Here is a 72,089-nt window from a genome sequence, read left to right on the forward strand (position 1 = left end):
AAGTTGCCTTGAATTTGAGATCTATCCCAAAAAATATCAAAAATTTGTATGACAATTGGTTATGTAAACCAAAAGACAAGATGGCTCATCTGGTGTTATTTGGTTGTGGTGCTTTATTCTGGGCTATTTGGCGCACTAGAAATGATTGGTGCTTTGGAAATAGTCATTTACTTGACCCATCTAACATCATTTTTCTTTGCTGCTTCTGGTTGGATTCCTGGGCGATTCGTCAGAAAAAGAAGGAGCAAAGAATGGTGGTGCTAGGAAGCAAGTTAATCCGAAAGACGGCAAGTGAAGCTTTCGGGAGGGCCTTGGGGTGGTGTCCTCTTGACAGGCGGATATCTGGATGACAAGATGTTGAAGCTGTGAAGCCTTGTTGGGATAGTTGTCTGTCTTTTGTTGGCCAAACTGTTCAGGTCTTTTGTGGCTCCTGCCTGTCTTGTGGGATGTAAATAAGAAAGTCTTATGTAGTTCTTCGTAGGCCAAAACTTTCCCTGTTATCGTAGTCTCTTCACTGATCTAGTGATAGTGTTTAGAGTCTAGATAACTTTCTGGCCGTGGTTGATCTTTTGGTGGTTCTACCGCGTGTGGGCGGTTGTTACATACTTTCCTATTTCTTAATGAAATAGGGAGCTTCGCCCCTTCGTCAAAAAAAATCAATCTAAGTGTTTTATTTGTATAGGAGTATGAACAGCTAGACATAGATATGGATGGACCGCACGACGACCTCTGAACGCCGCGACTGGGCCGGCTACAGGTGGGCCGGATGGATGCCTGCTCTGGTGTGGTGGGAATAATGGAAACCGTATATCTTGACTTCGCTTTACTGCGGCCTGACCGCATGAGACGACGGCAACAGTGCCGAGCGGCAGGGGCAGCAGCAGCCGTCGGATCACAATCGGACGGCCTAATGCAGTCAACAAGCAGATGTTTTGTGCTTCGTTGGTCGGCACGGTATCGTATCGTATCGTATCCGATGGTGCTGGTGCGGATGCCTTGGTCGCCGCAGGAATAATTCGCCACGTGTGATTGGAGATGCTTGTCGTGTCCATCGGGCATTCATGTCAACGGATGACGCTGGAATTCTTATTCCCCAGGTGATGCAATGCCGTGACGTAACCCACCAAAAGAAGTCCATTTCGTACGTATATATCTTTGGCTAGTTGGCACGATATCGGCTGAACGTCCCCTTTTGCTTTATTTTCGAACTGTTTTTTGACCAACCCATACTTAATGTTTGTTTTATTTCTGTGGTGCGCCAATGCCATTTCATCGTGTTGGCAGTTAGAACAGCTTCATAAATATTATCAAATGAGAGACCATAATTTAGAGAGGGAAAAAACTAGTAAATCTCAATGGAGATAGACTAGTTACTACATTTATTTTTAGACTAAAAAAGTTATACTATTCATGTGTTCTTTGTGAAGGAGGTCCTGCTGAGCGAGCCTCCCTATGTCGGAATGTTAAGGGCTAGTTTGGGAGTCTAAAAACCGGAGGGGATTAAAGGGCTAAAATTATTTTCTTATTCAAAATTGAATAAGGAAGGAATTTTACTCCTTCAATCCCCTCCGGTTTTGTGGCTCCCAAACTAGCCCTAAAGAGGAGGTTGGGAGTACAAATGTTTAAAATTATGTTATAAAATCTCAAGTTTTCGTTACTATAACAAATAAAATAAAACACTCTAGATCTTTTACAAACATTGAAGTAGTTTAGTGTAGTCTTGTTGTTTGTCCTAGTGGGGAGTGAGAGAGATGCAGATTTTAGGTATTGTTTGGTTCCAGAGTATGGTGGGACGGAGCCGCTCTGCTCCCAATTATTGTTGTTTGGATTGATTCCGTGTATGATAGAGTGGCTCTAAAAAGGAAAATTATGCTGAAATATTGAACCATCTAGCTTCCAAAATCTCTCGGACGGAGCCGCTCCCGCCATAGAGCCGGAGCCGGTCCATCCCAAATGGCTCCGGAACCAAACACTAGAATAATATTTACAGTTGCACCATTCTTATTTTTCTTATGGTTTTGCATGGAATGCTAAAGTTTAGTATAACAAATAATTTACTCCCTCCCGTCCCAAAATATAATTTGTTTTAGACAATACAAACATTAGTTAATTAACATATGAATGTAGTTTGTATGTATATCTATATTCATTATCATTCGAATGAATGTAGACGGAAAAAGAGGGCTAGAAAGAACTATATTTTGGAACGAAGGGAATAAAATACTAGATCTTTCATTAACATACAAATGGTCTAGTGTTGTGGTAATGGTGTTGTTATCATGACGGGGCGAGGTTGCATGTTTGAATCTTGGTGGTCACTCAATTTTTAATTTATTAATGTCATGCTAAAGATTATTATATAAGAATTTTGAACAGAATTATAGTAAACAGTCACAAAAGAAAAAGTCATCATAAACAAAAATGTATAGCTCATCAAGAGGTACTGTAACACCTCGGGTGTTAGCTAGAAATGTTAACAAAACCCACACCACTTGGACCATTATCACATGTGGATAAAATAGAGCAAAAGCCACCAAAGTTAGGGATCATACTTCTAATAAGGTGGAGAACACCCTAGAGGACTTAACCATCCCATGAGGATCAAAGGGTGGGGAGTAACCAAAACCCTAAATTCACCCTCTTAAGCTTAAGAGCAACAAAACAAAGTGTCAAGAGAAAGCTAACCAGATCACTTATCCACAAATGGACCCTTAAAAGATGTGGCTAATTAAATGCCTAACAAAATTTATTAAGGGTTAAGCACCAAAAAGGTATGGCAAAAGTCCAAATCATGTCACATATGTGGGAGAAGGGGATAAAAATCAGAATTCTCTTTAATCCCAAAATCAGCCCTATAGCAAAGACATTATATGTTCATTAAGCTACAAACCTCACATCCCTTAGCACTAATTATGAAAAATATGCCTAACTACCATATCCACGCCCTGGTTAAGTTTGAACTTGAAATTTCACTGTTTGACAAGACAACACAAGTGATTTTCCCCATATTTGAGTAGTGAGACAAACAACTTTTCCCCAAGCCATACCTCTTCACCCTCAGCCCAAAATCTTTCGACCCCATACAAAACATCTAGTTTAAGTTGCAAGGAACAAACCTTGCGCAAAGATCTTGGCGAGATCGGGCACGATGAAGCAACAAAAAACAAGGAAAACCGGAGCAAGAAATGTGCCAGGTGTTCGACACCCACTGACACACGAGAGTGCGCACTGTTCAGCGCCCCCGCCTCCCCCATGCGCTGTCGGCACGACCATTGCCGCAACTGTGCCAGTGCCTATTTAAGCACCACCCTGGCCTCAATTGAGCTCTAGTAGAAACCCCGCAGTCGTGCCTAAGTTCCCAACGCCAGTGATCACTAGATTAGCTCGCACTTTTGCTAGCATTTCATCCCCGTCGCTTGGCCACCATGGCTAGGGCCAACTACATTGACATAACACCAACCAAGGCCCCCACCGTGACCCCATAGCTTAGTGAAGCTACCCAGCCACTTCCCCCGCTGGCTATTGTGTTGTAGCGGCGTGGCACCGCTCGCTTGAGAACTCAACACCGCTGGTGAACGTGAACCCACCACTGCAGACCGCCACTGCCCAATCCATTCAGCCCACAACACCGTCGTAGATCGCTACTTTAGCTCCAACTAATCGATCCACCAATTTAGTAGCTACCATCTCTGGCTAGCCGAATTTCACGTCGTTGTCGAGCTTCGCCGCTTACACACTTGGATCGAGTAGCTCCGGCCACCTCCAGCGATGACCCACACCTTGACGTGACCGCCTTGGCCTCCCCGATGTCACCGAGCCCTCCACCAAAACTCTACCACCGCTGGGGAATCGCCCCACCCCATTCTTCCCCACGACTGTTGTTACGGTGACCTAATGATCGCGGGTTAAGGAGAACAGAAACCAAGTGGGTCTCATAAACCAGTAAACTTAAATGCATAGTGCTCAAAGGACTTAGTTTAAAGGATTCATTTTTGTCACACCCAGATTTAAGGGGCAAACCCAGGTGCGTCTCATATGTGCGTTAAACGAGATCAACACATATAATGACCCAGTGTATAGAGATGAATGTCAAAATCTTTATTACATAACGAAATGTCCTACAAAATAACTAATAATAAATAGAACGAACTAATATCATTATCATCCCTTGGCGCCAACAAGCTGACTGGGAGACGACACCTAGACTTCGTCGAACTCATCGTAATACTCCTCCTCAGGTGGCACCTGCTCTTCACCTGTGGGGGAGTTTTATTGCAAGAGTGAGCTCACAGATGTTCATTGCTCAGCAAGTGTGGGGAATAATGTGCATGAGCTCACTTACGGTGGGGGCTCATGTATAGTGTATGGCTGATAAACAAATAATGGTTAAGGCAGAGCATTGCTTTTAATAAGTTGGTCAAATTTTATTAGCAGTTAATAGGTATAAGTAAATACCATCCCAATGAAATAAGAGATCACAATTATAATAATTACCACAATTCAATGCAAATGACAGATTAAGTTTAATTCCATAAGTTAATCATGTGAGAATCCTGAGTCGCTCTTGACCACGAGCACGACTGATATACTAGTTTTACACTCTACATAGGTTGCACATCTTTACCCGCAAGACGTGTTCCCTTTGTCACCTCGGGTTGATCGGACCCTTAAACACTGTCGAGGTGAGTAGGCGAGGATACACTGCGAGGCCTTTACATTCCACTAGAGGAGAGAACCCACTATGATTTCCAGGCCGAAAGCAGAATAGGAATCCCTCGTTCGAAAAGCTAAAAAGACAGTCTGACCCGAGAACCTCCCTACACCTACACTCCTCCACCCTACTTGCCCCTTTCGGGAAAGGATTAACTCACACTAGCTTTCCTAATTAGTCAGCCAAGGGCGTCCCATTCTACCCTTGTGGTCGCACGGTTATCTCAAGTTAAGCTCCATATTCCAGTTAACACTATAACCTTATCATGAACATTAAATAATCGAATAACAATAGTAAAGCATGATCATGAATCATATGTATCTTAACACCCAAAACCACATAAAGCAATAGCAGATACTGCCCAAAAGTTTAGTGGTGAGCAAGGTGTAAAGTAACTCAAACTAGGGTGACCTATTGGGTCCCATCAATTTAACCTGAGCATATCATGGTGATTAATAGGAACATTATTGGGTAAAGCAGAGTGATCAAGGGCACAACTTGCCTTCAAAGAGCTCCTGCTCAGTATTTTCCACCTGCTGAGTTCCGGGTTCCTCGGTGACTTGCTCGTCTACTCACAACAATGCAAAGCTCAACATTAGAATGAGTCTGTCTAGTCACTTTAGGGTCAAACCAATGACATTTGAATATCACTAGAGTATGGGGTTTGGAACCATGAAAATTGAGTTCATATATTTCTTCAATTCTTCCATAATACTCGACCTCGTTAAGCCTAGGCGTAAAAACTCTAGAACACGTTGTTTTACGATTGGGCTGACTTCGGTCATAGCTTGTTGTGCGAAAATGGTATCCATTAACGTCATACCCAGAAATTGTCCTGATCCTATAGGAAAAGCCATTGGTTACTTGTCTCAACTTGGCACTCATAGACGGGAGTCCCTTTGGCCCTACAAGTTTAAACACGCTAGATTGTTATATTATTCGCACATAAGTGCAACTTCAAATGATAAACTAAGTATGGTACCTTCTGTTTGAACTAGGAAATGAAATCGGGCAATCCATTACATGCACCCTTTCTAAGAAGGGTATCATACTCCTATGGAGTTGGATCCCTTGATCGACGCCATAATTCATGAAGAAATTGCTCCTTGTATGGCATTACCTCATCAAGGTTGGTCAATAGATATAGCATGATATGGCATCACTCTTCATGTCTCAGGTCTTGGTGGTCGAACCCTTGCGCTTCCGAGTTGCCCTTGAAAAATATTGAGGTTCGATTCATTTTTGCCATCATTGTAACGGGTCGGTGGATTATGCACGCTCGGGAGTTTGACAACATGGTAAGTTGTTGTGAAGTTTGACACCTCCTCTAGTATGTATGCCCCTACAAAGTAAGCCTTGATTTTGGATTTATTTCTACATTTGTTTCGAATAGTCTTTAAGCATCTCTCGATTGGATAGCACCAACGTCCCTACACGGGCCCCCATTCATGCCTCATACAGGAGATGGAGAATAAAACGCTGTATCAAATTAAAGAAGTCGGGTGGAAAGATCTTATCTAGCTTACACAGTAACACGGGTGCCATTCTTTCCAAGTCTGCAATCACGGTTCGAGATAACTATTTTGCACAAAGCTTATGGAAGAAATAGCTCAACTCTGCAAGCACTAGCCAGACATGCTCAGGGATGTAGCCTTGAACCCTCACTGGAAGAATTCGTTCAATCCATATGTGGTAGTGATGACTCTTCATCTCTAAGACTCGCATAGTAGATAAGCTCACCCCCTACTTAAGTTAGTTGCATACCCATCAGGAAACATTAACATCTTGATCCACTCTAGTACTTCCTCTGGGCCTTGTTTAGGATAAAATCGGCCTTAGGCCTTCTCCATGTCCGCTATTAGGCGACTTCATCTCTTGGTTTGGTCTATCACTTATTACTTCCAGGTCCACTCTTGCCTTTACATTATCCTTTGACTTATCAGGAATGTCCATGATTGTTACCTAAAGTGCCTCGACGACATTCTTTTCAGTGTGCAACATGTCAATGTTGTGTGGAAGGAAAAGGTCATCGTAATAGGGGATTTGAGTCAAGGCTGACTTATGGGTCCACATATGCTGCTCACCATATCCCACAAAACCACCTTCTGGATTGACCATGAGACCATCTATCTGTTGACGAACTTTGGCACCAGTCATCATTGCAGGTGGATTGTCTGTCACTACGACACCTTTCGTAAAGTTCTTGATGTCTAGTCTAAATGCATGGTCGGAGGGAGAAATTGTCGATGTTTATCGAGTGACAAATATTTTCCACCCTTCTTCAACCAAATGACCTAAGAGTTTCCTTGCAAATTGCGCATGGGAACTTAACATGAACACACCAGGCGTAGAATATCCCATACGTCGGGTATTCATGCATGGAGTACTGGTACAAAACATGCATTTTGAAGTTTGTCTTCGTAGCTTATTCGTATGTCCATACCCCTTCCTCCCAAGCACGAACCAATCAACAATCACAGGCTCCATGTACACTCCCATTTTATTCCCAGGGTGTCCAGGAATTATCGACACCAAGAATATGTTCTATCTTTGAAAGCATACACCGGGGCAGATTGAGGGGGATAATGAACATGACCAAACATGTGTATGGAGTAGCCATCAGTCCATAGGGATTGAACCCATCTGTGGCCAGCGCAACACGTACATTACGAGCCTCTTCAGCTTTCTCATGGTGAATGGCATCAAAGTGGTTCCATGCTTCACCATCGGATGCATGTACATCTTGTCAGGATTTTATTGTTTGCCTTTTTTTGTGCCTTGTCATCTGTTTCGTGGATTCCTCGGTCATGTATAGACAATAGATCCTAGGTATGAACGGAAAGTGGCGTAGGATTGTCATGGGGATGTCGAGCTACCTCTTCTATCCATCAACAGAGTCTACCTCCATGAACCTATATTATTTACACTTCGAACAGTACTTTGCCTTCACATATTCTTTCCTAGCTAGGATGTCGCCCTTCAGACAAGCATGTATCTTCTCATATGTTATCTTGAGTGCATGAAGGAGTTTCTATGCCTCGTACATGCTCTTTAGCAGAACGTGACCCTCTGAAAGCAGGCTGCCAATAACTGTCAACAAACCATGGAAGGATTCTCGACTCAGGCTGTACTGCGACTTGAATGCCATTATACGCCCAATGGCATCCAGTTGAGAAACCTTTGTCTTGCCGTGAAGGGGTTTCTGTGCCATGTCAAACATTTCACAGAACACCTTTGCGGTTGCCTCTGGCTTGTCTTTCGCACGTCCTTCGGTGAATTGTGCCTTGTGATAGTCGTTCAACATGTCTGCTACCCCTACATCAGCATCATAATCCTCGACGTGTTGTCTCACCAACTCCTCTCTCTACGATGTGCTTTCACCATGGAAGATCCACCGAGTATATTCTGGCGTAAATCGATTCTTCCAAATATGTTCTCCCATGGTCTTCTTTTTTATCTTTTCTTGTTAGCACATTTGTTGCATGGACATGGGACTAGACTATCTCCTTTAGCAGCTTCACCAAATGCATGTTCCAAGAAAGCATCGGTCTTTCTAATCCATTTAGGGTGACATCATCCCTTCTTACGTGGCATGTGTACATCCACTCACGGTCCATTCTCTAACATATATAATAACATATTGTAATATAAAAATGTAATGCATGTACAATACGTTCCTACCTTCTAATAGGTGAGGATAGGTCCTAATCCCACCCGCGGTTGCATAGATGGGGTTAATTTCCATGCTTTACTATGATCCGAGACAGAATTTCGGTAGCACCTCCCCGCTATTCTCTAAATACACGTCCTAGCAGGGAGAGAGTGTATCCGGAGAAAAACAGGGAGGTGACGCCAAAACTCTGTCTCGGATCGGAGTAGAGCATGAAAACTGACCCCATCTACGCAACCGCGGGCTGTCCGAAAAAACATGAACAATCTGAAATAGATACATTTGTAGATATGCAAAGATCTGCATATCTACACAATATCTCTTTCAAATGGGAGACACCTAATTGGGTTACATGATCTACGACCATGATACAGAAATCGAGGTTATACCTAGGGTGGCGGTGGAGTCAGGCTAGCGATGTTGTGACGGGTTGTGCATTGGTGACGTGACACGACGCAGGAAGACCCATAGCGGCTTGGAAGACGACTGCAAAAAATATATAGAATTCTGTCAAACACAAAAAATCGACAACACCTCCGTTACACGATAAGGTTTCTAAAACCTGCAAATAAACTAACAACACGATGACCGTCAATCACAAATTTATTTTCAATCCATCTCACAGAATATATCAAACCACATCTAATTCACACGTGTTTGAGTTATATACTACTACCTAAATTCTCACAATTTACCGTAAATTCTCACAAATTCTTATAAATTCTCATGAAATTCTCACGAAATTGAAACAAGTTCTCACAAATTGAACGAAATTGATAAATTACCAGGATTGGGGAGGTGATGACGTCGGTGTGGATCGTCGGGGGTTACCGGGGACGAAGACGGGGCGAGGCCGAGCGGGCCGGGGCTAGAGCGGTGCTGGCCGGTCCGGGCCGGGGCGACGATGTGGCGGTGTCGGGGGCGCGGCGATGCGGGGAGCATGCGAGGGCGCCAGTGTGGGGGCGCAACAGAGTTGGGGTGAGGGTGAGGGCGAGGGCGGGCGTGGCGATGTGGCAACGCAGAGGGCGGTGGGCTTCGATGACGCGACGTGAGAGAGAGAGAAGAGAGTGAGTGTGAGTGAGTGAGAGAGAGAGAGAGAAGACGAGTGCCGGTTAGGGGTATGCAAGACGCCTTTGCCGAGTGCCCGTGATCTCGCACTGGTCAAAGAATTTTTTTATTTTTTAAAAAATAAACTTTGTCAAGTGCCCGAGATCTGACACTCGACAAAGGATTTTTATTTATTTTAAAAAATAAAATTTGCCAAGTGTCCTCCGCCATACACTCTAAGAGCACCTAGAGGGGGTGAATAGGTGATCCTGCAAATTTTACTCAAAACAACACAAACTTGGTCCATAATATGGGTTAGTGTAAATAAAGCCCAGTTTGAGAGTAGAGAGAAAGGAGACGAGAACTCTGCACTTGATTGCTTGCTTGGGATGATTATTAAACTAGGTGCAATATTCCAAGTGAATATGAGAACTCAAGAAGACAATAATCGCAATAAAGTAGAGACAAGAGACCCAATGATTTTTATCGTGGTTCAACTAATGCCTGCTCTACGTTGTGGTGACCTCCTTAGGTCAAGGGTTGCACTCAACCCCTCTCAAGTGATCCAAAGATCAAACTTGAGTACCATGTATGTCTTCCTTATAATTCAATCTTGTTTGTGAGGTATCTCCACACATTAGAGTCTCTCACGCCTTACACAAGTGATCTCAATAAAAAACAGAGCAAGGGAAAGAGTAGAGTACACACGCAGGAGCACAATCGCAGCAACAACACGCACGCAAGCCAAAAGAGAGAGCGTAAGAACAAAAACGATAGAGTTGCAGTTCAGAAACGCGCCCAAATCTCTCGAACACTTCAAACAACGTGGTCGTAGAGTATCGGAGTTGTAGTGTGCTCTAGGAATGCTTGGTGTTCTGGTAGAGGCGCCTAGGGGCTAAGGAGCAGCTGCTCCTCCATTTAGAAGGCCCTGATTGCCTTCTATCCGCGGGTGCACCAGACTGTCAGGTGGCACACCGGACATGTCTGGTGCCTCTTCCTGCTCGTTGCCTGCTGATGTAGCGATGATGTGTCCAAAGCTGATCACGGTGCCAACTGTTGCACTGCCTGGGAGCCATTGGTCGCTTGGCACATCGGACATGTCTGGTGTACACCGGAATGTCTGGTGAATTATAGCTAGCGCGTCCCGGTGAATTCTCGAGAGTGGCCAGATGGCCAGCTGACCAGGTCAGGCATCGGACATGTCCAGTGCACACCAGACTATCCGGTGAGGCCTATTCTGGCCATCTTTGTTCAATTTTGAGCCAAACTTCTTAATTCCTTTTTGGCTCGCCTTCAGAAGTTCCCTAGCACTTAGATGAACATTGTTAGCAACTAAACAATTGACTAAGTGCTAGAATCATACCTTTGCAACTTCATTTCAATAACATTTGCAATATGTGCAAACTCAAGCCCAAAAAATACTTTTCTCTACAAAATGAGTTAAAGCCCAAACACAAGTACTAGAAATATTGTAAAGGACCAATGCAACATATTTAGAAGTGCAAACCTCACACTTATTTCTCACAAAGTTGCATATTTAGTTCCATGTTTGTGCTTTTTTGGACTTAACATCTTCAATTTGCTTTCTATACACATGTGCTCATGGTCATATAAAGATTGTTAGTTCAAGGTGGTATGTTGAGCATTTAATCACCAAAACACTAAGAAATGGCTCAAGGGCACATTTCCCTTTCACACTCGACAAAGAATTTTTTATTTTAAAAAAATAAACTTTGTCAAGTGTCCCCTGGGTGACACTCGGCAAAGATCTTTTTATTTTTTTAAAAAATTTATTTGCCAGGTGTTCATGGAAGACACTCGGAAAAGTGACTTCCTAACACTTGACAAACTTTATTTGCTTTTTTTGTTTTCCCCTAAACTTTTTCTATTGTGTTCATACAGTACATAGGCCTACATGTTCAATCTTGGCACAATTATCAAAGTGTTTGCTATAACTATTAGATTTACTTTGTTTAATTGAATTTCTTCAGATAATGGAAAATAGTGAATGCAAAAATGATATTCATATTATTTAGCACAAGTTACGACCTATTTCAAAAACATACCAGAATTTTCGAACACCATGCTCACAAAACATGATCATGAAGTTGAGATCCAGTTGTTTTAAAATTGTATAAAACACAAACAAAGTTCGAAAATCATGAAACCTCTCAACATTTCATGATATCATATGTAGAGTTTTTTGATAAAAATTTTACACTGTTTCATGAAAGTTGTCACGCGCTATGTGTAGAAACATAGCTGGCCTTCATAAAAGTTTTATGATTTCATGTGAATGCTAGTCACCCAAGTTCTCCGGTCCCTCGGTTAAGACTCAGTGCTCGTCCTCCGCTCCCTGCCCATCGGTACAAACCCGCACGACAATCATCTTCGCCGTTGATCACCGTATCTGGACTTCATACCTGCACACCACAAGCTAAGAGACATGTTGCATCAACAACCTCACACCACAGTTAGTCTAACCGATTCAACATCTCAACCCAAGATACTATCCTTGTTGACAATTACTCGTCACAATCCAAATCAGAAGGCACATATCAAACTTGTCTTCACAGAGTTTTATATAGAACCTTAAAAAAAATTAATACTGAATAATGTAAATGCAAATAGGAAAAAAAGAACTTCTCTGAAATTTCAAATATTGGAAAGAATTTAAACTTTTAGCAAACTCCTAAAAATAGAGAACTGCATGCGATAGGAACGCCTCGAAGTCGAGAACAAACCATGCATAGACGATGCCCCACCCATCTCTCCTCTCTTTCCCCACTTGAGGCGACAAACCAGAACACCTCTCTACTCAATAGGAGGCATGGCTTCCGATCCGGATGATGATGGAGGCGAGGTGGCCCCCGTAGAAGATGCAGCACCGGCGGAGGTAGCGTCGGATCCGTCGCCCTCCGCAGAGGTGGCTGCACCAGAGAGCGAGCCGGCGAAGGCGGGCGCAGGAAGCATCGTCCCAGCGGCGGCCGCCGAGTCATCTCACCCCGAGGGGCTCTCCCTTAACTATGAGGTCAGAATTAATCTGACAGTTTTTGTCCTCTTTAGATGGCCTGATCACTGAGGCGTTTCTTCTATAAGATAAGATGTGTGGATGATGCGAACCGCATACAAAATTTTCGGCATTGGAGGTCATAAATGTTCCTATCGCTACGATCGCCAATTTTGTTATACGCCGGCTTTATATAATCCTTATAAAAGTATCTTAATTACATAAGCTAGTAGTAGTAAACAACGAACATGCATGCCTAGGCTCTGACTAAAAATTAAATGCCTAATCTGTGGCGACAAATTATTCCATGCTAATGAAATTGTTGTGGGCTGACAATTCATTATCCTAGTATACTTCCACCGTCATAAAATATAAGGGATAGCATTGGAAATTTATTCTAACAGGGCGTTTGCATCTATTTATTTTAGAGAAATTGGATTTTACTTAATAAAGTAACATATTTGTCTTGGAATTTGATATTCCACCACACTTTCTAAAATATATATAAGTCTATCTCAAATTTATAGGATGAAGGATGAGAAATAATTTTATGTATCAATAGAATACATTTCTACTCTGCAACTTATAGGACACTTTTCGGTTCACTTCTATAATAAAAATATAGCACATAAATATTTCCGACATCTTGCTAATAATAGAAAATAAATATATTTTATATAAAACCTTATTAGATTAATTGATATGTGATTAGAATTGAATTCAATTCCAAGAATCTAAACAGACCTAAATTTAAATAACTTCGGATGAATAAACTCTCCATACTATAAGCCCACCTCTTATCCTTCCGTCTACAGAGCGTTTCTTTTTGAATTTGCTGATGAGATCAAATGGCATGTAAACTTACATTTCTAAACGGTACATCACCCGGATTAAGCCTCCCTAGGAATAACCCAAGTTAACTACTAAAGAAATAATAAACTAATGACATGCTAATCTTTTGCTATCATTGTCATTTTATCCATGGATTATCGCTACAGCAAAACATAGCATTTCCGACGGCCAAATCTATTGGAAATAAGCCCTAAGCCGTCGGACATAAGCTATATATTTGCTATACTTTGGTAGTTGGAAGGTATAGGTTTGCTATACTTCAGAACACAGTGACTATTTACCCGAAAAAAGGTATAGGTTTGCTATACTTTGGTAGTTGGAAGGATGAAGAATGAGAGTTCAGAAGTAGAAATTTAGAAATATTTTGTTGTTTCATGAGAGTGAGAGTTATAATGTGACAGGAATGAGAGTTTCTCATATCAAACACTTCGAGTCGTGGTCTTAGTGGAACATGAATGCATCATCACTGTTTACCATGACTTGTCATCTAATTTCATATTCATTTTTTCTCATATTAGTTCCAATCTACTCATCAACTGTCGCCATTTACTCTCAAGTAGGACCGGTAAAAAAGCTTGAGCCTATCCGAGCTCGGCGGCTTGCGAGCCTCGGACAAGCCCAGCCAGTTTCTTTGGCTCCTTATATAGCTAAGCCCAAACTGGCCCTATATAGACCACAAGCCCAAGAATTTAGATACAATAAGTTTAATTGATTAATTTTGTATTATACACTATCTACACTCCTCGACCAATTAATTTTATCTAGCATATGCTCCATTATTCATGTGTGATTCCTATATTAGCTATCTTTTTTTTGGAATCCAGAGCAAAACAGGCTCGGTCGCTATATGAATGGAATCTAAGCATTTTGGTGCTAGAGCTATACAGACACTTGGGAGTCTAGAGCTATATGAATGGAGTCTTAACTCTCTTGTATTATTTCTCAGCTCCCACACCTCTTAATAGTCGGTTTGTGGTCATATTTATAGCTCTGCATGTTCAAACTAGCGATTGGAAACGACACACGATTTCTGCTTACTCATCGAACATGTGTGGTGCACTCACCAGACACGTTCGGTGCATACACATCATCTATCTAATGGAAATAGCCGCTACCGACCGTTGAGCTTGGGTATCCGATGTGGTCACCGCTGCTACACCGGTCATGTTTGGTGCATGTAATCGGGCTCGGTGGCATTTGCAAAGTCTGGTATATCACTAGACATATTCTGTGCGTTGTAAACCATGTACACGATGTAGACCTATCTGGTGCCTTGTTTGTTGTGGCATCTGGTGATATATCTAGTGCATACATGCATGTTTCGTGTACTATGATCTTCAACCATTTTTTTAGCACAAGAACAACACATGTTCAGTGCTTCATCCGATGCACCACTAGAGATATTCAGTGATGTTATGTAGTATGTTTCTTTATTTTCTTCGTGTTTCTTCATTTATGCTTCTTTTTGTCTCGTGTTTTGGACTCTTGCATGATCTTCATAGGTCTTCAATGGGTCTTATAGTGTCTTCCTTTGAGGTGTTGATCTCATTCATCACCATGTTGCCTTTGTCCAAGTCCATGATGCATCCTTCAAACTATATCCATAAAGACTAGTAAAGGTTATTACTCCAAATGGTTATCTTGATCATCAAACACCAAAACAATTAATCAACCGGGCTAAGGTCCATTTTAATTACACTATCCATTCTGTGAGATGATGAAGGGCTACCTCACTTGCCCTCATGGGCATCAATGAGAATATCATTTTCCTCCCCCATCAGAACCGCATTTTAAGAGGACTTTGTTGGCACCATATGGATAGGGGTCCATGTCCACAAACACATATCGTCTAGCCTAAGGGAGATCCATCTATAATGGTGCCATCATTAGGAAGTATTGCATATTTCAAGCTCCATATCTCAAAGATATATACATTAGGGTCAACCTAAGCATTTGGTCTAGCTAGACCTAGGTCCTCGAAAGGCCCTCGACCATTGTCATTTAGTGGCATAATGCCTAGGGATAGCATGTTGGGGACAACTGTGTTTGCACATTGGCCAATCCCCCATCACTTAAGTTCTTAGGGAGGGCAATGGGTCAGAGAAGCTTTACCTCAAATATCCCCTTAAGCACTGACACCGAGTCAAAGCGGTTGTAGAGATCTTTCAGCCATTGTGTTTTCTCCTTAGGGTATATACTTGAAGTGCACGATTTCAAAGGGAGATCCATCTAATTGACTTTGGTGAGGTAGGATGTGAGCTATGCACTGGTATACACATAGAGCCTACATATATACTTGGTTGATGACCAATTGAGTGTCAACTATGACTAACAACTCATAGATCCCAAGTGTGATGGTGGCTTATAGTCTTGTAATGTGCACCTCATACTTAGACTTGTTGTTTGCTTTTTGAGAAGTAGAGGCGACACATGTAGGATACCCATTCATAGGAGGAGACAAGAATAAATCTTGCACCAGCACCAACACACTGACTAGAGCAGCCAAAGTACATCGCCAGGGTTCCCCATCGAAGTCAGGTTCTACTCCAACCTAGTGTCACGCCCGATTTTGAGGATAAAACCGAATACATAGCATATGTGTGCTAGGATCTATTTCCACACATGTGTTGACGTCATCAGTGTAATATGTAATAAACATTGTACAAAAGTGTAAATAAAGATTACATAAGCATTATCACACTCCGAAGGCACATAAATGTCTTAAATTGTCTATCACGTAAGAACGTCAACGTTGAACTCCCACAGGAAGATGACTAGGGGAACGTAAGCCTCAAAACTCCTCAAACTCTTCATCAAACTTTTCTACATCATAAACTTCTAATAAACAATGTAGGCAAGGGTGAGTACACTTATGGTTGGTACTCGGCAAGTGAGTGAATATGCAAGGTTACCAAGGAAAGGCTAAAGGTTTATTGCTGTTAGCATTTTAGTTCGTCATATTTTATTAACATGTATCCATTTATTAAGTGTAAGTACCAACCCACCTAAGCAAAAGAAACTTAAATCAACATAATTTTAAAACCAAGGGAACATAATTTAATTTCCATCTTCAAGTCCAATTATCATGTGAGGGTCCATGTCGTTCTTAACCATGAGCACGACTAATATACTAATTTTACACTCTACAGAGGTTGTACACTTTCACCATAAGCCATTTATCCCCTCTAGCCTTCATTTGCAAAGCTCATAAACACTTTCGAGGTGAATGGCTAGGGATTCACTATGAGGTTTTCACAGAATTCACTTAGTACAAAACAACCTACTAGGGTTTTAGGTCAATGTGTTGCACAACCGTAGGTGCATTACCTTAGCCAAGTGTACCACCCAAAAGAACCAAGTCATACTCCCATCATTGCCACCCCCGTTGTCCTTTTCAATAAAGGTTGTCAAGCACTAAGCTCATTAAGCTAACTGCCAAAACTAGAGCCATAATAACACTTATGGTTGTACTATTTTCCTGGGTGGTTCTCTATGTTCTAATTAACATGTATGATCTTGTTGTATCAACAACATAACTTGAAATGAAAGAACATAAATCTAGGTTGTAGCAACTAGCATAACTACTCATTTTGAAAGAATTACCCATGTTAGCAAGGAACGATTTCAAACACTAGGTGATTCTAATAGGATCCATTAAATTATGCATATAACATAAACATAAAATGTACTATCATGCTATATTTTTGGGTTGAAAAAGAATATACAGGTGGGAAATTCCATTTTCCTTCCTCACAAAGTTGTTAGGGTTCTTCCTCGAATTTCTCATGAACCTCAGCTTAAGGTTCGACCTCTAAACGATTACACAAACAGTAAAGAACAAACACCAATCAATATCTATACAACAAAACAACATAAACAAGATCACAATGAAAAGCATGGTGAAAGATAATTTGTTTTTGAAAACATTGAAACAGAGAATATAAATGAAAAGGGTACACTATTGAGAAGGTTTGGACTATACTTTAATAAAAACAAGGTATAAGCATAACACAATTTAATTATAAATATTTAGGTATTAGCTATACCATTTCAACTTTAGAAAAACTATATTATGGTACATTTATGTGTTCAAGAATAAAAGGTTAGAATACACATTATTAATCATATATTAATTATGAAAACTAATATATAAACCTAATACAGAGTTTATGTTGAAAGATAATTAAATAAATAAACATCATAATTTTTTGTTAAGAAAACACATGACCTATTTTTTAAAAAAATATAAAGAAACTATATACAAAAATTATTATGTAAACTATTATTCAATTAAACTTTGGAAATACCGAAATTTGTGAAAAAGTTGAGACAAAACATTAAACATTTTAAATAAAGCTAAAGAAACAAGAATTGATTTATTTGTATTTAAAATATACATTATATAGGGAAAACATGGTCGTAGGTTCCAATTTCCAAATAAATATAGATTTTTAGGGCTAGCTTCAAAGAAAATAGGGGTTGGCTTACTATTATCCTTAAAACCGAGGGCTAACGTGCAAATACGGCTCTGGACGGTAGACATGAAACCTTAAGAGTGCATGGCCTAACTGAATAGATCATGTCCAAAATATAATGATTTTTGTACTGCAGAAAGCGCACACGTAAGAAGAATGAAGAGAGGGGACTATTTTGCAAAACGATCGTCTTCAAACTTCGGCTCCGATGGTGGCGAGCTCCAGTGATGTTAGGGACAATGTCACGCTGTTCGGGGCAATGCAGTGAGCTCTAGGGTTACGAGACGGGGTGACAAGGAGCTTGAGGAGGGACACGACGATGATAGAGGTGCTCTAGGTGGCTCTAACCACGGCGAACGTGGGTGACGCATGCGAGCAGAGCGAGAGAGGGCTTAGGAGAGCGAATGGAGCTTTGGGCAGGATTTGGGGGCATGGGGCACTTCTTGTAGGGCGTGGGGGCAAGTCAAGGTGGAGGCGCTGGTGGAGGGTTAATTTCTCACCGGCGTGACTGGGGAAGAGAAAGCGGTTGTGCTATTTGGTGAAGAAAACGATCGTGAGAGTGGGCGGTCCGCTTCTACGTGATTGTGGGCGAGCTCGTGTGCATGCGGGAGGTGAGTTGCTGCGGGAGCGCAGACGAACGCGAGCATTCGGATGCAGGCGAGGCGGTAGTACGATGCGAAGGTTTGGCAATAGTGTGTGCTACGAGAGGTGGACAACAACCATGATAGGTGGGCCCCAGCTGTCAGCAGCACAGGCGGATGCTCGGGCGAGGATGAAATGTGGAGCGGGCCGACTAGATGAATGGGGATCGTTTTTTCTTTCTTTTTTCATTTTCCTTTTCTTTTATAAAACCAAAATAATATTTATAAATATATTTTCTAAAATCATATATAATTTAGAGATATTATTAACATAATATAATACCTATTTTCCAAAGAAATTTTTTGACAACTTATTATTATTTTATCAAAAAGGGGTTTTCCACACAAAATTAATTTTGATAAATTTGAATTTGCAAATCAAACGAAACAAAATATATGCTCCAACATGAATGCATTAAACACTTTGCAATTTTTTTCTATTCTAAAATTATTTAATTTGTGTATATCTCCACTTCCATTATTTGAAAACATAAACAATTGTGTTTTCTAGTAAAACCACTAAGTTTGGTTGCTTTATGTGATGGATTTTGGGTGTTACATAGTGGTGGGAACCAACACTGTTTTGGAGGTTGTTGGACCGAGGTTCATTTGGACATGAAGTTAGCCAGAGCGAGACTATTAACTAAGTGACAGGGAACAATGTTGAGGTCAAACTTTGTAAGCTTTATGGCCGACATTTTGCAATGCTCTTGGTTGCATGCTAATTGCATTGGACCGCTCCTGCTGGAAAGGACGTAACCACTAAGACCAAGTACTCTTGGAAATAGTGATATAGCTTCTAGGACATGACAAGTATCATGTAGAGAATCATCTATATCTATGAGTATCGTAACTTTGCATCATGGAGAACTTCACAAGCGAAGTAAACCGTGCATTTGACACAATTATTTGCATGGTGATAGGGTGTTATCTCAAGAAGGTCACTACTTGGAGGGACAAGGGCGTTAGTGGGAGAACCCATGGACTCTAAACTTGTCTTCACCTCTATAGGCCCACCCAACTCACGCACAAGAGAAACAACCTCATCTATTTTTAGGTTAAAGTCATTATGGGCCCCAGTAGGACCAACCTTGTTCCAATATTCACTAGGGACTCTAGGAGATGTCTCGGCCTGAAGAGTTCATGGGAGGGCTCAATAGCTACGAGGGGCTCCAAGCTTTCATTAGGGATTGATCTAAACATCTTTACTCAAGTAGGTTATGGGTGGGCCCAGCGGCAACACTAGGTTCTCAACGTTCAGTAGAGCCCTCGAAGGTGTTTAGAGCCCTGAGTGTTAACATGAGGGCCTAGCACTAGCCATGGGCTCCTGACCTTCACTAGATGCTCCAGGAGCCATCTAGGGCCCTGAGTGTTCATAGGAGGACTTAGTCATGGTCAAGGGATCCTAGCACTCACTAGAGGATCTACAAGATATCTAAGACACTAATGGGGTGTTTGGTTTGAGGAATGAGCTAGTCTGTCATCTTCTCACTCTTCTTTATTTTTGTTTGGTTTGTGGAATAGAATGAGTTGATCCATCACCACCTCATTCCTCATAGTTAGTTAGTTAATACTAATATGAGGAATGTTGTCATCCCACCGAATGTGAGTAATGAACCCATGATACACCACCTCAATTTGGATGGAGTGATTCCTCAAACCAAACACTCTATAAGTGTTCAATGGAGGGCTCTACTAGTAGTCTAACGGGAGACACTTTGGGCCTCGAGTGTTCACGGGAAAGGCCTACCGGCAGTTAGAGGCTTCCAATAATCAATGACAAGGACCATGTTGATGACATTTGTGGTCTCAGAGATGTATAGGTGAATGGGATCACCCTTCTTCAAGGCCACCATGACTGGTGAGGAGGTATGCAAAGCCTATTATGATGAATTAATGCATTTGAAGGGACTAGATCCCTGAAGGAGCTTGAACAAGGGTAGACCACACTATCATAGATTGGAGGTGAAGCGACTAAGTGTCACCATGCACCTGGTGAGGCGCTGGAGTAGCCATATGTTGGTCAAATGATGCATGGGCTCAATGGACTAGACTTTGTCTAAGTTGGTTTTGATTCTCGTGTGTGATACTAGGAAACTAAGGAGTTTTCCCCCAAGATATCCAAAATATACAATTTTCTATGTTGAGTATTGTGCAGGTTTGGTTAAGGCTATAAAAAAGTAATCAGGTCCTAGAGGATCGAATTTGTCAGACCTAGATTTAAGGGCAAACCGGGAGCGAACCAAATGTGTGCTAGGATCAGGTCTCACACATATGATGACTCATGGTACAGAAATGAATGTCACATCTTTACTATATAATAGGAATTATGTACAAAATAACTAAGCAATTACATCATACGAAGACGATGATCCTACAACCGTAGTTGACTGGGAGACGATGGCCTAGACCTGTCACGAACTCATTGCAGCATCCTTCATGCTCCTTATCTTGTGGTACCTGTCCTTGACCTGTGGGGATGTGAGTACAGCAAGTGTGAGCTCACATACGTTCATCGCTCAACAAGTTGTGGGGAATAATGTGCATGAGCTCACTTATAGTGGGGCTCATGTGAAGTGTAAGGCTTACCAAAGGGGATGGTTAAATCTCAGCATTGCTTTTAAAGTTCGTCAAAATTTTATTAGCAATTACTAAGTATAAGTAAATACCGACCAAAATAAATAAGATATCATAATTAATAATAACTCCCACAATGCAATGAAAATAACAAATTAAGTTTAGTTCCATAAATTTATCATGTGAGGGTCCGAGCCGCTCATGACCGTGAGCATGGCTGGTATACCGGTTCTACACTCTGTAGAGGTTGCACATCTTTACCCACAAGTCGTGTTACCCATTTGCCATGGGGTCATGAATCCCATACACCTCTACTGAGGAGGCGAGGCAAGGTAGCACTACGAGGCCTTTCCAAAGTTCCACTAGTTTGAGAAAACCCACTACAGATTCAGGAAGAAGGAAGCATAGGAATCTCTCGTCTGAAAAGTCATCGCAGCAGTTCGACCCGAGGACCTCCCTATACTCTGCAGCGATGCCTCCCCGCTTGCCCTTTCGGGTAAGTTAATCTCTCCCTAGCTTTCCTAATTACTTGGCCAAGCGTCCCATTCCACCCTTGTGGTAGCACTATTTTCTCGGGTGGTTCTCCATGTTCCAATTGATACAATAATCTTATTATGAACAATAATTAAACCAATAGTATTAATGGAACATGATCATATATAACATTAATTTCTCAAAACCAGGTAGAGCAATAGCAAATCTACCCGATAGTTCTTTTGTTTGCAAGGTGTGGGATAAACAATGCTAGGGAAACTTATTAGGTTCCATGAAATTAACCTCAACATGTCACAGTGATTAACAGAGAACATTATTAGGTAAAAAAGAGTGATCAAGGGCATAACTTGCCTTAGACTTGAGATCCTAGGTACCAAGTTGGTCTTTAGATTCTCGTGACCTCACCGCTATTCGTAGAAATACATACAAATAGAGATAAGGATCACATAAAAATAATAGTACACAAAACATGAGAACAAACAACGTCAAATATTCTACGCCATGCTACGAGAGCGTAGGTTCAGGAATCACTAAAATCAGAGTTATGGTTGAAAAGATATGGTTTTCCGAAGTTTTAGATGGTTAAATAGTAAACGTATAATCTATGTTAATTAGTAATAGGTGAAAGAATTATTGTAAAGAAGTAACTAATCCCAGTTATAACTTGATTAGAAGTCATATTTTAGTCAAATTATAGATAGATCAAGTTAACTCCAATAGATAATCTAGTCAATATAGGCTAAACCAACTAGTTATCTATTTTTGAAAATATGTTATATGATAGTATAAGGTTACTAAAGTGTAGGTAAGATTATTACGAAGATAACACAATTTGAACGGACTAAAACAGTGTTAGAATGGAGAAAATATGAATTATCTAAGTTTTCCCATAATTTATTTTTGTATTATAAATCAATTTCCATATTTTCTTATAAAGCGAGGGGCTGTTTTGCAACTTCCAGGGACCTATATGTAAGAGATTACCACATAAGGGGGACGATGGGTTTATTTGAACGAACCCGGGGGACTCTTATGCAAAAGTGCCTTGGCCGATAGGGTATCCTTCAATACTGGCCGCCCGATCATAATTCCTTGGCCAAGATTAGATCCTGGACAGTAATGCAATAAGGACCATGGGATCCAGGATCCACGACCCAGATTTAACATTACTCTATCCAATCTGGTGCGTTTTACTCGGATCGGACGATGAGAAATTACTCGTCGGAGTTGTTGCTAGAGTTTGGGCGGGAGTCAAACTTCGACGAGCTGGTCATGGAGGCTTATGGCTGCGAGCTTAGCTGGCGGCGGCCTGCTGTTGCTTGGGTGATAGCGGTGTTGCCGCGAGGCTATAGAGGAGATGAGTCTATGATTGATGGCTTGTGGTGTTATGGTGGCATGTAATTATATAGGCTGAGAGGTGGGTGGTTACATGATAGATCTAATCTTGTACTTATCTGTTACAATCCTATCCTATCTTTTATGAACTCTAACAAACTCGAAACCAAATATGTTAGATTACAGATCTAATCTAGTACTTATCTATTACAATCCTATCCTAGGTGGGTGGTTACATGACAGATCTAATCAGGTACTTATATGTTACAATCATATCATATCTGTTAGGAACTATAAGTTATCTATTTTATTTCAATTATATTGTTGTTAATTTGTACTAATCACATTAGACCTTCAATTTAAATAAATCTTAAAATATATTTTTATTTAATATTTTAAATTAAATTTTTGGGTGTTATACACAAGCTGAATGGAGTATTTTCTTTAATATCTTATTGTGATATCCTAATTTATATCGACTTTACCTAAAGGACGTCGTGTACAAACAAACCAACCAAACATACATCGATCCATTATATTAGCTTATATTTCTAATTTTTTCTTTCTATTTTAAACTTAAAATTCAAGTCTAATTTAGAGCTAAGTTAAATTTTCTATTTCAAGCATAAATTGCAACAAACAAAAACTCAACATGAATGCAAAACATTTTTATTTTAATTAATTTATCCATTTAAGCAAATGAAAATTAGTAGGAATAATTCATGTACGATGTTTTACAATAATAATTATTAAAGAAAATAATTCAAACACATAGCCACATTTTAGAAGTACAATAAAATAAATCTATAATCTTCACATATTTATTTAAAAGGATATAATTTCTTATGTAAAATCTATATTAAGAGATAGTTTAACTTAATTCTTTTTTTAGAATAAATCTTTAACACAAAGGAGGATAGTTCACGTAAGAATCTTTTTAGGTAATCTATTATTTGAAAACGCATTTATTTAAATCACGAAATTAGTTTTCCTAATTTATCTAGAATAGAATTTTGGAGTGTTACAGAACTGCTCTGACGGGATTTAACCATAATATTATGTACATATATCCCAACCATTTTGCTTATATGGTTTCCTAAAGCAATGTGTGTTTCTTTCACAAAGGCAGATAATGCAATTTTCCAAACCCTTAGGCATATTAACGTAACAGTTTAGGCCCTAAGGAGTTATAAAAGATGTTTTTCTCATCTTCTATAGTCATGCTAATTTTGTTGTAACTAGAGTAAGCATCTAGAAAAGATAATAGTTGTCACCTTGGGGTTGATTCTACTATCTAATCTATGTGAGGGAGAGGGTAAGGATCATTACGACGTGCCTTTTTGAGGCTGGTGTAGTAAATTCATATCCAAAGTTTGAGCCCCGCCTTAGGGACAATATGGGATTGGCTAGCCACTTTGGGTGCCTAACCTCACGAATGAAGCCAATGAGGAGGAGATTGTCAACCTTAGTGCAGATGAAGTCTTATCGCTCTATCGACTATTTTTTGCATCTTTTGTTAGATGGGTTGGGCATTGGGACAAACTGCTAAATAGTGTTCAATCACCTTCCTAGGGAGCTAGGCATGTTAGAAGGTTGTCAAGTGAATGCATTGATATTTAACTGGACGAAGGTGATGAGCGTGAGTTCCTATTTTGCCCGCAAAATCCCACTAATGCAGTTTGTCTAGGAGGTGCCCCCATCAATCTGCACGACCTTAATGCAGACTAGAATACTAGATCATCACATGATGGGCATTACCCATCTCTAGGTTTGATAACCTAAACCTAAGATGAGCTAGGAGATATCAAGCCCACAGGAGGAGAGATATGCACCAAAGTGCCAACCTTAAGACCCTCATGAGTGGGCACCCTTTTGGGTTCTTAGCTATAGAGCCATGCACCACGAGCGTAGGCATCTTTTTAACTGCAATCATTGCCTCAATGTGATTAGGGGGACAAGTTTGATGCCTTTAGGTCTTAGTATCTTAAGTACTAGGTACCCGTAGTGAGCAGCTGTCATGAATTTGTAGAGCATGGGGCACATGAGAATAACATTGTAGGGTTTAGTAATGATGAAGTCCACATACTCGATGCGGAAGATCTCCTTGGTGTCGAAGGTGACTTCTATCCTGGTGGATCCTATAGGAAGAACCATCCCTAGGGACGCCCCCATGAAAGGGCTAATGGTCAAGATCTCGGCGTGCGAGATCTACATCTACATCTCATGGAAGTAGTACAAATACAAGATGTTGAGGTCGATCCTATTATAAATTAGGACATGCCTAAGCTTGATGTTGTTAATGGTGGGGAACACTATGAGAGGGAGGATTCTTGTGCCTGCCATGTTATGAGAGGGACACTTTATAGAGATTTTGGTTGCCTTAGTATAATACCCTATGTCCTCTGTGTGTTCGATGTATAGATGCAAGCATGACTCTAGCTTAGATACTCACGTGAACTGGATGAGGGAGTGGAACTAAGGAACTATGGGAAATATCCTAGCTGCAAGTTAGGACTTTGATGTATCCCCTCTAATGTATTATGGTCATGTTTATGTGTGCATGTGTCTATGTCTATGTGTTCCAATGTTTCTTCATACATAACTCTCCTCCTCCTTTTTATACCATTAAGGAGGATAGAATTATCTTCCTGCTTGCATGGTGGTACCCATCCAACGGAGGTTTAACTACTCCTAACTTGTAGTTGTAGTGCTATATGTTGGGCACTTATTTTTGACTCCTTTGGGTATCAAAAGCAAGGCAACATAATGAGATTGAATCTAACCTTCATCTTTAAATTCACCTTCTTTGAGGAGAAGGTTGGATTTAAAGATGAAGGTGTGACAATAATTAATAATGACAATGTTAACAAAATAGTAATTTGAAGAATATAGATATGAACATCAAAGATATCATGTAAACTTATCAACATTGCTTACTTCCTTCGGTTTTTTCAGTATCAAATCACAGATTACATTTATAACTTTAGCTTTGTGATGCTTACAAGACGAAGGAAGAATTATAACTTCATAGATGAGAGCTATTCGCCCTTTATCTGATCATAAGATGTCCAAATACATGGCACTATTCCTTTATTTATAAGTACAGAGTACAACTTTGATAAAATTACATTTACATCCTCAAGGTTATACATTTGAGCTATTTAGCATGGCGAGGGTGAGGACGTCTTTTCCTATCACCGTCTTGATGAGCGAGTCCAAGAAGGCTTGCTTCGACTTTGTCTGGCTTCACCCTTTGTCCTTTTATGATAGAATCCCAAAGCTTGTTTTTAGTCTATGACCGATTCGTCCGAAGATGCTTTTTGAATGAGTGCCTGTAATACCTAGAAATGCACTAGAAAACAATTGTTATCTTGGTGTTTTGAGGACCTTCAGAAGGAGAAGGCCCCCAACACTATACATAATGCATGCCTCTCATACGCTACTATGTTGACCATGTGCATGTTGCAGTGGTAGGTACATGAGACCGTACTATCGAGTATAATATAATTGCTAGGTGATGTTGCTACATACCCTTTATAGTGCTTGAGATACTTCTGTTGTCCTAGCAATGGCTACAACGGATGTTGTACTCGCACACATAACATAGTGTTTATGGGTACACCTATAGCCCCAAGAACGACACCGATGATTTGAACCATAATGTCACCCATCGCAACAAATATGATGTAAAGGAGCACCAACTTATTTGTCAAGCACCATGTGCCACTTTAATCACTATAGCATGTGGCGCTCGAATCATATCTTCTGGTATCGTGCAATCCTAGGGGCATCTAAGAAATATCATAGAACCTTTGTAGGGCCTGAGAACCTGACCGATTTGATGCTTGCCCTCCGAGGCAGAGGCCATGGGACCTATCCATTTTAAGGCTTGGCCTCTAGGCACAGGACCCCAGGAGTGCTAGGATGGCTTGGCCTCTAGGGCGAAAGCCACATGACCTGACCAATTTGGGGTTTAGCCCTAGGAGTACTACGACGGCTCTTAGTCGGGTCTACCGTGAGTTTATCTCCTCCTAATGGAATCCTAGAGGGCGCTTTGCTAGCATCCGAGGATATGCCTTACCTTGAGCACTGGAAATAATGTACACATCTTTTGATACTTATTTGGATATCAATTTTTTTTGCCTTTTTCCTTTGATTACGAATAAATGGGTCACAAAATCTACTATGCAAATTCGTATTCTTGTTTTAAGTATTGAGCTTGCAAAATTTTATTGTTATTTGTAATAATATGTTTGATAACATAAGAAAAGATCAACATCAAATTTCATACATATCTATTTAAAATATTAAATTTGTTTTAACAATTCGGATATCTACTTTCATCCTTATTAGATTTAATACTAGGTGTGCTCCCTAACCTATGAAGATTCTTTAGTGTAACCTGTTCAAAAAAGATTATTCAATGTATCCTCTTTTTTTTTGCTATGACGTTTCTTTTGGTTCCTGAGGCTGAGTATATGCAAATTTATATATTAATTATCAATAGGAAGCAAGAGCTCTCCTTGGAAGACTGGAATTCCAGAAAGGAAATGTGGAAGTTGCTCTACGTGTATTTGACGGAATTGACCTTCAAGCTGCAATTCAGCAGTTCCAGCCATCCCTGTCTGATAAGACACCATCGAAGAAAGGGCGGACAAAATCAGAAATACCAAGTTCCGTCCCGCAAAATAATCCGGCTAGCCTTGTTCTTGAAGCTATTTACTTGAAATCACTGTCTCTTCAAAAGCTAGGGAAATCGACAGGTACAAATCACTGCACACATATCATTATTGGACGATTTCTTTCTTATATATATTATGAACTCTTTGATGACTAATTAATGCAAAAACCTGTTGAACAAGCAGAAGCTGCTAACCAGTGCAAAAGTGTACTCGATTCTGTTGAGAGTATTTTCCAGAACGGCGCTCCTGATATCGAGCAGAAGTTACAGGAAACTGTGAATAAATCCGTTGAACTTCTTCCTGAAGCCTGGAAACACGCTGGCTCCAACCAGGAAGCATTAGCGTCATACCGACGAGCTCTTCTTAGTCCATGGAATCTTGATGATGAATGTCGGACTAGGGTTCAAAAGAGATTCGCGTCTTTTCTACTGTACAACAACAACATAGATTGGAGCCCTCCAAGCATGGCTCAGCAAGTTGAAGGCTGTTTTGTTCCGAAGAATAGCGTGGAAGAGGCCGTTCTACTCTTGATGGTAGTGCTTAGGAGCTGGTACCAGGGCAAGACCCATTGGGATCCTTCGGTGATGGAACACTTAACCTATGCCCTGTCTCTTTGTGGTGAACCACTGGTTCTTGCAAAGCAGCTTGAAGAGGTTTTGCCTGGAGTGTATCCTCGCACGGAGAGATGGGCCACACTAGCGCTCTGCTACTACGTAGCTGGCCAGAAAGATGTGGCGCTGAATTTCCTGAGGAAGTCCTTAAACAAGCTTGAGAATCCAAATGACGTCCTCGCCTTATTGTTAGCTGCTAAGATATGTAGCAAGGAGCGCCATCTTGCTTCTGAGGGCGTCGAATACGCAAGAAGAGTAATCGCCTGTGCCGAATCATCGGATCCTCATCTGAAGAGCGTCGGCCTCCATTTCTTGGGGAGCTGTCTAGGCAACAAGTCCAAGGTCGTTTCGTCGGACTACCAAAGATCTCTGCTGCAGACGGAGACTCTCAAGTCGTTTGCAGAGTCGATTGGCCTTAACCGCTACAACGCCGACCTCATATTCGACATGGGAGTTGAGTACGCCGAGCAAAGGAACATGAATGCCGCCCTGAGATGCGCCAAGGAGTTCATCGAGGCAACGGGCGGGTCGGTTTCGAAAGGATGGAGGCTGCTAGCGTTGATTCTTTCTGCGCAGCAGAGGTTCTCGGAAGCGGAAGTCGCGACGGACGCTGCCTTAGATGAGACTGCGAAGCTGGATCAAGGATCTTTGCTTAGGGTAAAGGCCAAGTTGAAGGTTGCTCAGTCGTCGCCCATGGAAGCAGTTGAAGCGTACCGTGCTCTTCTGGCTCTCGTTCAGGCCCAAAAGAACTCCCCGGGCGGATCTTGCAAGAGCGCTACAGAGGTATATATGTTTTTTTTTGTTTCAAGGGCAAAAGGAACTTCAAATTCTGCCATGGTTGAATTTTTAAGGGCTAGTTTGACAACTCTATTTTTCTAAGGAATTCCTATTTTTATGAGGTAAAATGAACTAATTTCTCTTAGTCGTAAAATGGAGTTGCCAAACTAGGCATAAATTTGTCTTGTGAAGTTTTCCCATTAATTCACTCACTCTTCACTTATTACTATTCAGGACGCGGATGGTAGTGTCTCCGAGTTTGAAATCTGGCAAGGTCTTGCTAATTTGTACTCCAGCCTCTCGTACTGGAGAGATGCTGAGATTTGTTTGAACAAGGCTAGAGCCCTCAAGTTGTACTCAGCTGCAACACTCCATGCAGAAGGTGAGGCACATTTCATTACGTACCCTTGCCCTTTATGCATGCATATGTTAGTGACCATGCATGCATGCATTTCTCTTTAACATGGGCATTTACATATATGTTTATTATTTACATATAGATGATACTCGTCCATATATGCAGGCTACATGCATGAGGCGCGAGATCAAACAACGGATGCACTGGCTGCCTACGTCAACGCGTTCTCGACCGAGCTTGAGCATGTGCCGTCCAAGGTGGCCATCGGCGCAATGCTCTCCAAGCAAGGTCCCAGGTTTCTACCTGCAGCGAGGTGCTTCCTCTCCGACGCCCTAAGAGTCGAGCCCACAAATCGGATGGCTTGGCTTTACCTAGGAAAAGTGCACAGATCTGATGGGAGGATCTCTGACGCTGCCGACTGCTTCCAGGCAGCGGTGATGCTAGAGGAATCGGATCCAGTGGAAAGTTTCAGTTCGCTCTCATGAGAGATGCAGCCAGTACGGCATGCTTGCATGAAGCTCCCATCCCTCCATGTGGGGTTGGTTTCTTCCTTCCCGCTTTATTTTTCTCCTGTTGCATAGTTGGAGGAAATTATGTTTGGCGGCAGATGTAGGTGTTGCAATTATGCGAAGCTGCATTTCATTGCTCAATTTCGTTGTATAAATAATTGTTGCTCCCATTTTTATGGATACTGTATTACATGTAACATGCATGTGAGACTAATTTCGTCACCAGAAACTACTACAGTATAAATATCCAGAGTGTTACTGATTTCGACAATTCTTGCTGTACTTTTTAACTGTGCTTATTTTGGTTAAATTATCGAGTATGACCACCACTCTAAGCCTACAGTGAGATCTAATTTTTACAAATGGTTTTGGTTATCAAGCGCTAGTGACATTTCATGTGTCGGTTCCTAAAAAAAATTGTGTACAAATCATGGATTCTATAGACAGTTTTCTTTAGAAATCATTTTTGTCCAATTTTTTTAGTTTTTCAAATGACCTCGTATGAAAAAACCACCAAATAAAACTTATAGATCTCTAAAAGTTATGAAACTTTATAGTTGATAACTTTTATTTGAAGTCATTTTGGCTCTAAAAAATTGCATATGAATTTGTCAAATTTAAAATTCAAAATTTGCAAAATTCCTCGGATAGAAAAAATAGCAATACAAAAGTTGTAGAACTTCAAAAGTTATTCAACTTTGTAGTTGATAAATTTTTTATTTGAATTCGTGTATAGCCTTAAACGATCAATTTACACTCAGTTTATTATAATATGTGAGTAACAAAATTACCATTTAGACATGAAGTACCTGATAGAGAAGGGTACACGTGAGGATAAGGTTGGGGGTTCGATTCCCACCTGCTACATCGATTCCCACCTGCCATGTAGCGCTCGAATTTTCCACGAAAAATGCTGCGACTTCCACGAAAAATGCCGCGACTTGCACTAGCAGACGAGAGCTCCTTAATTAAAATATTTTTTTTGCTATTTTTAAAACCGATTTTACGTGTCCTATAAAAAAATTTCGCTGCGATTTTATTATCTCGATCGACAGTGGAAATCAATTCCACTGACGGTTCTAAGTTACCAGACAATACAAATAATTATTTTACTGGTCCTTAACATTGGTGGTTCTGAAAAACTCCGATATAAATAAGTTTAGAACCGTCTCTATAGAGCTTCTTCGCACTAGTGCACTACTGTTAACAAAAACTGCAATGACAATAGAAAAACACTAAAAGTTTGACGTCTCAAATTATTTCCGATGGCTACTAGAGGCCATCAGAAATGACACGATCGTCCGACGGCTGGTACCATAGAGAAGCATGCTCCTTAACAAAATTATGGGGCAATTGTTTGACAGTTTAGATATGGGCTTTAATTTGATTTGAATGGACAAAAACATATTGAGCTAACAATTATTTTTATGGGTATATGTATTTTACATTCAAGATCAGGGGGTGAATAGAGCTATATTATAAATAAATTTAATGCATATATAATTCAAAATCTAATTAGGCCCGGTTTGTTTTTCTTTTGAGGAATTGGAATCTAACTAATGGAGTAGACTATTTTTCTAGAATATAACATTCCACAACTATCCAAAGTTTATATATAAGCCTATCTCAAATTCATGCAGTGAGAGATGTAAATTGATTCTATAGATTTACATGATATTTTTCTAATGTACAACTTATAACATACTCTTCTACTTGTTTCTCTGTAGCATAAGTGTAGTATATAACTATCTCGCTCATATGATTTAGGATACTATACAAATATATTAACTTAATTAGTTTGTATCTAAATTGTGATTATTAGAATGGAATTCAATTCCAACGAAACAAATATACCCTTAAGGAAATATAGATGACTAATAAATTGAGGTTTTTAGGGTCAGTGAATAGACCTATATTATTGTTCCTAGTTGTCCACCTCGGTACCTCATAGTGTCATAATTAACGTAGCTACGTCAAGCACATCGGTAGCAAGTAGGCTTTTTTAGTCCCATTCACATTATGGTATTGCCGATGAATTCATATTTGGGGCTATTGCTGCCACCGCCTTCACTGTATGGTAGATTGGCTCTAAACACAGCTGGACCGTCCGAGTATGATCTCAGATCGTCCTCCCATCCTGCGGACCATTCGACGCCTTACGTCGGATAGTTCGGAGCCACACCGGGTCCGCCACGTGGCTCACTAGCGATGCCCGGTATAACTGGACAGTCCAAGTATAATTTCGGACAGACCTGTCCATTCCCGGATCGTTTGGGTACGTCTACGTAGAATAGGGTGTTGCCTCCAACACAGATTTTCCACCCATCTTAGTTGTACTACTTTATCCCCCCCGCAACACATTAAATCCATAACATGCTGACGCCGTGCACAAGGGCAAATATTTTTTGGCCACTTGGGGGCTAGGGAGATTCACCCCCAACGGTGGGATGCAGTACATGTATGCTTCATGGGCCCATACCAGATACCACCTTTGATTGTCCTGGGGTAGAAGACTGCGTAATAACAACGGTCACTTGAGCCAGACATCCCGAGGGTTGATGGGTTACCACTATGGATGAAGTTTGGGAGGAAATAGCCAGACTATTCCTAGATAAATTATGAGTCAGTGTGTTTGGTCTAGGATAGTTCTATCAAAGGCCCTATAGCCCTAGATGGGATGTCGTTCTGTACCCTCTAGGGAACAGTGTGTTGTATTTCTCTAAATTCTCAGGCGAAAGTGGCAGGAGCACTCGCAAACATGTGGGTCAATTCTTAGCACAATTGAAAGAATTGGCCGACGAGGAAACCACTTGTGTTAGCTTGTTTTCGTTATCTCTTACTGGCACCACATTCACTTGGTATGCTGCCTTACCCCCTAATTCGATTAAAAACCTGCAATGACTTAGAGCATAAGTTAAAGCACTAGTTCTCTTGGGATCACGAGTCAAATTCAGCTGATTTGGCATCACTCAGGCATGGGATGAGGAATCAGTTAATGATTATCTCTGGAGGTTTCGGGATACTAAAAGCCCATGCTTTCAGGCCCACCTCATAGATAGGTAGCAAGCAAGGTTAGCTCTCAATGGGTTGCGCTCATACTTGAAATAAAAACTAGATGACACCTAGTTATTTTCACTAACTCAGGGGCATCAATCGGCTTTGGCTTGTGAAAGCCGAAGCAAACAGTCGTCTCGTCAAGGTGAGCACAATGACAATAGTAGCTTAGATGATGAGCCAAAAGAGGTATATGTCGCTAAGCATGTTTGGTCCGCTGAGGCCAAACTTTCGACTTGCTCTTCTCTATAGCCGATTCAAAAGAATCCGCAAGGAGAAGTTAAGTTCATATTTAATATTGCTAAGTGTGACAAGATATTTGATAAATTACTTAAGGGCGACAACATTAAATTATCTCACACAATTCGCTCAGCAGATGAATTGAGGAGGCGTGCTTATAGATGGCATAACTCATTTTCTCATGCCACTATTGCAATGCTTTCCAACGGTAGATACAATCGGCTATAAATGAAGGCCGGTTGTCTTTTCAAGGAATGCAAATTGACAGACAGTTGTTGTGGCAGCCCTCCCAAGTTATCGGGCCCACATGCACCAATCCTTGCCATTAACGGCCTCAGATGGTTATGCACGTGAACCAGGTAACTTAACAAGGCTATCACGAGTTCAATAACTTGAACTCATCATCCCAAGGATCTCCCACCATACATGCATATTACAGTAATCACATTCGATACACACACTTCGGAGATAAGAGCGGAAGACTTTACAAAACATTCTTTTCATTTCTAAAACTGAAGGTTATTATATAGGAAGAGTTACATTTATTACAAGTCCTGATATACTCAAAGTGCATAACTTATTACAATAGTAGGAAGGTAGGAACCCTCCAACGCTTATACACAAGCCTAACTAATCTTCCTTCAGAACTGGAAACGCTCTCCAGCCTCACGAACACATAGAGTACTCCTCATCACCTACAACAACATGGGTTCGAAAACCCTAAGTACGGAGTGTACTTTCGCAAGTCTTACCCGACTAAGGAAAAATGACTCTCAAGGATATGCTGGTTAAGTAGGAATCAAGGAAAAGGCTTTAGCAAGAATCAACTTAGATACTTTTGCAGAAATAGCTTACTAAAGTGAGTCCTTACTTTCAATATTTTAACGCCAGATTAAATATTAATAGACTCTGGTAGCATCTAGTCTAATTTCACCATCTCATCAATACAACATCATTTTTATTCATAATGTTCACATCCTGACTTAGGTTGCAGGGCAGCGATCAAGTCTCCACTCTCCGGGGATATAACGGCGATCCGAATCGATTTACTCAGCTGAGGATCTCTAACCACACGACATATGTAGCACTTAACCCTTGCATATGTCAACCATTCCCACGGATCCTCCACTGCATGAACAGGTCCGCGCCACCCGAGAGCACACCACCCTTTTTAGGCGGTCCTTTGCCATGAGGGTACATGCCACTCTCGCCATCTCTCCACTTCCAGTGCGCGATTGTCTTTTCATGTATGGAATAGCCGGGTTCAAGCTTACCCTATCCCATATCCAGGGCATGTGGCCAGTTAAGATAGTCCTTGATCATACAGGCCTACATACGCATCCAATCCTTAATTAACCTGGGTAGAACATCACCTGTTCATAGCCCAAGTCCCGATTTAAGTACTTCCATCCTTAGGATTGTTTATGTTCCTAGGATGAAAAGAGCATCAAAGGGAACTTTGCAGTAAGATCCCACTACGCTCTCAATGGAAATATTCTTGTAGGTAGAAGCCGTCCTTCCTCAGGATAACCCCTGAGCTAGGCATTAATGCAAAAGACAACCTCTATCCACAAGATCTAAGCAGGGCTAAACATTTTTGTAAACCATATTTTGATACTTCATCAGAAGTATCTGTTGGGGCGAAGGCGAAGACGCCACCCTTCGCTCGAGGCCTTCGTCGTGGTCGCCGGTCCAACGGAGACAAGACAACGGGTGAGGACACCCTTCGCTCCATTCGACATCGGGAGAAGACCTACAACGAGGTCATTCCACCGTGCGGCTTCATCCAGCACGGAGGCCCACGGGTGATCCGGCCCATTGTAACAGGCCCTGCGTGGCCACTGCGTGTTACAGGCCTAATTTGTAAAGGCGCCTCTGTAATTACAGTCTGTAACCCCGCTTTATGGGAATATTCTGGGGATAACCTAGGTGTCTGAGGGCACATGCGTCCTTAACACAAGACGCTGGGCACTCGGATACCTATAAATACCCCCGCACAGTGCCCTTGAGAGGCTAGATTAACAGAGCTATTGCCATCTTGTGCGAGAACCCTGTTTAAGTCACTACTCCTACCGTTGGATCCTCTTGCAGCAGAGAGCAAGTCCCAACATTTGGCGCCCACCGTTCGTGCTACGAGAAAACCACCCGCTATGGCACCCAAAAAGCTAACTCGAAGGCTGACGAGGCTGCGAAGGCCGCACTACTTGCCGCAAGAAAGGGCAAGGCCCTCGCCCTCACCCAATCCACCCACCAAGAGGCCACTGAAGACGACGTTCTCCGCACCTGCGAAGACGACACTCTCCGCACCTGCGGCCCTGAAGGACAATCGCAACCACCCCCAGGCTTCGCCCCACTGGAGGGCGCGGACCTCGCCGAGGACGGTGAAGTCCTCGGCGTCTCAGCGGAAGAACAGCTACAGCTGCGCGCCCTGCGCCTCAAGAACTGCAATCTCCAGAGGCAGAAAGAGATACTGGAGGCCTAGCGCCAGCGCGTGTCCGCACTAGCCAAAGTGCGGCAAATGATACGCGACGAAGAGCAGAAGGCCCAGGACCTCGAGCGGGAGATCGCGCTGATGCAGCGCGAAGGCCACCTTGGCCTACAGCACGGGCCACCCCTGCAGCAGCGCGCACAACTGGAAGACACGCGCGAAGGCCACCTCGGCCTGCAGCATGGGCCACCCCTGCAACAGCGCGCACAACCGGAAGACCTGCGTTTCCCCCAGTGCGACCACACCTTCCCGCACACCGCGCCATTCCAAGGGGTCAACTACCTCGACGAGCGAAGTCCCCTGGCGCCACACCTGCAAGTGATGCCTTGGCCCGCTAACTTCTGGGCAGGGACCTATCCCAAGTACAACGGCAGCACCGACCCAGCACAATACATAATGAGTTATCAGGTCGCCGTTGCATCTTCCGGAGGGGACGACGCCACAATGGCCAAGTCTTTCATCATCGCCCTCGAAGGCCCAGCTCTCACCTGGTTCACCAGGTTGCCTCCGTTGTCCATTGATTCCTGGAGAAGCCTCCGGGACAAGTTCCTGCTCAACTTCCAAGGGTACCGCCCAGACACCGACGCCTTGGCCGAACTCTCGCTCTGCAAGCAGCTGGAAAAGGAGACTCTGCGGGAGTATTACCGCAAATTTTTAACACTCAAGTCACAGATGCCCTCAGTCGATGACCAGATCGTTATCCACTACGCTATCAGTGGCCTTCGCGCCGGCGTCCTCTATAGCCACTGCATCAGAGATCCGCCCAAGAACCTCCAGGAATTATATCAGCTGTTTGAAAAATACGCCAAATCCGAAGAGCTCCACCAGCGCAAGGTTGAGTCCCAAAGGAAGCCCAAAGATGTTCCACAGTCCAGCCGCACGTGGACGAGGACTCCGCAGCAAGACTCCGGTCGAGACGGCCGCAATCAACAGCAAGTGCACAACATCGCCAACCAGCACCCCGCTGCTGACGCCCCTCGTCGCCAGGAATATCCCCCCAGGGCCGCGGAAATGGAACTCGCGGTAGGGGTCGGGGGCGTGCGCAGCCGCCGCGCTGATTCTACTGCCTCTTCCATGGCGAAGACTGCGCCCACCAAACCAAAGACTGCCCAGAAACGAAGGCCACCAAAGACAGGATGGCACGGGCGCAGCCAGCCGACAACCCCAGAGTTGTCGCGCACACTTACCAGCAACCCCCTCCACCATATATCCACGCCCCCGCCCCGCATCCACCACACCACGCTTACCAACACCATCAGGAAGTACAAATCGTACCTCCCCCACCCCCACCACCACACCAGCAACATCAAAACATCCCCCACGCCCCAAAGCAGGAAGACTTCGCCGATCAGCCGTATCGCGGAGTCATTCACATGATAACTGGGGGGTCCAGCACTGACTTCGACACAAAGCGGCAGAAGCGGGACAACTACCGCAGCATCAACCACGTCGCCATCACTGGCCCAGTCGTGCAGACAAAGTGGTCCCACATACCGCTAACCTTCGACGCACGAGACGTCGACCTGCGCAGCGCCCCCCACAGCGACGCCATGGTTATCAATTGCAGCGTGGCAGGCTGGGACCTGCACAAAGTCCTAGTCGACAATGGCAGTCAGGCGGACATCATCTTCCTCCACACCTTCGATCGCATGGGCATAAGCCACAGCCTGCTCAAGCCTTCGGACAACCCGTTGTATGGCTTCGGCGGCAAGGGCACCTTTCCTGTCGGCAAAATAGAGCTGCCTCTCTCCTTCGGTGTAGCACCCAATGCCCGAAGTGAGCAAGTGACCTTTGATATTGTGGATATGGTATATCCGTACAATGCCATCATGGGCCGGGGCTCCATCAATAAGTTCGAAGCAGCCATTCACGGACTGTACCTATGTATGAAGATACCAGGTCCGTTAGGCGTTATTACGGTCTACGGCAATCAACAGACTGCGCGCAACATAGAGCGGGACTTCGTGCCCGGTCAGAGAAACGTGCACTGCCTCACGGCCCAGCGTGAGGTCCCCACGCCCGCCAGCCCAACCGATAAACAGCACGACAAGGCACAGCTGCAGAGCAACGACGGGACCAAAACTGTCCCCCTCGACCAGGCCACGCCCAAGCAGACAGTCACTATCAGCGAAGACCTCACTTCGCATGAAGAGGAGAAGCTCCTCTGCTGCCTGTCCAAGAACAAAGATGTCTTCGCCTGGTCAGCCCTCGACCTGGTCAGGGTCAGCCGATCCATAATTGAGCACAGCTTGGGAATCGACCCTTCGGTGAGGCCGAAAAAACAGCGGCTTCGCAAGATGTCCGACGAGAAGACAGAGGCCGCCAAGGCAGAAGTGCACCACCTCCTGGAAGCCAAATTCATTGAGCCGGTGGCTTACCCCACGTGGCTCTCCAACGTTGTGATGGTGCAGAAAAAGAGCGGGAAGTGGCGAATGTGCATCGACTTCACCAGTCTCAATAAGGCCTGCCCAAAGGACAACTTCCCTTTGTCGCGGATCGACAAAATAGTCGATAGCGCGGCCGGATGCGAAGTCATGTCACTCCTCGACTGCTTCTCCGGTTACCACCAGATATACATGAAGGAGGAAGACAAGGCTAGCACCAGCTTTATAACACCCTTCGGCACATATTGCTTCATCAGAATGCCGGAGGGACTCAAGAACGCCGGGTCCACCTTCTCCAGGCTTACCAAGACAGTGCTCGACGGGCAAGTTGGCAGAAATATATTCACATATGTGGACGACATCGTCGTCGCTAGCAAGAGCAAGGCGGACCATCTCACTGACCTCGCCGAGACATTCGCGAACATGCGAGACGCACGACTCTGCCTAAACCCGGAAAAGTGCGTCTTCGGCGTTCGCCAAGGAAAAATATTGGGCTACCTGGTATCACACCGCGGCATCGAGGCCAACCCAACCAAAATTCAAGCCATCATAAACATGACGCCTCCGCAGTCGGCCAGAGACGTCCAGCGCTTGACGGGGAGATTGGCTGCCCTCAACAGATTCATCTCCAGATCCGCTGAGCGAAGTCTCCCTTTCCTCAAAACTCTCCGTGGCGCAAAAGACTTCGCTTGGGGACCAGAGCAGGCAGCGGCCTTCGCCTCATTAAAACAGTACCTGTCGGAGTTGGCAGTCCTTACAAGCCCCGACTCTTCACTACCTCTGTTGCTCTATGTTGCGGCTTCGCCGCATGCGGTCAGCGCGGCACTGGTGCAGGAGCAGACAGTTGAGGGCATGATCAGGCAGTGCCCAATTTATTACGTCTCCGAAGTGCTGACGCCGTCCAAATGTAACATGACAGAGCTGGAGAAGATTGCCTACGCAGTCGTTATGTCTCGCGCAAATTGCGCCATTATTTTGAAGCATTCAAGGTCCGGGTCACCTCAGACAGGGGACTCGGCGAATTGTTCAGAAACCCGGAAGCATCGGTGAGGATTGCCAAGTGGGCGGCCGAACTCTCCGGCTACCACATCAATTTCGAGCCCAGGACAGCCATCAAGTCACAAGTCCTGGCAGACTTCGTCGTCGACTGGACTGGGCCAATAACACAGACGGACCCGTCCGCAGAGAAGGTTTGGACGATCCATTGCGACGGCGCATGGTGCCACGCGGGGGCAGGCGCTGCGGCAGTCATCACCTCACCAACCGGAGTCAAGCACAGATATGCGGCTCGCCTCAGCTTCGCTCTGGAATCCGACAAATGCACAAATAACATAGCAGAATACGAAGCAGTCATCCTCGGTCTCCGCAAACTGAGGGCCCTTGGGGTCACCACCTGCATCATCAGAACAGACTCCAAGGTGGTTGCCGGCCAGGTCGAGAAAGACTATGCAGCAAAGGACCCCGCACTCATGCAATACCTCGCGGCCATCCGAAGTCTCGAGAGACAATTCAAGGGATTCACTTTGCAGCATGTGGACCGGGCCAAGAATGAAGAGGCCGACGCATTGGCCAAGGCTGCCGCCAGAGGCGAGTCCCTGCCCTCCGACGTGTTCTACCATGTCATCGGCACACCAGCCGTCCGGAGCCCCGAAGGGCTCCAAATAACCAATGATAGCGAGGGCCACCGCATAGTCAACCTTATCATGGCCGAAGACTGGCGGGCACCAATAACTCTGTTCCTACAGGGGTATTATCACCCAACCGACATCAACGAGGCCAAGTGCCTCAAACATCGAAGTCGGGACTTCGCACTGATTGAAGGCCAACTCTACAAGAAGGGGGTCAGTCAGCCAATGCTCAAATGCGTCACCGAAACCGAAGGTGTCCAGATCCTACGCGAAGTCCACAGTGGTACTTGCGGCTCTCACGCAGGGCCAAGGGCCCTAGCTGCTAAGGTGATCCGCCAAGGTTTCTACTGGCCCGCAATGATCTGCGCCGCAAATCGGGTCACAAGGTCCTGCGAAGCCTGCCATAAGTTTTCCCCTCGATCAGGCAGCCCTTCGCAATTTACAAAGCTGATCGCCCACACATGGCCTCTCCAGCGCTGGGGCCTAGACATCGTCGGGCCCCTACCCACGGCTCAGGGGAACCTTAAGTTCGCCTTCGTCGCTGTCGAATACTTCACCAAATGGATCGAGGCAAGGGCTGTCTCCACAATAACATCAAAGACTGCCCAAAAATTCTTTTGGCAAAACATTGTTTGCCGCTTCGGAGTACCGTCCGAACTAACAGTCGACAACGGCAAGCAGTTTGACAGCCAAGACTTCAAGGATTTTTGCTTCTCCATCGGCACCAAGCTTGCCTTCGCCTCAGTCTATCACCCGAAGTCCAACGGAGTTATGGAATGCACCAATGGAAAAATCTTCACAGCTGTCAAAAGATGCTCCTCAACGAAAAAAAGGGCAAGTGGGCCGATTTGTTACCCGAGGCGGTCTGGGCACTAAACATGACTGAGTGCAGGGCGACCGGGTTCACTCCTTTCCGCTTTCTATACGGATCGGAGGCCATGACCCCACAAGAAATAAAACATGGGTCCCCGTGAACAGTTCCTTCAGCCGTCCCCGACGTGGACGAGCCCACTTCAAAGAATCTCATCGATGGAGACCGAGTCTTCGCCCTACAGGCTCTAAACAAATACCAAGCCCAGACAAAAGCATGGCGCGACCACGAAGCATCCCAAGGGAATTCAGCGAAGGGGACCTCGTACTCGTCCGAACAGCTCGGACAGAGTCCAGGGGCAAGCTGGAGCCCAGGTGGGAGGGCCCCTTCATAGTCAAGACGAAAGCTTCCCCAGCGCTTACAGGCTCACAACGCCAAGCGGCGAAGACCTGGAGCACTCCTGGAACATCGACAACCTCCGCAAATTTTTCGTTTGACTCATCAAGGCTGATTCGCCCTTGTAATTCGCAAAAACAATTTTATTCTGGCCCGCACTCTTTTCCTCCCGGGGGGTGAGGTTTTTAACGAGGCGGAGCCATGTAATATACAAGTGAAAAATCCCCCGCAAAAACATGCGTCGAAAAAAGACCGCGACGACGGTCTTCGACATTCGACCAATACGAAGTCACCGCGAGGCTCAGCGCTAGCCACCCTCGCGTGCGACAACTCCGTGCAGAAGTCGCCTAAGGGTGCAGCCGGATTAGCACGACAAGTGCGAAAAATTGAAGTCTACCGCGAAGACTTACCGTGCAGAAGTCGCCTAAGGGTGCAGCCGGATTAACACAACAAGTGCGAAAAATCAAAGTCTACCGCGAAGACTTACCGTGCAGAAGTCACCTAAGGGTGCAGCCGGATTAGCACAACAAGTGCAAAAAATCAAAGTCTACCGCGAAGACTTACCGTGCAGAAGTCGCCTAAGGGTGCAGCCGGATTAGCACAATAAGTGCGAAAAATTGAAGTCTACCGCGATGACTTACCGTGCAGAAGTCGCCTAAGGGTGCAGCCGGATTAGCACAACAAGTGCGAAAAACCGAAGTCTACCGCGGAGACTATCCGTGCAGAAGTTGCCTACGGGCGCAGCCGGGCTAGCACAATAACAATTACACCTGACCAAGTACGTAACGCCTTCGCTAGCATAGCCAAATGTGCGAGGGCACACAACTTCATCATACAAGCCACTACACATGTACAAGCGAGGGCATCACACTCTACATCGGCTCAACCTTCGGAATAATCCCCATCTCCCTATAGTTGAATAACATTATCCTAAGCTCCTCACCCGCAAAAAGACTCCGCAATTCCCCCTCACCTGTACTCACGGTGGCCGGCAAGGACAACAGTTCCTGCCGGCCGGCCCTACTCACACGAAGCCGACCGCCGTCCACCCCACTCACTCTACGCTTCGCAACCGCCCTTCGCCGCCTACACCCAGTACTCGGACCAGGCACATCTTCTGCATCCGCAGCACGCGGTGAAGCCTCCGCCGCTGCCACATCCAAGGCCGCAAAGTAGTCCAAGTCCTCATCCGATGACTCCTCAGTCCACTCAATCGAGCTCCCAGAGTCACCAAAATCAGAAAACTTAGATGTAGACCCATCCAATTTATTACCATCATCCACGGTCGAAGCCGCCAAAAAATTAGTAGTGGCGGTTGCGTGCGCAGGCCCAAAATCTTGAACCTGCGCAGCAACCAAGATTCAGCAACATATCCAAAATTCCGTAACTACCCACACCCACTACGCCACCTGCGAAGACCCAGCCGTTGCGGGAGCCTCCGCCGTCACCTCCGCCGCCACCGTCGCAGGATCTTCAACCCTCGGCGCAGCAGTTGGCGGCGGGCCTTCGTCGGCTGCAGCGGCTGCGGGGGCATCAGGAACGCCTTCGGCGGTCTCCGGGGGTGGGCCTTCGTCGGCCGCAGCGGCTGCGGGGGCATCAGGGGCGCCTTCGGCGGTCTCCAGGAGCGGCTCCAGGGCGGCCTCCGCCGGGTTCGACTCCGGGTCAGGCAGCGTGCTGTTCAAAGCCCCAAAGTCATCCACCCTCTCACCACGCGCCGCCTGAGACACAACACACAAATTCAGCAAACCCATACATAGCCCACATCCAACAAACACCAAACAAAAGCCGGACATTATCTGACCCCTCGCCGTCTCGGCCCGTTCCCTAACCACCTCTCGACCGTGGGGGCCCCACATCCGGTCGTAGAGGGCTCCGGCGGATTCCTTCACTATAGAGTCCTCGACCTTGTAGATATCACGCTCGAAATCTTCATCAGCTTGGTCGAAGACTTCATAGTGCCGGCACCCTTCGCGAGAGAGTGCGTTCATCGCCCCCTCGCAGGTGACCAGGGAAGCATAAGACATAAACCCCTCCACGATGGTGGGGAGCGCCTACAACTCCTCCTGCACCCACTCCAGGTAGCGAAGTCCGGGCTCTCGGTCCGGCACTTCGAACTCAGCGGTCCGCGCGCCCAGCTCATGGTATGAATCCATAAGCTGTTTGCGAGTCCGCTCAGCCTCCGTGCGCGTCGCGGCTTCGGCCCTCTCCACACGGCTCTGCAGGGCGCGGAGCCACTCCTCCAACTACTCGGCGCGCTCCCTGGCAAGACCGCCCTCCACCCGCGCCAAATTGGCCTCCGCCTGCGCAGCCTGCGCCTTGGCGAGGGCCTCATTGGCCTCCCTCCTCTCCTCCGCCAGTTGGCGCCGGAGGTCAGTCTTCTCCCCCTCCAGCGCGGCCACCTTGTCCGCCAGCTTGCGGCACTTACTGTCGGCGGCCGATTTTTCCAAGACGGCGTCGGCATGTTGCGTCCGAAGTCTCTCGACATCGGCAGACACAACCGCCGTGAGGGCCCCCGACGCCGCGCGGTCTGCGAAGTCAGCCGCCTACAAAACACACGTAAGACCACAGCCCCAACGAAGCCAAAAAACGAACCGAAGTCTAGCTCAATGTACCTGACTTAGTGCCTCCTTCATCTCCTTCAGCCGGCAGGACACAGCGCCCGCCTCGTCCCTGACAGCAGCAAGTGCCGGCATCTCGCCACCAGCACTAAGAGCACCACCCTTCGCCTTTGGCACTACGGCAGCTGCCGTGGTCGCCGCGACATGCGGAACAACGACAAGTTGGCCTTCGTCCGACCCTGCGACGTATCAACAAATTTTTAAAAAAAAGCCGAGCCAGCGACTTACCAACAAGATAGTCTTCCACACTAATGTCGGTGGCGAAGTCGGCGACGCGCTTGCCCGGCGGCGGCAACCCTCGGGCCGCCTTCACGGCCTCCAGCACCCTGCCGGACGCCGGTGCAGCCTTCGCAGTCTTGGAACCACCGGCGGCAGCCGCAGCCTCCGGCGCCCTGCTGGATGCAGGGACGACCGACTTCGCCGCCAGCGGCGGCAGGCCTCCGCCGGGGGTAGTAGCCTTCGTAGCCCCCCGCTGCCTCTTCGGCCTAGCTTCATGAAGCCTGACGACCGCCTGGCGCTTCTGTGCAGCTCCTTGGCGATCCTTGTCCATCACTGCTGACACAACAGCAGCAATATTCTGCCCGTAAGGAAACACTTTCCACTCACGAACCATGCGAGATGTAAAAAAGTCTTCGCCGGCCGCGCGGGGGATAGGAACATTCCTAGGCCACCAACCACCAGTAACCCTCAGCATCCGCGCCGAAGACTCCCGGAGCTCGGGCGAAGACATCCTTCCCCCCGGGGCCGCGCATGTCCTCATCAATTCTCTAGCAAAACCATCGGAAACCCCAAGTCCTCCCACAGCAGTACCTAGTTTCCTCTTCTTCGAGGACGGGGCGGCCGCCGGCGCGGGGTCGTCTCCAGACTCTACCGCCGGTTTCTTCCCGCGGCGATCCACATCGTCCTGGCCGGGATAACCGCCATACGGCAGTCGATTCATTTCAAAAACCCTGTTCAAACGGTCATTCGACCCGCGGATATCCCAGCTACGCTGGCCCTCTGTCCTCGACACGTACCGACCAACGATCCGCACCGCCCCATCCTCCGCCTCACGCACAAAGGCGGCCGGATCGCGGCTATGCAGATCCAGCGCGAAGACAGGACTTCGCACCAGCTTCCCACCATGGGAAGGCATCCGATGAGGGCACACTTCACCCAATGCCCAGACATGCACCAAAGGCCATACCCCGTACGCAATAAATTCCTCAACCAAATCGCGCCCGCTGCTCAGGCCGGCGGCGCACCGAAGGGCCCCTTCGTCCGCATCCTCCTCCGCCACTTCAAAAGGCGGTATGCTGAGTAGAAATGCGAGCACATCTCGGACACGGGGAGCCCCGGATGGTCTTCGACGGTACCCTCCGCGACGTAGAACCAAAAATCTTGCCAATTGCCCCACTTGTTGCGGGCGCAGGGAACCAACTCCACTACCTCCATCGTGGTCTTGCCGATCTTCGGCGTAAATGTACAGGACCCAAACTGGGCAACTTCATCCCCAATCATCATCTTCTGCCAGTGCAGGCAATAGTACTTCGCGAAGACTTCGACTGATGGTTGTCCGCCGTACGAAGTCGTCGCCCAGACATACTTCGACAATGCCACCACGGCATTCGGGGTCAGCTGATGGATCTAAACGTTGAATCTACGCAGGACTTCCCCAACAAATCGGTGCGCAGGTAGGCGGAGACCGGCGGCGAAGAACGCCTCGAACACAACCAACTCACCTTCCGGCGTGGGGACTTCCTCTGTCCCCGGGACACGAGCGACTCCGCCGCCAAAGTAGCCCAGCCGCTGCATATCTTGCACGCGGACCGACGACATCCGCGACACACCAAAATCCACCGTATCGCCGGCGCGCAACTCCTCCACCGCCAAAGTACTCAGCGTTTCCTCAGACGACGCGTCGGCCGGCGGCGTAGCGGCAGCGGAAGAAGAAGAAGTCGGCATCGCTACGTACCGTCGGCGGCGGCGGGCGGTTTGCTTCACTCGAGCCAAATCTCCGGCGAACAGGAGCAAGGAGGGCAGACGAGCAGCAAGACGGTGGAAAAGGCGGCTAGGGTTTTCACGGAGCGCGGAAGGATAAAGTTCAAAACGCGCCGCCCCCCGCCCCCTTTTATACATAGGGCGCGGCGCTTCGGGAAGCCCGCAGTCCAACAGTACGGTGTCAATCAACGGTCATGTCAAAAACCCCCGCGGAACCACTTCGAGCGAGGGCAGCGTCTCCACCATCTAGCGACGTCTTCGGCACCAGATGACTTAGTCGAACTGGTCCCTTGGAGGGCAAATGTTGGGGCGAAGGCGAAGACGCCACCCTTCGCTCGAGGCCTTCGCCGTGGTCGCCGGTCCAACGGAGACAAGACAACGGGCGAGGACACCCTTCGCTCCATTCGACATCGGGCGAAGACCTACAACGAGGTCATTCCACCGTGCGGCTTCGTCCAGCACGGAGGTCCACGGGTGATCCGGCCCATTGTAACAGACCCTGCGTGGCCACTGCGTGTTACAGGCCTAATTTGTAAAGGCGCCTCTGTAATTACAGTCTGTAACCCCGCTTTATGGGAATATTCTGGGGATAACCTAGGTGTCTGAGGGCACATGCGTCCTTAACACAAGACGCTGGGCACTCAGATACCTATAAATACCCCCGCATAGTGCCCTTGAGAGGCTAGATTAACAGAGCTATTGCCATCTTGTGTGAGAACCCTGTTTAAGTCACTACTCCCACCGTTGGATCCTCTTGCAGCAGAGAGCAAGTCCCAACAGTATCTATAAAGGTATGGATATCAAGGTAGGCAATGCATCCAATAGTTTCCAAACAACTCCTATAAACTTAATGCACATTTCACTAGACTTAAAGTGTATAAAAATCTTTTAAAAACTCAAGGAAGGGGTAAATGCACCGGGGCTTGCCTTATTGCAGTGAAGAGGTACTCGATCCCTCTATTAAACCTCAGTTAGATGGCTCCTCCACTTGATCAGTAGCCATTGGAGTAGATTCCTCTTCAGTCACCACTTCAGGTTGAATCTTCACTCCTTCAGATATTTTTGGAGTACACTGAACTGCTACTGTTTGACTGAGTTCACAGCTTCACCTTTTTATTTTTCCCAGCTCCAAGCAACAACAGGGAACCGACCTTAAGGAACCTTGTTCACCAACTAACCCACTATCAATCTTCCATACAGACTTAAGCCTTATAATCCTTAGATCAGACACTAAACAGCTCTAAAGTCAGGAGAAAAATACTGAACCAAATCCACAGTGACTGATTCAGGTTTGCATTCCCATGCCTGATAGACATAGTTCGAACACCTTTTTCTCTCTATTCCAAACAAGGATAGATCAAGCATTCCTGAACAGATTTGTTCCCCAACCATGGCTCTTCAGGTTTATATAAAAATCCAGGACCCAAAATATGTAGATCACAAGTTATGTGGCTCTGAAGTTGGCCACACATCACTAAAACACAGTTTCAGTCCTCTGAATTTACTAAATCAGCCAACACTGCCCCCTTGCACATTTCCTTGTTTAGTTGCATGGATCACCCAATTTCTTTTAGTAACAGACCACTATCCCTTCACAAAAGTTATTCTCCATGGATATCTCTACCTGTTTTGCATAGAAACTCATGGCTGAAATCATATAGAACAAATGTTGTGGTGATCCAAAATTTAGTAAAAACACTGAAAATTCAGTTTCAGAGGTCTGAAACAGCTCCATACCCAGCCTGACAGAGTGTTTTGGTATTCCTTTTTCTGTCACCTCTACACCGTAGCAAGCCCACTCTCTGCATGAAACTTGCTCTCCTTCAGATGAACTTTAACTTTGCTACATAGAATAGGGCTCATAATCCACATATTAATTACTACAGAGCTCCAAAGGTGAGTAAAAACTGACTGAAACTGCCAGCATCAGTCACTTAAATCCATCTCCAACTTGGTCTGACAGAGAGTGTTTAGAGGCATTTTACTCCCAAGTTCCTGTAGAACCAAGTCTTTCCCACTTCATAAAACTTGTTCTCATTACTAAGCTCTTCAACTTAGATATAGCAACTTTAGTCCAAAACCACTTTCATTAATCACAAATGAGCTCCAAAGTAGACACCATTCACTGATTTCAGGTTTCAGCCACTGAACCAAATTCAGTTACAGAAATGCCTAGCAGCTGATCTTTGGGGGCATTTTTCTCCACTTTTTATGTGGGAACATGCCAAAGTCACTTAAAGAAACTTGTTCACCATCATATAGGCTTCAACTTCTCTATAAACACCACAACACAAAACATTATAGAACAGCCACAAACCAGCTCCAAAACTGCACTAAAAATGCTGATTTCAGACTTTGAGTTCTGAATAAACTAAGTCAACAACAATCTGATAATCCAAGTTTGGCAAAGTTTTCCTCCACTTTTTGTATAGGATCATTTCAAACACACTTAAATAAAGTTGTTGACCAACATGTGTTATTCAATCCCTTTATGGACCCCTCAGTCCAAATCCTTAGGGATTAGTCACAAACAAGCTCCCAAAACTGCTATCAAACTCTGAATTCAGTTCCAGTTACTGTTTTCAATCTAAAAATTCAGAAATTTGTCAATCAATCTTTGGACTATCTTTTCTACCAGTAGCATATAGTTTTGGGGCTATATCACTTAATAAGAATTGTCCTCCTGTCATTGCTCTACAAGGTTGGTATAGTGTTCATTAACCAAAACCTCCTGGATTCCAAACTACAATAACCCAAAATTTGCTCCAAATGCTGAAATTCAGACTCTGAATTTCACTAAGTCTGAAATCCATATTTTCTAACAGCTCTTCTTTAGACCAGTTCTTCTCCAAATTCCATATAGATTTAAGGCTAGGTTACTTAATCAAAGTCACACTCCTCACATAGCTCTATAACTTTGTTACAATGACCACTGTTGGGGACTTGTTCTCAAATGCTATAAATTAAGAACAAGACAACATAAAAAATGTTAAATGTTAATGCCCTTCGCCCGCTGAAGCATTATTCCCTCAAGGGTTTAATGAACTTCGGACGAAGGTTAACACAATACAATTACGAAGGTTGAATCTTCGTAATTGAACTCTCAGAGATTATATAAAATAATGCGAGATATAAAGCATTAAAGACAAGTAAATTATAAGTAAACGACATCATTTACATATTATATGAACTTGATATCTTCAAATATTAGATACATTTATACCTCTGCCTTGGCAAAGAATAATTTCCGAGTGATGCGATTGCAATTACAGGAATGTGTGAACAGTAAAGGAATATTGTTCACTATTTATAGGCACAGGACACAACCTGTGAGGAATTACAATCATGCCCCTCATAAAAGTATACAACATTGACTCAGACCTTTATGGGCTAAAAGGTCATTCTATCTTTAAGTCGGTTCGACCCTTCATCTTCGGACATGTTGTAATACCGAAGCTTCATGAATGGTGCCTTCGGCGTCACGTACGAGCAGCTTCAGCCGAAGTTGTCTCTTTCTACAGGACCTTCAGCGACGAAGCATGGTCCCAACAGTAGCCCCTTCGCGGTACTAGATTGTTTTTCGTAACGAGCTTGATCTGTGAAAAAAGTCTTTTAGGCTTCAGGAAGCCGAAGGTCCGAAAAACACCTTCCCTGAGCTCGTTGTCGAGAAACGATACAGTTTCTGAGCGCGTAGCAGTCCCACCCTGCAGGTTTACTATTTGGTCTTTGCGGCCCACTGCGCAGCGGGTGCGAGCAGCTGTTTGCCTGGTGTAAAAAATCCTGACGATTCACCTTCTTACCTGCAGCACTATATAAACAGACAGGTAGGTGTGAAGTTACCACAACATTCATTGCTATTGCACTGTTTTGCTGCCAAAATTTTTAACCATAGCCGAAGCTTGACTCTCGCATTCAGACGAAGCTCAAGTTTAGTGCCTACTTCGTCAGAAGAAAAGCTTCGGGAGAAGAAGTTATTTAGTTCCCAAGAAATCTTTCAAGAAATTCAAAATTAAATGGCCAGAGTGCGCTCTACCGCTAGAGTTGAGCGTGAGGGAGGCGAAGCCGAAGGAGCGGAGACTGTTCCTATCTCCGAAGCAATGCAACGATCCGGATTGGTGACCTCGGAAGGAATCCCCACTGCCGAGACAGAACAGACTGTTGCCGATACAGAGCAAGCTGCTGCCGAAGCAGAGGAAGGAGATATTGAGGAAGTTGATTCCGATGATGATTACCATACCGCCGTACCGAGCAAGCCCAGCCACTTGGACTTCGGAAAGTCGACTATCTCCAAGGCTGATTTCTCCAAAATGGTGAAGTCGGGCTATTTCAGTGAAAATGAGAAGAAGCTGCTTCGCTTCGGGGGGGAGGAAACTACCCCGAAGCCAGAAAATGATGAAATAGTTATTTTCAAGAGTTTTCTGAAAGCTGGGTTGAGATTTCCTTTAAATAGAATGATTTCTGATGTGCTGCAAAAGTTTGGGATCTATTTTCATCAACTGACTCCTAACGCCATTGTCAGGCTTAGCGTTTATATCTGGGCTCTCCGAAGCCAGGCGGTGGAGCCGTTTGCCGACAGCTTTTGTCGAGTTCATGAGCTGCATAACCAGACTAAGGCCAGAAAAGGTGGATTGCATGAAAATTTTGGTTGCTATAATTTTGCCTATCGGAAAACCACAAAGTTTCCTGTGATCAGCTACCGAAGCAAATGGCCGGCAGGCTGGAAGTCAGAATGGTTTTATGTCAAAGTTGACGAAGATAAAGAGAAGCTGGTACAGAGCCCTCTTGAACTGATCTTCGGAGAAACAAGACCGCGATGCAAAATGGCAGTAGAAGGTCCAACTTGGGCTGCACTGGCTGAATTCAAAATTATTGTAGAACATATTGGCACTAGAGATTTAGTGCAGGAATTTCTGGCCTTCAGGGTATTTCCAACTATGAAAGAGTGGACTATGTCGAAGCTTAAAGGGGAAAAGAAAGAGGGGGAACTTGTCTGACTACCCTATTATTATAAGTTTAAGAAATATTTTAAAGCACCCTGCCAAGAATGGCTCGATACAATTGAAATAATGAGTAATGAAATTCTTGGAAATTACTCCAAAAAAGAGGACCAGCTGATGACAGCAGCCTTCGGCACTCGGCCGAAGCGAAGGCTGAACAGGGTGCTTGATGCTATAGGATTTGAATATGCTGATTATGGTCGACTGGGCGGAGATGCTGGAGGCCCGAAGCGAAAAAGAATTGCCAGTGCTACTGACGAAGAGGTCGCCAAGGTAGCTAAAAAGAAAAAGAAAGATTCTGAAAAACTTAGCCCTGAAGAGTTAAACCCTGAGTCGAAGGTGGCCACTTCAAGAAAGAGAAAAAGTGCATCTCCGAAACCGGAAACGCTGGTTCGAGAAGAAGGTACCCTTGCAACGCCTTCTGCTGTTGAAGTAGAAGAGATTATGAAGGTAATGACTGAACCCTTGCCTATCAGGCTAAGTCCACTGGAACTGACGAAGTTTTTTCAGAAGGACAAGGCAGCTTCGGCAGACGAAGGTCCTGCACTGCCGAAAAAACGAAGGATTATTCAAATAGGAGATGTAATTCATGGGACACCGTCTCCAACACTGGCATCAAGAATTGCCATTGATCAGACTGCCGAAGCCGCCGAAGCTAAAGGCGCCGCAGCCGAAGCCATCAGAGCAGAAATCTTCGAAGCTGAAACTGGCATAGCCGAAGCTGCTGGGGCTGAAATCGGGGCTACAGAAGATCCGAACCTAGAAGAGACACTTGAAGTTATCGATAACATACTCCTAAAAATGACTGAGGAAGAATCTGTTGTGGCTGCGGCAAGCACAGCTACTTAAAAGGGGAAAGAACAGGCTGAGGACATTTTGGAGGAAGAAGATTTTGAATTTCAAGATTTACTTGGGCAAGGACTGACAGACGCTGAAAAAGCAGAGCTTAAAAATGTGCTATAGCCTGCGGATATAAGCCAGGGGCTACACTGTTCGGCGGTGTTAACGAAGGAAAACTGAGGTGCCTTCGAAACCGCAGCGAAGCTAAAATTGTTAGAACCCTCTGCAAAAACATTGGCTTGCCGAAGCTAGAAGCGGACCTCTGCCGTTATCAACGACACCATATCGCCGGAAGCTTGCTTTATGCTAACTTCAAGGTAATGAATATTTTTGTTATTTTATTATTATTATTATTACCTTTTAGGTCGTGCTCTAACGAAGATCGTTTCGACAGAGCATATTATTAAGCAAGGTTCTAAAAATGCAACAAGATCTCGAAGAAGAGAAGAATAAAGCCGTCATCCAAGATTTAGCTGAAAAAGTTGAAAATTACGAAGCTAATCTGAAAAAGAAAGACTTCATCATCCAGGACCTTGAAATCATGGTTAAAGAGCACGAAGGTACATTAGAAAAGAAAGATTTTGTTATTCAGACCATGGAGGGGTCTTTGGCTGAAGTCCAAACTGAGAATAACAAGTTAAAGAATGAATTGCTCCAACAGTCAGAAAAATTTGAGCAAGAAAAGAAATATCTCGAAGCAAGCCTGAAAACCGAGGTGGATAAAAATTCAAATTTGCAGAAATCCTTTAAAGAACTTCAAGAGAAATGCTTGAGCTTCGGCAGCCGATGCGTGCAACGGCTGAAGGATGTGTTTCATTTTGTTGGAGCCAGCTCTGCGAAATTTACACCTTCAGCTAAAAATCTGTCCAGCACATTAGAATATATTGAAGGCGAAGTTGATGCCCTTGACGAAGTTATTGGTGGGCACGCCGACTTCTGTGCCCTGGTAGCTTCTCGGGGCACAGCTACTGCTTTTCTGAAGGCTGGCTGCACGCATGGAAATATTGTGAACAGACCAAACTTCAGCTTGTCAGCATCAGATCTGATAGATATCCCAAGCCTAGCCCGAAGCATTGGAAATAGATTCATGACCCAGATCTGGGTAAGTGGCGGGCGAAAAATGGCAGGTGACGAAGCTCGAAGCCATCTTAAGCCAGTAAGAAACTTTATGTTTGTTACTTTTACCTTCTCCTTTGAAATTTGCACCTTTCTTATTCTGCTGTTTGGTATGCACAGGATGACGAAGCTGAAGAATGACAAAGCTGAAGTTTGACGAAGCTGAAGACGAAACCTAGGCAGAAGCTTAAAGTTGCTTACAATATGCTCTCCTGCAAAAATTCTCGAAAAACTCTTGTAATATAGCTATGGAACAACTCATGTAAATTTGTACATACCTTGTAATATATTATGTCTCCCTTATCCGCATACAGTCTGCTTTGCTGTGGACGAAACTTCTCTTTTGAGCCGAAGGCGAAAAACACCTTCCCTTCTTTTCGTACACAACGAAGCATAAAAAAAATTTCCTTCGAAGTTTTTCCTCATTTCTGAAGCACCTGTCTTCTTTTGTGTAGTATGATGGTGATTCTATATATGTCTAAATGAATATTTATGAATGCAAATGACATGATGAAATGTACTGTGCAAATGAATATTGGGACACATGTTCAAAAACCATAAGCACAGCTCTTCATCCCCTTAGAAATGATACAAATCTTTTTGCCGTTTACTTTTCGGCTTCACCGTTTACTTTTCGGTGTATCAGCGTTGACTTTTCGTTGTAAGCCTCCCTTGGGAGCTTCTTCGCCTTTTACTTTCAGCGGAATCAGCGTTTATTTTTCGCTGTAAGCCTCCCTTAGGAGCTTCTTCGCCTTTTACTTTCAGCGGAATCAACGTTTATTTTTCGCTGTAAGCCTCCCTTAGGAGCTTCTTCGCCTTTTACTTTCAGCGGAATCAGCATTTATTTTTCGCTGTAGGCTCTGCATTCCCTTAGGAACGACTTTTGAGCTTCTCCCTGTTTCCTTTTCTTTTTTCCTTTGCATTTACATTTACATTTTTTGGGGGATCTCATTCTCATAGAATTGAAATAAGGAAAATTACATGTTGTGGCCCCATTAAAAACCTTTCTCCCCCTTTGGAAAGGAAAAGGGTGCCACAAAAAAGAATATAAAAAATTACATTAAACTAAACATAATATCGCCGAAGCTCATCCGCATTCCACGATCTAGGAATGTCGTTGCCGTCCATATCCTTCAATCTGTAGGAACCGGGTCTTGACGAAGATACTACTAAAAAGGGGCCTTCCCACTTCAGCTGTAATTTGCCTACTGTCTCAGGGTTGGCTACCCTTCGAAGTACCAAGTGTCCTGGTTCAATGTTCTTCAGCTTGACCTTTCTGTCACGCCATTTTATTGTTTCAGCTTGATATGTATTGATGTTTTCCACAGCTTGAAGTCTGATCCCTTCAATAGCATCTTTTTCTACAGAGCAATCAACTTCGTCTTCGCTTTTTGCTGAAGCTACTGTCCTTATTGATCCTGCTTTGGCCTCTTCTGGGGTTATTGCTTCATCGTCGAACAATAGTTTAAAGGGTGTAAAGCCTGTTGACCTTGACATGGTTGTGTTATGACTCCACACCACTTTGATTAACTCGTCTGGCCATTTTCCCCTGGGCTGATTGAAGATTGACTTCATTATGCCTGTCATTATGATCCCATTAGCTCTTTCGACAAGTCCATTTGACTCTGGGTGTCGGACTGATGCAAAATGGATCTTCGTGCCAATTTGATCACAAAATTCTCTGAAGGCTTCAGAATCAAACTGTGTCCCATTATCCACAGTAATAGCCTTCGGCACTCCGAAGCGACAAACAATGTTTTGCCAGAAAAACTTTTGAATAGTAAATGAAGTTATTGTAGCTAGGGCTTTGCCTCAATCCATTTGGAAAAATATTCCACTGCCACTACCACATATCTTAAGTTCCCCTGTGCTGGTGGTAATGGACCTAGCAAATCAAGACCCCACCTTTGCAACGGCCAAGTGGGTTGTATTAATTGAGTTAAAGACGAAGGTTGTTTTTGATCTCTTGCACATTTCTGACAACCTTCGCACTTTTGAACTAAATCCGCTGCATCCGAAGCTGCCTTTGGCCAATAAAATCCTTGGCGAAAAACTTTCCCAAGCAAGGGCCTAGATCCAATGTGAGATCCACACAGGCCTGCATGTATTTCCTTCATTAATTCTATACCTTCAGATCTGGATAAACACTTGAGCAATGGGGAACAGACCCCACGCTTGTATAACTCCCCTTCTATGATGACATATGGTCGAGCTCTTGCTTCTATTCTCTTGTTATAAGCTTCGTCGTCTGAAAGAAAATTACCCTGAAGGAAAGAGATGATCTCAGTTCTCCAATCTTCACTATAAACAGGGGATATGTTAAGGATTGCTCTTTCAAGAAGCTCAACCGAAGGTGCTTTTATTGTTTCAAAAAATACTTCTGAAGGTATAGGCAGCCCCTGGGCTGCTGACTTAGCCAATAGATCAGCGTATTCATTTTCTCCACGAGGAATATTTTTGACAGAGAAACCTTCGAAGGAAGCCTCAATCCTTCGGACTGTATCTAGATACTTTTCAAGCTTCGGGTCTCTTGCTTTGTAGCTCTTGTCAATATGACCAGAGATAACTTGAGAATCAGTTTTAAGAATGGCCCTTCTGATTCCTATTGCCTTTAATTTCCAAAGACCCAAGAGCAGAGCTTCATACTCAGCGATGTTATTTGTGCAACTAAAATCAAGTCTTGCCGCATAACAAGTTTTAACATTGGAAGGTGAAACCAACACAGCAGCCGCTCCTGCTCCGAAGGTTCCCCAAGACCCATCGCAAAACACTGTCCATGCTTCGGCATCTTTATTTGTTTCTTCCTCCTGAGCCCCTGGCGTCCAGTCAGCAATGAAGTCTGCTAACGCCTGGGACTGAATCGAAGATCTATGAACATAATCAATACAAAATTCATTGAGCTCTGCAGCCCATTTTCCAATCCTTCCAGTAGCTTTTCGGTTTCTCATAATATCCTTCAGAGGTTGTGAAGAAGGAACAATTATGTTGTAAGCTTGAAAATAGTGCCGAAGCTTCCTGGAGGCCATCAAAATAGCATACAGTATCTTCTCTAATTCTGTATAATTTTTCTTTGATAAACTAAGAACCTCGGATACAAAATACATTGGGGCCTGCCTCTTAACTTGGCCTTCAAGCTTCTCCTGGACAAGTGCTGCACTTACCGCTGAGTGCGAAGCTGCCACATATAATAACAAAGGAGCCCCTGGCGTAGGTGGAGTTAATGTTGTTAGGTCTATCAAATACTGCTTCAGCTCTTCGAAGGCTTTCTGCTGGATTGGTCCCCATTGAAAGACTTCGGCTGACTTCAGCACTTCGAAGAATGGTAAGTTTCTCTCTGCTGATCTGGATATGAATCTGTTGAGAGATGCCAGCCTTCCTGTCAATCTTTGAGCCCCCTTTTTTGTACTTGGTGGTTCCATTCGAAGTATAGCTTCGATTTTACTTGGGTTGGCCTCAATTCCCTTTGTTGAAACTAGGCAACCAAGAAATTTCCCCTTCTTTACTCCGAAGACACATTTTTCTGGATTCAGCTTTAGACCAGCCTGTCTAAAATTAGCGAAGGTCTCCTGTAAATCAGCAATGTGGTTATCTTGCTTCGTGCTTTTTACAATGATATCATCAACATAAGTTAGTACATTCCTGTCTATCTGAGAATGGAGAACCTTCGCTGTCATTCTGCTGAAGCTCCCTCCAGCATTTTTAAGCCCCTCGGGCATCCGAAGGTAGCAATATGTCCCACTAGGGGTTATGAAGCTGGTTTTCGGTTCATCCTCCTTCTTCATCCAGATTTGATGATAGCCTGAATAGCAATCCAGCAAACTCATAAGCTCTGATGAAGCTGCTGCATCGACTAAAGAATCTATCCTTGGCAATGGAAACTCGTCCTTCGGACAAGCCTTATTGAGGTCAGTAAAATCGATACACATTCTCCATTTACCATTGACCTTCTTCACCATAACAGTGTTAGCCAACCATTCTGGGTATTTTACCTCTCTAATAACTCCGGCACTGAGGAGTCTTTTCACTTCGTTCCGAGCACCTTCGGCCTTGTCATCAGACATCTTCCGAAGCCTCTAGTTCCTGGGTCTGAAGGATGGATCAACATTGAGCGAGTGCTCAATAACATCCCTGGTAACTCCACAAAGATCATTAGCTGACCAAGCAAAAACATCTTTATTGTTGAACAAAAACCTTATCAAGGTTTTCTCCTGCTCTTCGGACAATTGAGATCCTAATAGCACCTTCTGCTCTGCTATATCCTCACATAAGAGCATGGGTTTCGGCTGGTCAGCCGAAGCAGCTTTTTCCCTTCTGAACTTGTATTGCTCACAGGCTTCAGTTCCATCTATATTATGGATTGCTTTTGAGTCTGTCCAATTTCCTTCGGCCCTTCTGGCAGCTTCTTGACTTCCATGAATAGCAATGGGCCCTTGGTCCGAAGGTATCTTCATGCAAAGATAAGCTGGATGCAGAATTGCTTCGAAGGCATTAAGAGTACCACGACCAATGATTGCATTGTAAGGGTATTCCATGTCAACAATATCAAACACAACTTGTTCAGTCCTTGTGTTGTTGATAAATCCGAAGGCCACTGACATTGAGATTTTGCCGAGTGCTACAATCTGCCTTCCTCCGAAGCCGCAAAGGGGATGTGTGGCATCAAGAATTTTATCTTCGGGCTCTTGCATCTGTCTGAAGGACTTAGCAAATATGATATCAGCTGCACTGCCTGTATCAACCAAAACATTGTGGACCAGAAATCCTTTGATAACACAAGAGATAACCATAGCATCGTTGTGTGGGTAATCCTTGAGTTGAAGGTCCTCTTGGGAGAAGGTAATAGGAATGTGAGACCATCTTGACTTGATGAAGGGTCCTTGCACCCCGACATGTTGTACCCTTCTCTGTGCCTCCTCCTTCTGCTTCTTGTTGGCTGGCTCTGAACATGAACTGCCTGTTATCGGGAGTACCAGCTTCGGAGCCGAAGCAGCTCCAGCTTGAATGTTGAACGAAGCCATTAGCTCAGAAAAGTGGAAGTGAGTTCACCGGAGGTGGGCGCCAATGTTGGGACTTGTTCTCAAGTGCTATGAATTAAGAACAAGACAACATAAAAAATGTTAAATGTTAATGCCCTTCGCCCGCTGAAGCATTATTCCCTCAAGGGTTTAATGAACTTCGGACGAAGGTTAACACAATACAATTACGAAGGTTGAATCTTCGTAATTGAACTCTCAGAGATTATATAAAATAATGCGAGATATAAAGCATTAAAGACAAGTAAATTATAAGTAAACGACATCATTTACATATTATATGAACTTGATATCTTCAAATATTAGATACATTTATACCTCTGCCTTGGCAAAGAATAATTTCCGAGTGATGCAATTGCAATTACAGGAATGCGTGAACAGTAAAGGAATATTGTTCACTATTTATAGGCACAGGACACAGCCTGTGAGGAATTACAATCATGCCCCTCATAAAAGTTTACAACATTGACTCAGACCTTTATGGGCTAAAAGGTCATTCTATCTTTAAGTCGGTTCGACCCTTCATCTTCGAATATGTTGTAATACCAAAGCTTCATGAATGGTGCCTTCGGCGTCACGTACGAGCAGCTTCAGCCGAAGCTGTCTCTTTCTACAGGACCTTCGGCGACGAAGCATGGTCCCAACAACCACCTTCAAAATGTTTATAGATCAGAAGTTATAAAGGACCAAAGTTGACTAGTTGATATGATTTTCAGAAATCCTAATCTGAACCCAAACTGAACTTTTGTGAATCGCTCCAAATTTCTCTATAAAACATGGAAACCTCCAAATAATAAATTTATTCACTTTTCCAAGCTCCACAACTTTGATATATGGACTTTTGCCAAAATTTTTCTAGATTTTGAATTCCACTTTTGGGCTAGTTTCAAATGAGTTTCACTTGTGTTTCAGCTTCTTCCAGGGATTCATCCCTTTAATCCATCCATCAAAACAAAGTTACTCTCTAGTCTAAGATCCAACTTTAGTATATGCAGCTCATTCCCAACCAGTCCTCGGTTTAGGAATTATTTTGTTTATCCATAATTCTAAGCAAGTTTTTCAACCTAAGTCCTATACTCGACACACAACATCACACTTTTGAAAAAATTTAACCTAGTGAATGCATTCTAGGTATATCAAACAAGATAATGCAAGTGCTTATGATGACATGTCAGTGTTTTAGTTATCGTAACACCAGGGGTGTTACAACCTTCCCCCCCTAAAAAGAAATCTCATCCCGAGATTTAAAACTCTAGGCTTAGTAACGGAAAAGGAAATGCGTCACTGGCTTATTTCCCCATTACTCCTACAAAGCAGGGGTGTGCTCCTATTAGTTTATATCAGAAACAAACTACACAAACTTTGGGTTTACAAGATATTAGGAACTCCGCAACATGCTTTTCCAGATACTCCTCCGATTTCTATGTGGTTTCATCTTCCGTGGGTTGGTTCCACTGTAGCTTACAAAACTTGATAAATTTTCTTCGAGTGACCCGACCCTTTTGATCCAAAACCTTTATGGAACATTCCCAGTGGGTTAAATCTAGTTCAAGGTTAACACCTAAAATCTCAATAACATGCTCGGGGACTCGAAGACATTTCTTTAACTGAGATATGTGAAACATGTCTTGCACTATGGAAAGATCCTTTGGCAACTGTACCTTATAAACTACAGGTCCACCAAATGAACTAAGTTCCAAGGCTTCACGAATAGAAAAAGGTAGTATAGAAAAGCAAAGATAGGTAGCATGAATAGGATGGATGAAACATGTACTAAGCTACTATATAGGAGGCTTAACTTAAAATTGTATGTCATGATGCATGCTCGTCCTATTCGTCCTCACAATTCTTGCCAACATATAGTGGCTTTCACATTCTATGGCGGTGGCAATCCTACTTACTCCGTCATTGATCACTAGTCACACTTTCCTAGGGTTTTAGTTAGTGTACCTGCAGAAAATTGCATTATAGTTGTGGGTTAGTGGTTAGCATCCTAAACTTAGCCACCTTATAGTTCTTATCTTAACTATATACTATTTGCACTTCGACTATCAGGATTTGCTTATTCATTCTTAAGTTTTCCAAAATAATTTGGACTCAAAATCCTTTTGAAGTCTATCAAAGGATTACTTTAATATCCATGCTAATGGGGGATCGCTCCGATACCAATCTGTGGCAGCCCTCCCAAGTTATCGGGCCCACATGCACCAATCCTTGCCATTAACGGCCTCAGATGGTTATGCACGTGAACCAGGTAACTTAACAAGGCTATCACGAGTTCAATAACTTGAACTCATCATCCCAAGGATCTCCCACCATACATGCATATTACAGTAATCACATTCGATACACACACTTCGGAGATAAGAGCGGAAGACTTTACAAAACATTCTTTTCATTTCTAAAACTGAAGGTTATTATATAGGAAGAGTTACTTTTATTACAAGTCCTGATATACTCAAAGTGCATAACTTATTACAATAGCAGGAAGGTAGGAACCCTCCAACGCTTATACACAAGCCTAACTAATCTTCCTTCAGAACTGGAAACGCTCTCCAGCCTCACGAACACATAGAGTACTCCTCATCACCTACAACAACATGGGTTCGAAAACCCTGAGTACGGAGTGTACTTTCGCAAGTCTTACCCGACTAAGGAAAAATGACTCTCAAGGATATGCTGGTTAAGTAGGAATCAAGGAAAAGGCTTTAGCAAGAATCAACTTAGATACTTTTGCAGAAATAGCTTACTAAAGTGAGTCCTTACTTTCAATATTTTAACGCCAGATTAAATATTAATAGACTCTGGTAGCATCTAGTCTAATTTCACCATCTCATCAATACAACATCATTTTTATTCATAATGTTCATATCCTGACTTAGGTTGCAGGGCAGCGATCAAGTCTCCACTCTCCGGGGATATAACGGCGATCCGAATCGATTTACTCAGCTGAGGATCTCTAACCACACGACATATGTAGCACTTAACCCTTGCATATGTCAACCATTCCCACGGATCCTCCACTGCATGAACAGGTCCGCGCCACCCGAGAGCACACCACCCTTTTAGGCGGTCCTTTGCCAGGAGGGTACGTGCCACTCTCGCCATCTCTCCACTCCCAGTGCGCGATTGTCTTTTCATGTATGGAATAGCCGGGTTCAAGCTTACCCTGTCCCATATCCAGGGCATGTGGCCAGTTAAGATAGTCCTTGATCATACAGGCCTACATATGCATCCAATCCTTAATTAACCTGGGTAGAACATCACCTGTTCATAGCCCAAGTCCCGATTTAAGTACTTCCATCCTTAGGATTGTTTATGTTCCTAGGATGAAAAGAGCATCAAAGGGAACTTTGCAGTAAGATCCCACTACGCTCTCAATGGAAATATTCTTGTAGGTAGAAGCCGTCCTTCCTCAGGATAACCCCTGAGCTAGGCATTAATGCAAAAGACAACCTCTATCCATAAGATCTAAGCAGGGCTAAGCATTTTTGTAAACCATATTTTGATACTTCATCAGAAGTATCTATAAAGGTATGGATATCAAGGTAGGCAATGCATCCAATAGTTTCCAAGCAACTCCTATAAACTTAATGCACATTTCACTAGACTTAAAGTGTATAAAAATCTTTTAAAAACTCAAGGAAGGGGTAAATGCACCGGAGCTTGCCTTATTGCAGTGAAGAGGTACTCGATCCCTCTATTAAACCCCAGTTAGATGGCTCCTCCACTTGATCAGTAGCCACTGGAGTAGATTCCTCTTCAGTCACCACTTCAGGTTGAATCTTCACTCCTTCAGATATTTTTGGAGTACACTGAACTGCTGCTGTTTGACTGAGTTCACAGCTTCACCTTTTTATTTTTCCCAGCTCCAAGCAACAACAGGGAACCGACCTTAAGGAACCTTGTTCACCAACTAACCCACTATCAATCTTCCATACAGACTTAAGCCTTATAATCCTTAGATCAGACACTAAACAGCTCTAAAGTCAGGAGAAAAATACTGAACCAAATCCACAGTGACTGATTCAGGTTTGCATTCCCATGCCTGATAGACATAGTTCGAACACCTTTTTCTCTCTATTCCAAACAAGGATAGATCAAGCATTCCTGAACAGATTTGTTCCCCAACCATGGCTCTTCAGGTTTATATAAAAATCCAGGACCCAAAATATGTAGATCACAAGTTATGTGGCTCTGAAGTTGGCCACACATCACTAAAACACAGTTTCAGTCCTCTGAATTTACTGAATCAGCCAACACTGCCCCCTTGCACATTTCCTTGTTTAGTTGCATGGATCACCCAATTTCTTTTAGTAACAGACCACTATCCCTTCACAAAAGTTATTCTCCATGGATATCTCTACCTGTTTTGCATAGAAACTCATGGCTGAAATCATATAGAACAAATGTTGTGGTGATCCAAAATTTAGTAAAAACACTGAAAATTCAGTTTCAGAGGTCTGAAACAGCTCCATACCCAGCCTGACAGAGTGTTTTGGCATTCCTTTTTCTGTCAACTCTACACCGTAGCAAGCCCACTCTCTGCATGAAATTGCTCTCCTTCAGATGACCTTTAACGTTGCTACATAGAATAGGGCTCATAATCCACATATTAATTACTACAGAGCTCCAAAGGTGAGTAAAAACTGACTGAAACTGCCAGCATCAGTCACTTAAATCCATCTCCAACTTGGTCTGACAAAGAGTGTTTAGAGGCATTTTACTCCCAAGTTCCTGTAGAACCAAGTCTTTCCCACTTTATAAAACTTGTTCTCATTACTAAGCTCTTCAACTTAGATATAGCAAATTTAGTCCAAAACCACTTTCATTAATCACAAATGAGCTCCAAAGTAGACACCGTTCACTGATTTCAGGTTTCAGCCACTGAACCAAATTCAGTTACAGAAATGCCTAGCAGCTGATCTTTGGGGGCATTTTTCTCCACTTTTTATGTGGGAACAAGCCAAAGTCACTTAAAGAAACTTGTTCACCATCATATAGGCTTCAACTTCTCTATAAACACCACAACACAAAACATTATAGAACAGCCACAAACCAGCTCCAAAACTGCACTAAAAATGCTGATTTCAGACTTTCAGTTCTGAATAAACTAAGTCAACAACAATCTGATAATCCAAGTTTGGCAAAGTTTTCCTCCACTTTTTGTATAGGATCATTTCAAACACACTTAAATAAAGTTGTTGACCAACATGTGTTATTCAATCCCTTTATGGACCCCTCAGTTCAAATCCTTAGGGATTAGTCACAAACAAGCTCCCAAAACTGCTATCAAACTCTGAATTCAGTTCCAGTTACTGTTTTCAATCTGAAAATTCAGAAATCTGTCAATCAATCTTTGGACTATCTTTTCTACCAGTAGCATATAGTTTTGGGGCTATATCACTTAATAAGAATTGTCCTCCTGTCATTGCTCTACAAGGTTGGTATAGTGTTCATTAACCAAAACCTCCTGGAATCCAAACTACAATAACCCAAAATTTGCTCCAAATGCTGAAATTCAGACTCTGAATTTCACTAAGTCTGAAATCCATATTTTCTAACAGCTCTTCTTTAGACCAGTTCTTCTCCAAATTCCATATAGATTTAAGGCTAGGTTACTTAATCAAAGTCACACTCCTCACATAGCTCTATAACTTTGTTACAATGACCACCTTCAAAATGTTTATAGATCAGAAGTTATAAAGGACCAAAGTTGACTAGTTGATATGATTTTCAGAAATCCTAATCTGAACCCAAACTGAACTTTTGTGAATCGCTCCAAATTTCTCTATAAAACATGGAAACCTCCAAATAATAAATTTATTCACTTTTCCAAGCTCCACAACTTTGATATATGGACTTTTGCCAAATTTTTTCTAGATTTTGAATTCCACTTTTGGGCTAGTTTTAGGGTTTCAAATGAGTTTCACTTGTGTTTCAGCTTCTTCCAGGGATTCATCCCTTTAATCCATCCATCAAAACAAAGTTACTCTCTAGTCTAAGATCCAACTTTAGTATATGCAGCTCATTCCCAACCAGTCCTCGGTTTAGGAATTATTTTGTTTATCCATAATTCTAAGCAAGTTTTTCAACCTAAGTCCTATACTCGACACACAACATCACACTTTTGAAAAAATTTAACCTAGTGAATGCATTCTAGGTATATCAAACAAGATAATGCAAGTGCTTATGATGACATGCAGTGTTTTAGTTATCGTAACACCAGGGGTGTTACAGTTGTTTCCCATCAATACACTTGAAATAAAAGGTAAGAAGGTCCTGCTTCGACCAGAAGTGGCCCATAAAAGCAAGAGTAATAGCATAATCGTTGGTGATCCTCACACACCGAATCTATCACGAGGAGTAGTTACTCGAAAGGCTCTAAGCAAGAAAGGAAGTGTAAAGTACACTAAAAGCACCAAAAGCACAGAGGGCAAGCATGATCGGATACCCGATAAAAGTCTCTTGTCCAGCTATTACCGGACAGTCTGGACCTTAAGGCCAGACGGTTTGGACCTCACACGGACAACTCGGCTACTAAAGTCAGGCAGTCTAGAGATAGCTAGACACAACACCATCCTAGGACCTTCAAACATCAGCGCCCTGAAATAGGTACTTGGAAGCAAAACACTTCCAAGACATCTAGTCGTATCAGCATTGTTGACCCTACTATTGATTGGCTTCTTGCTAAATGTATGAAGAAGAAGGTCGTTCCACACAACCGACCAATTAAAATAATCAAAGTCAAAGAGACGATTTATGCAAATGCAAAGGCCAATCCAACCATCCCAAAAAAGTGGTGCAACCAGTGTCAACTGCTCATCTGTGTCCATGGACATCGTGGTACTTTCCAGTCTACTCGTCATTGATGTGTTGTCCTACTCAAGTGTGGGATAGTACGGCTATGAATCCGTATTACTTGTCCAATCTGTTTGCTTATTCGGTCTGAGGGCACAAGTTTTTAACCTTTTGACACATTGATTAGATAGCCAAGGCTGAAGAGGATGCAACCCTAAATGAACTCTGTGCATTAGAGTTCTATTAAATGGCTATATTCTCTTGTCACAAGAGTCGGTGACTTGCATTGGCTAGAGGTCGTATTTTGGGAACAAGGTAGGTTGTAGAATCTATTGTTTCTCGAAAGAGGAAAGTAGTACTATGTGCTTTTGGTTCTCCATGCTCCACCAAAAGGCAGGGGACATGTGTTGAGCACCATATTTGGCACCTGGACAACCGGACGGTCCGACCATATGACCTAGACGGTCGTCCATGCCCGGGACGGTCTATAGGTGTAGTCCGTATGATCCACGATTAGATTAACGCAGGTAAATGCCCTTATCCCGTATGTGGTTATCCTAACAAACTCACGTGAATCTGTTGGATCTCGTCTAGGAACGAGCCATGGCCTCCACCTATATATATTAAGGGGTACGGCCGATGGAGAACACACATGATGCAATCGAACCAATCTATCTTCATTATCATATATTAGGAGTAGACGTAGTGTAGCTCTATTTGTAGTTCTCCAACCTTAATTTTCACATCTTTTCGACTCTACATCGTCTAGAGACGTCTTGGGTGGCCTACAGATCCTAAGACAATCCCAAATAAAATCCTTCCTCCCTGACAGGGTCCCTCCTAGGAGGTAGGGGTTGGGTTATTTCCTTCGCTCTTTGCATACATCGCGGACGGATTGATGACATACTGTTCGGTTTGGTCACCACAGACGGCTTGTCGCCTCGCAGAGAGATTCCGGTTCCTCGCGAGCTAAAAGGGCGCTAACACTTAGGTCTAGAAGACACATAATGTTCATAAGTAGTAAGATGCTCCCCACGTTTAAACTTTTATCCAGATATAGATGCAGCAAAGCTTGTAGCAATGGGATGTGTTGAGCTCATGAACATAGCCACACACATGATTAGTGACTGTTGCAAATGCAACATTGAGCTCATGCCAATCCACCGCTCCCCTTCACTACAACAGCTACAGTCATTTTCGGCAGCCAGGAGCCACAGAAAAGAGGGCATTTGCCGCCGAAAATAAGCTATTTTCAGTGGCTTGACGCGTATTTTCGGCGGCTTCAGGCCGCCCAAAGAATTAGCCGAAAATAAACATTAATTTTCAGCGGCCAGAGCTCGGCCGCCGAAAATAGCTTATTTTCGGTAGTGAAAGGGAAATAAGGTTAACCTTTTCCCGCAATTAATTTTGGTGGTTGAATGCCTAACACAAATATATGGACTAACTAGTTTGCTCTAGAATACATGTTCTACAGGTGCAAAAAGGTTCAATATAAACTAATAAATATTCAAGTTAGGGATCCAATTTGAAGGAGCAAAAGAAACTTGAGTGTGCTGAAGAAAGGCGCACCGGACTGTCCGGTGTGCCACCGGACAGTGTCCGGTGCACCAGGACCGTACAGCTCAAACCAGCCACTCTCGGGTTTCCGTAGGCGCGCTCCGCTTTAATTCACCGGACTGTCCGGTAAGTCAGCTGGCAACGACTCTCTGCGCGCAACAGTCGACTGCAAAAGTACCTAACGCGTGAACAGTGCAGTGGCAGAGTCAGAGGCGCACCGGACTGTCCGGTGCCACAAGAAGACAACAACGCCAACGGTCGACTGCTCCAAAACACTAACGGTTGGTTGACGTGGCGGCGCACCGGACACTGAACAGGACCTGTCCGGTGGAGCATCGGACTGTCCAGTGGCGCATCGGACTGTCCGGTGCGCCCATCACCAGCAGCCTTCCCCAACGGCTTGTTGGTGGTTGAGGGCTACAAATACCCCCAACCACCACAACTCCAAGCATCCAAGTTTTTTGAAGTTCTCAGTCAATACAAGAGCTAGTGCATTCACTCCTAGACACAATTCAAAAGATCAAAGCCCCTCCAAGTCCCAAATTCATTCCAACCACCTAGTGACTTGAGAGAGCGTGTGTTCGTGTTAATTTGCGCTCTTGTTGCTTGGATCGCTTTCTTCCTTCCTCATTATTGTTTCAAAGTGACTTGTAATCAAAGCAAAAGACACCTAAGTGTGTGGTGGTCCTTGCGGGGTCTAAGTGACCCGTTTGATTAAGGAGAAATCTCACTCGGTCTAAGTGACCGTTTGAGAGAGGGAAAGGTTTGAAAGACACGCAGTCTTTGTGACCACCTCAACGGGGACTAGGTTCTTTAGAACCGAATCTCGGTAAAACAAATCACAGTGTTCACTCGCTTTATTTCTTGGTTGATTTGTTTTCCCCGCTCTCCCGGACTCGGATTTAAATCTAACGCTAAACCCGGCTTGTAGTTTGTGTTTTAAGTTGTAAATTTCAGACTACACCTATTTACCCCCCTCTAGGCGACTTTCAATTGGTATCAAAGCTCGGTGCTTCATTAGAGTCTAACAACTCGAAGTGATGTCGGGAGATCACGCCAAGAGGGATATCGAAACCGGCGACAAGCCCGCAAGCCTTGGGAAGGCTCCATCAAAGGAGTCCGGCAACAAAGCCAAGGAGGGATCCCCTCCCTCCATTAAGTCGCATCAGAGTGGCGACAAGAAAAAGAAGATGAAGAAGGTGGTCTACTACGAGACCGACTCATCGTCGCCATCCACATCAAGCTCCGAGGCATCCGTCGCTTCTAAGCGCCATGAGCGCAAGAAGTATAGTAAGATGCCCCTTCGCTATCCCTGTATTTCTAAGCACGCTCTTCTACTTTCCGTTCCCTTAGGCAAACACCATATTTTGATGGTGAGGATTATTGTATGTGGAGTGATAAAATGAGGCATCCCCTAACCTCACTCCACGCAAGTATTTGAAACATTGTTGAGTTTGAAGCGCAGGTACCTAAGGTGGGGGACAAAGGCTACGACTCAGATGAGGTCGCCCAAATTAGGCACTTTAACTCCCAAGCCACAACTATACTCCTTGCCTCCTTGTGTCGAGAGGAGTATAATAAGGTGCAAGGGTTAAAGAGTGCCAAAGAGATTTGGGACGTTCTCAAGACGGCGCATGAAGAGGACGAGGTGACCAAGATCACCAAGCGTGAAACGATCGAGGAAGAACTCAGTCGATTCGTCCTCAGCAAGGGAGAGGAGCCACAAGAAATGTACAACCGACTCAAGACCTTGGTGAACCAAGTGCGCAACCTCGGGAGCACAAAATTGGATGACCATGAAATGGTCAAGGTTATTCTACGATCCCTTGTATTTCGTAATCCCACTCAAGTTCAAGTAATACGTGGGGATCCTAGATACAGGCTAATGTCTCCCGAGGAGGTAATTGACAAGTTTGTGAGCTTTGAACATATGATGAAAGACTCCAAACATATTGTCAACTTGGAGCAAGGCACCACCTCAACACCCGAGGTGCAACCCGTCGCATTCAAGGCGACGGAAAAAGAGAAGACGGAGTCTACACCAAGTAGGCTTCCAATCGATGCCTCCAAGCTCGACAACGAGGAAATGTCGCTCATCATAAAGAGCTTCCACCAAATCCTCAAGCAATGGAGGGGGAAGGACTACAAGTCCCGCTCCAAGAGGGTGTGCTACAAATGTGGTAAGCCCGATCATTTTATTGCTAAATGTCCAAATTCAAGTGATAGTGATAGGGGCGACGATAAGAAGGGAAACAAGAAGGAAAAGAAGAGGCATTACAAGAAGAAGGGCGGCGATGCCCACGTGTGTCGGGAATGGGACTCCGACGAGAGCTCCACCGACTCCTCCTTCGATGAGAATGCCGCCAACATCGCCGTCAAAAAGGGACTCGTCTTTTCGAACATCGACCATAAGTGTTTCATGGCTAATGTTGGGGACTTGTTCTCAAATGCTACGAATTAAGAACAAGGCAACATGAAATGTTAAATATTGATGCCCTTTGTCCCCTGAAGCATTATCTCCCCAAGGATTTAATGAACTTCGGACGAAGGCCATGAACAAAATATTACGAAGGTCATACCTTCGTAACCAGAGTTATAAAACAACGCAATATGAAATATATAGAAGATATGAAACATAAAGAAATGATATATTAAAACACATAAGATCATTCACATATTTTATTATACAACTCATAATATTTAAGTACATTTATACCTTTGCCTTGACAAGAAGTAATAATTCCAGCGTAAGGTGTCAAAGATTACAAGATTGCGTGAACAATATAGGGGTACTGTTCACCTATTTATAGACACAGGGCGCAGCCTGTGTAAAATTACATTTATGTCCTTTACAATCAATTACATTAATGACACAAAACATCATGGGTCTTTAAGTCATTTCATCTTTAAGTCGGTTCACCCTTTCGTCTTGAGATCTGCCACTGTGCCAAAGCTTTGTAGGTGATAGCTTCGGCGCTGCTTCTGAGAGGGTCTGCCGAAGGTGTTCTCTTTCTTTAGGATCTTCGGCTACGAAGCATACCCCCAACAGCTAAGGATGGCAAAAAGAAGAAGGTACAATCTAGAACCACCCCCAAGTATACTACATCTAGTGATGAGGGTAGTTCTAGTGAAGATAAAGATGATTTGCTTACTCTTTTTGCCAACCTCAGCATGAAACAAAAGAAAAATTAAATGAATTAATAGAAGCTATTCATGAGAAGGATGATCTCTTGGAAAGCCAAGAGGACTTCCTTATTAAATAAAATAATAAACATGTTAAAGTGAAGAATGCTTATGCTCAATGTTGGAACTTGCTATCAGTCGCAAGAAAGCCAACAGGGGTGAACAGTGTGGACAGTAGGGTTACGCGTGAGATGGCAAATAGCTCTATTAACCAGGCCTCTCACGGGCACTGTGCGGGGGTATTTATAGGTACCTGAACGCCCAGCGCCTTGTGTTAAGGACGCATGTGCCCTCAGCTACCTAGGTTATCCCCAGAATATTCCCATAAAGCAGGGTTACAGACTGTAATTACAGGGATGCCTTTACAAATTAGGCCCGTAACACGCAGCGGCCACGCAGGGCCCGTTACAATGGGCCGGATCGCACGTGGGCCTCTGAGCTAGACGAGGCCGCACTGTGGGATGCCTTCGTCGCCGGTCTTCGTCTGGTGCCGATCAAGCGAAGGGTGTCCCTGCCTGCTTTGTCTCTATCAGAGCAGCGGCTAAGCAGCGGAGACTTCGAGTGAAGGGTGGCGTTTCTGCCTTCGCTCCAACATCTGCCCTCCGAGGGACCAGTTCGACAAAGTCACCTGGTGCCGAAGACGTCGCTAGATGGCGGAGACGCTGCCCTCGCTCGAAGTGGTTCCGCGGGGGTTTTTGATGTGACCGTTGATTGACCGCGTACTGTTGGATTGCGGGTTTCCCGAAGCGCCGCGCTCTGTTGGATTGCGGGTTTCCCGAAGGGCCGCGCCCTGCCTATAAAAGGGGGCGGGGGCCGGCGCTTTTTGAACTTTACTTTCCGCGCTCCGCGAAAACCCTAGCCGCCCGCCGTCTTGCTGCTCGTCTGCCCGCCGTGCTCTTGTTCGCCGGAGATCTGGCGCGAGTGAAGCAGACTGCCCGCCAACGCCGACGGTACGTAGCGATGCCGTCTTCCTCTTCTTCCGCTGCCGCTACGCCGCCGGCCGGTTCCTCGCCGCCGGCCACCGCCTCGTCGGAGGAGACGCTGAGCAGTTTGATGCCGGAGGAGTTGCGCACCGGCGATTCTATTGATTTCGGCGTGTCGCGAATGTCGTCGGCCCGCGTGGAGGATATGCAGCGGTTGGGCTACTTCGGCGGCGGAGTTGCCCGTGCCCCGGGGACGGAGAAAGTCCCCGAGCCGGAGGGCGAGTTGGTTGTTTTCGAGGCGTTTTTCGCCGCCGGTCTCCGCTTGCCTGCGCATCGGTTTGTTGGCGAAGTCCTGCGCAGGTTCAACGTGCAAATACATCAGCTGACGCCGAATGCCGTGGTGGCCCTGTCGAAGTATGTCTGGGCGACGACTTCGTACGGCGGATAGCCATCGGTCGAAGTTTTTGTGAAGCATTATTGTTTACACTGGCAGAAGAGGATGATCGGGGACGAAGTTGCTCAGTTTGGGTCCTGCACATTCACGTCGAAGACCGGCAAGACCACGATGCCAGTAGTCGAGTTGGTCCCTTGCGCCCGCAACAAGTGGGGCAACTGGAATGAATTTTGGTTTTACGTTGCTGAGGGTACCGTCGAAGGCCACGAGGGACTTCCCGTGTCCGAGATGTGCTCTCATTTTTACTCGGCGTACCCGCCCTTTGAAGTGGCGGAGGATGATGTGGACGAAGGGGCCCTTCGGTGTGCCGCCGGCCAGAGCAGTGGGCGCGACTTGGTTGAAGAGTTTGTGGCGTACGGGGTATGGCCCTTGGCGCATGGTTGGGCGTTGGGCGAAGTATGCCCTCGCCAGATGCCTTTCCGTGGTGGAGAGATGGTGCGGAGTCCCGCCTTCGCGCTAAGTCTGCGAAACCGTGATCCGGCCGCCTTTGTGCGTGAAGCTGAGGATGAGGCGGTGCGGCTTGTTGGGCGTTATGTGCCGAGGACCGAAGGCCAGCGCAGCTGGGAGATCCGTGGGTCGAATGATCGTTTGAATAGGGTCTTCGAATTGAACCAACTGCCGTATGACGGCTATCCTGGTCAAGACGACGCGGACCGCCGGGGGAAGAAACCGGTGGTGGAGACTAAAGACGACCCTGCGCCGGCGGCTGCCCCATCCTCTATGAAGAGGAAACTAGGTACTGCCATGGGAGGACTTGGGGTTTCCGATGGGTTTGCTAGAGAGTTGATGAGGACATGCGCGGCCCCGGGGGAAAGGATGTCTTCGCCCGAGCTCCAGGAGTCTTTGGCTCGGATGCTGAAGGTTACCGGGGGTTGCTGGCCTAGGAATGTTCCTATCCCCCGCGCGGCCAGCGGGGACGTTTTTACATCTCGCATGGTTCGCAAATGGAGAGTTTTTCCTTACGGGCAGAATATTGCCGCTGTTGTGTCGGCAGTGATGGACAAGGATCACCAGGGGGCTGCACAAAAGCGGCAGGCGGCTATCAGGATTGTTGAAGCCAGGCCAAAGAGGCAAAAGCGGGGGTCGGCGAAGGCTGCGGCCCCCGGCGGAGGCAAGCCGCCGCTGGCGGCGAAGTCAGGCGTCCCTGCATCTAGCAAGGCGCCAGAGGCAGCGGCGGGCGCCGGAGGCTCCAAACCGGCGAAGGCTGTGCCGCCGCTCAGCAGGGTGGCGGAGGCCGCGAAGGCGGCCCGAGCGTTGCCGTCGGCAGGCAAGCGTGTCGCCGACTTCGCCACCGACATTTGTGTGGAGGACTATCTTGGTGGTAAGTCGCTGGCTTTTTTTTTAATTCGTTGGTGCGTTGCAGGGTCGGACGAGGGCCAGCTTGCTACAGTTGCGCCTGCCGCGGCGATCGCGACGGCTGCCATAGTGCCGAAGGCGAGGGGCGAGGCTCTTGGCTCCGGAGGCGAGGTGTCGGCCCTCGCGGTTGTCAGGGACGAGGCGGACGCAGCGACCCGCCGGCTGAAGGAGGTGACGGAGGCGCTGAGTCAGGTCCGCTGAGCTATACTCTCTCCCCCCCCCTTTCTTTTGGGGCAACGGCCTTACGTGTGCTCTGCAGGTGGCTGACTTCGCCAGCCGTACTGCGTCGGGGGCCCTCACGGCAGCTGTGTCTGCCGAAGTCGAGAGACTTCGGACGCAACATGCTGACGCTGTCCGTGAGAAATCAGCCTCCGACAGCAAGTGTCGTAAACTGACGGACAAGGTGGCCGCATTGGAGAGGGAGAAGGCTGACCTCCGGCGCCAACTGGCGGCGGAGAGGAGGGAGGCCAACGAAGCCAT

The 72,089-nt window shown here is 44.8% G+C and overlaps 1 protein-coding gene across 1 annotated transcript; it reads left to right on the forward strand.

The window, feature by feature from the left end:
* The first annotated feature begins 12,168 nt into the window (after positions 1–12,168).
* On the forward strand, positions 12,169–30,008 carry LOC103627053 (protein NPG1). Its single transcript, XM_008647391.3, has 5 exons — positions 12,169–12,459; positions 27,321–27,576; positions 27,679–28,889; positions 29,118–29,265; positions 29,407–30,008. Exons 1-5 carry the CDS (start codon positions 12,259–12,261, stop codon positions 29,724–29,726), a joined length of 2,136 nt encoding a protein of 711 aa, XP_008645613.1. The 5' UTR covers positions 12,169–12,258; the 3' UTR covers positions 29,727–30,008.
* The last annotated feature ends 42,081 nt before the right edge of the window (positions 30,009–72,089 follow it).

Source organism: Zea mays, chromosome 5 (assembly GCF_902167145.1).
Source record: "Zea mays cultivar B73 chromosome 5, Zm-B73-REFERENCE-NAM-5.0, whole genome shotgun sequence".
NCBI lineage: Eukaryota > Viridiplantae > Streptophyta > Magnoliopsida > Poales > Poaceae > Zea > Zea mays.

Bases quoted from the DNA above. Each gene is read 5' to 3' on its own strand.
- LOC103627053 (XM_008647391.3), top strand. From the start codon at position 12,259: ATGGCTTCCGATCCGGATGATGATGGAGGCGAGGTGGCCCCCGTAGAA. The intron at 27,577-27,678 runs GTACAAATCACT...TTGAACAAGCAG, and splicing joins AAAGCTAGGGAAATCGACAG to AAGCTGCTAACCAGTGCAAA. The intron at 28,890-29,117 runs GTATATATGTTT...ATTACTATTCAG, and splicing joins CTTGCAAGAGCGCTACAGAG to GACGCGGATGGTAGTGTCTC.